This window comes from Amaranthus tricolor, chromosome 1 (genome assembly GCF_026212465.1).
Source record: "Amaranthus tricolor cultivar Red isolate AtriRed21 chromosome 1, ASM2621246v1, whole genome shotgun sequence".
Taxonomy (NCBI): domain Eukaryota; kingdom Viridiplantae; phylum Streptophyta; class Magnoliopsida; order Caryophyllales; family Amaranthaceae; genus Amaranthus; species Amaranthus tricolor.
Window position 1 is genome coordinate 398,039 of NC_080047.1, and position 70,119 is coordinate 468,157.

At 32.5% G+C, this 70,119-nt stretch overlaps 12 protein-coding genes and 1 pseudogene across 12 annotated transcripts in view; 8 read left to right on the forward strand and 5 right to left on the reverse strand.

Moving 5' to 3' along the window:
• Positions 1-1,731: 1,731 nt before the first annotated feature.
• On the forward strand, positions 1,732-2,232 carry LOC130813205 (pathogenesis-related protein 1C-like; annotated as a pseudogene).
• A 4,265-nt stretch (positions 2,233-6,497) lies between these two features.
• LOC130825671 (uncharacterized mitochondrial protein AtMg00810-like) lies at positions 6,498-8,226 on the forward strand. Its single transcript, XM_057691013.1, has 3 exons — positions 6,498-6,955; positions 7,947-8,013; positions 8,146-8,226. The coding sequence occupies exons 1-3, from the start codon at positions 6,498-6,500 to the stop codon at positions 8,224-8,226; spliced, it is 606 nt and encodes a 201-aa protein (XP_057546996.1).
• A 1,057-nt stretch (positions 8,227-9,283) lies between these two features.
• On the forward strand, positions 9,284-9,980 carry LOC130813212 (pathogenesis-related protein PR-1 type-like). Its single transcript, XM_057678991.1, has one exon. It carries the CDS (start codon positions 9,284-9,286, stop codon positions 9,779-9,781), a length of 498 nt encoding a protein of 165 aa, XP_057534974.1. The 3' UTR covers positions 9,782-9,980.
• A 355-nt stretch (positions 9,981-10,335) lies between these two features.
• On the forward strand, positions 10,336-14,085 carry LOC130813223 (pathogenesis-related protein 1A-like). Its single transcript, XM_057679004.1, has one exon. It carries the CDS (start codon positions 13,542-13,544, stop codon positions 14,037-14,039), a length of 498 nt encoding a protein of 165 aa, XP_057534987.1. The 5' UTR covers positions 10,336-13,541; the 3' UTR covers positions 14,040-14,085.
• Positions 14,086-15,931: 1,846 nt separating this feature from the next.
• On the reverse strand, positions 15,932-16,426 carry LOC130825679 (pathogenesis-related protein PR-1 type-like). Its single transcript, XM_057691025.1, has one exon. It carries the CDS (start codon positions 16,424-16,426, stop codon positions 15,932-15,934), a length of 495 nt encoding a protein of 164 aa, XP_057547008.1.
• A 2,712-nt stretch (positions 16,427-19,138) lies between these two features.
• LOC130822865 (pathogenesis-related protein 1-like) lies at positions 19,139-19,820 on the forward strand. The gene has a single exon (XM_057687690.1). The coding sequence runs from the start codon at positions 19,191-19,193 to the stop codon at positions 19,680-19,682; it is 492 nt and encodes a 163-aa protein (XP_057543673.1). The 5' UTR covers positions 19,139-19,190; the 3' UTR covers positions 19,683-19,820.
• Positions 19,821-21,882: 2,062 nt separating this feature from the next.
• Positions 21,883-23,378, reverse strand: LOC130825783 (uncharacterized). The gene is made up of 2 exons (XM_057691192.1): positions 22,824-23,378; positions 21,883-22,560 (listed from the first exon to the last, which is right to left on the reverse strand). Exons 1-2 carry the CDS (start codon positions 23,376-23,378, stop codon positions 21,883-21,885), a joined length of 1,233 nt encoding a protein of 410 aa, XP_057547175.1.
• A 1,943-nt stretch (positions 23,379-25,321) lies between these two features.
• Positions 25,322-28,357, reverse strand: LOC130825811 (RNA polymerase II C-terminal domain phosphatase-like 5). Its single transcript, XM_057691240.1, has 5 exons — positions 28,209-28,357; positions 27,642-27,739; positions 27,330-27,548; positions 26,016-26,260; positions 25,322-25,900 (listed from the first exon to the last, which is right to left on the reverse strand). The coding sequence occupies exons 1-5, from the start codon at positions 28,355-28,357 to the stop codon at positions 25,322-25,324; spliced, it is 1,290 nt and encodes a 429-aa protein (XP_057547223.1).
• Positions 28,358-40,661: 12,304 nt separating this feature from the next.
• Positions 40,662-44,045, reverse strand: LOC130825896 (RNA polymerase II C-terminal domain phosphatase-like 5). The gene is made up of 4 exons (XM_057691359.1): positions 43,974-44,045; positions 43,732-43,736; positions 43,382-43,520; positions 40,662-41,174 (listed from the first exon to the last, which is right to left on the reverse strand). Exons 1-4 carry the CDS (start codon positions 44,043-44,045, stop codon positions 40,662-40,664), a joined length of 729 nt encoding a protein of 242 aa, XP_057547342.1.
• A 2,462-nt stretch (positions 44,046-46,507) lies between these two features.
• LOC130819900 (cytochrome P450 76AD1-like) lies at positions 46,508-48,322 on the reverse strand. Its single transcript, XM_057685352.1, has 2 exons — positions 47,444-48,322; positions 46,508-47,122 (listed from the first exon to the last, which is right to left on the reverse strand). Exons 1-2 carry the CDS (start codon positions 48,320-48,322, stop codon positions 46,508-46,510), a joined length of 1,494 nt encoding a protein of 497 aa, XP_057541335.1.
• Positions 48,323-51,054: 2,732 nt separating this feature from the next.
• Positions 51,055-56,518, forward strand: LOC130815902 (cytochrome c). Its single transcript, XM_057682429.1, has 3 exons — positions 51,055-51,352; positions 55,316-55,449; positions 56,103-56,518. Exons 1-3 carry the CDS (start codon positions 51,241-51,243, stop codon positions 56,193-56,195), a joined length of 339 nt encoding a protein of 112 aa, XP_057538412.1. The 5' UTR covers positions 51,055-51,240; the 3' UTR covers positions 56,196-56,518.
• A 643-nt stretch (positions 56,519-57,161) lies between these two features.
• On the forward strand, positions 57,162-60,769 carry LOC130815896 (cytochrome c-like). Its single transcript, XM_057682418.1, has 3 exons — positions 57,162-57,470; positions 57,575-57,708; positions 57,798-60,769. The coding sequence occupies exons 1-3, from the start codon at positions 57,359-57,361 to the stop codon at positions 57,891-57,893; spliced, it is 342 nt and encodes a 113-aa protein (XP_057538401.1). The 5' UTR covers positions 57,162-57,358; the 3' UTR covers positions 57,894-60,769.
• A 3,145-nt stretch (positions 60,770-63,914) lies between these two features.
• Positions 63,915-70,119, forward strand: part of LOC130820733 (DUF21 domain-containing protein At2g14520-like) — an 8,763-nt gene continuing 2,558 nt past the window's right edge. Inside the window, exons 1-7 of the mRNA XM_057686232.1 lie at positions 63,915-64,379; positions 66,315-66,391; positions 66,458-66,541; positions 67,080-67,193; positions 67,306-67,392; positions 68,801-68,940; positions 69,040-69,127. Coding sequence (XP_057542215.1) covers positions 64,202-64,379; positions 66,315-66,391; positions 66,458-66,541; positions 67,080-67,193; positions 67,306-67,392; positions 68,801-68,940; positions 69,040-69,127 — 768 coding nt within the window. The 5' untranslated portion in view covers positions 63,915-64,201. The remainder of the gene's footprint in view (positions 64,380-66,314; positions 66,392-66,457; positions 66,542-67,079; positions 67,194-67,305; positions 67,393-68,800; positions 68,941-69,039; positions 69,128-70,119) is intronic.

Consider the following 70,119-nt stretch of genomic DNA (forward strand, 5'->3'; position numbering starts at 1 on the left):
TCCACAACATTGATATCTTCATTCCCTAGGGGTACCCCTTCTACATATAACTCTAAACAAGGAGTATGGGTAGACCTTGAATACTCCCACATTGCATCTATAGCCTCCTCATACTCAACCGGAAAAGCTAACAAGTCTCCACTCAGATTGTACTTAAAACTTAAATTAACAGTTTTTCTTGTAGTGTCAATGCCAATCTTAGAGCATATAAAATGTTTGAATTCATTCAAATCCATGTATGAATTGCATGCAAACAGTTTACGTCTACCCCCAACATACTTAACATTGTTACTAGTTGGTCGAATTGAACCATTCCAAAAGCATACAACAGTCATACGAAATGAATCCATTTCTACAACAATGCATACAAAATCAACATCACCATCAGGTTCATAAATATATGACCACTATAGAATTTAAATTCAACAACACATTTACGAACAAACAACCTCATTATGAAGATCAAGGTAAATAACAACTACATTCGACATATTCGTAGAGTTTAAGTGTAAACGACCACTATACATGACTTACATTTTAAAATCAACACCAAATAAAAAATATTATAATACAAACGTACCTCAATAAGCTGTAGATCAACAAGAATTAGTAAATTGCAAGTTTATGAACTTACATTAACGTGAAAGTTGATTAAAATTCAGTAAACCCTAATTTTTCGAAAATGGAAAAAAAACACAAAAAAAGTACCTTAGGTTGATGTAGGAAGATGACAGAACTAATTAGTGGTACAAACTTGGAATTTGATGAGTTTAGTTGAAGGATTGAATTTGATTTTAATGGTGGAAAGAAGAAGGAGATCTCGTGGGTTGATTGAGGAAAAGAAAAACGCGTGAACTGAAATGGGAGAAGGAAACTGGAAAATTGTAAAAGCCATTAGTCGCTGTTAGTAACAGCGACTTATGCTTTTTAATTTTTTTTTTTGTTCTTTCGCTGTTAGTAACATCGACTTAAACCGAGATTAGATTTGGATGTACAGACGCTTATTTTGGAAATTAAGTTTTCATGAAGCTTATTTTTGAATTTAAGTTGTTAAATAATTTTATTTTATTCAAATTTTCAAAATATACTTATCTTGACTAAATGGTTAATGGGGAGTGTCGGAAACGTTGGTGATAGTGGAGCATCGACAAGTTTTGTAAGTTGGCGTATTTTCATGATCAATTGTGGACCAGCACATATCACTGCTTTCCGCTTTATATTTCTATAATTAGTTAGGGCTTAATTTTTTTTTTACTTTTTTAATAATACTTTTAGACCTTTTCAAATATTTTTAAGGTGATGTCTATATTGAGAGTAAATATTTATAAATAAAGTTAAAATTAAATTAAGATAATAAGATTATTTTTCTTTGGAAATAAGAAAACAAGATTATTTGATTATAAAAGTAAGACAATAAAAGTTAAACTATTGAGTTGTAGTTTATTTTTGTTTGCATTAAAATATTATATTACTTAACATTACTTATTTTTACTAAATATAAAGTATTGGTTGATGCAAATACATTAGGCCTAAATCATTTATTGGACCGTTCATGATTACGTTGGAAAATTGGCCCATTTTCATGGAGCCTACCAAACTTCAACTCACAATATTCTTCTTGTTGCAAAGGAATTTCAAGACCCAAAACTAACCACTATAAAAACCCCTTACACCATGCAAATATAGAATCATCCCAAATCACAAAAAAATTTTTTTAAAAAAACAAAATCCATGAATTCCCGCAAAACCCTAGCAACGTTTTCATGCTTCATAGTCATAATAACAACTCTAGCCCTAACCACAATATGCCATGCACAAAATTGGGCACAAGACTATGTTGATGCCCATAATGCCGCTAGGGCAGAAGTGAACGTAGAAAACATACAATAGGAAGACCAAGTGGCCGCCTACGCCCAACAATACGCCGACCAACGAATCAAAAATTGTGCACTCCAACACTCTGGTGGTTCATACGGAGAGAATATCGCGGTTGGTGGGCGAGGTGATTTTAGTGGGACAGATGCAGTGCAATTATGGGTAAATGAAAAGGGTGATTATGACTATGATTCAAATAGTTGTGCAGGTGAACAATGTGGACATTATACTCAAGTTGTTTGGCATAACTGGATTCGTGTTGGATGTGCTAGTAGGGTTCAATGTAGTAGTGGTCAGTTTTTTGTGACTTGTAATTATGATCCTCCGGGCAATCATATCGGTGAGAGACCTTACTGATCGATGAGCACATGTTCAAAAATGAATGCAATGCCCTTTCTCTATTAAGCTAATTAATTACTACTACTTCGTTTCTTACTTTGTTGAAGGTATATATATCCCTAAAAATTATGTAATGTACGTCTTGTTGGCTGTTGCCAAACAAACAATTAAATAAAACAACGATCTATATATTTGCAACTATTAATGGTACAATCATAAGAGCACGCACTTATGAGTTATCAAACATGTAATTCTATGGTATGACGACTGAATTAGGGTATTTATATCGAAAGGGGATTATATCTCCTATAAGTGATTACTCCTCAATTCAATACCAGCAAAAAAATTAAAATTATAAATTATACGTATTTTGATGTTGTATACTTGTATATTGTATAGTCAACAATTTAATAAACTGATGACAAGAAAATCGATGTCAAAAACTAATATATGTACCAATGCAATATGGTGCTGAGAAAACGTTTTCAAGAGATATTATAATGTTGGCGTACAAGCGAAAAAAAGGCCTTTTCAAAGTTTGATAGCTTTTGCAACTTGAACAAGAACTGAGGTTTAATTGATTACGGAAGCTAATTAAGTCGTCGCTCCCATATTTAGAAGTAATATGTCATTTATAGCATCTTATGTTAATTATTTGTGCCTTCTATATTTTATGAAGATGAAGTTTAGGACAATATTATCAAAGCAGTCGAGAATTTCAGCTACTCAATTGATACCCATGATATTTGGTGACTTGTGATAAAATAATCTAGAAAAATATCGGATTTTAAAAATATTAAACATAAAAATATTTAAACTAAAAAATTAAAAAAATAAAAATATTTAAGGTATTATAATAGAAGTTTCTAGAAAAAGGTAATTAAAAAATAAAAATATCTAAGATATTATAATAGAATTTGTTAGAAAAAGTAAGACTTCATCACTATAAATACCGATTGATATAATCAATTTTTGGACAATGAAAAAGATAGTCATTTTACATATTTGCGCACCTTCCTCTCCAAATAAATCAATTCACTACTTTTCTATCTAAATTTTCCTACATTTGGTATCAGAGCGCAAATTAACCAAGACCTCCAAACACTCCAAAACACATTAACCAATTTTTTATACTCCACGATAAAATAAACCCCTAACTAAAAAAAAAAATAACCTCAACCATTAATTACCCCCAAGTTAATTGGGTTCCCACATTTAAGGGAGAAAAATATGAATAATGGGTCATGCAAATGAGGTTAATATTTATCTTCTAAGATTTATGGGAATTGGAATATTACAAGAAGTTTATGAAATAAAAATAAAACAAGATAAACAAAATAGGATAAGGGATAACTATGCTCTTTCCCTATTATATCGTAGAGTTGACGAGACAATACTTACAACGTTCATGCTTGCAAAACAGCTATGGAGGCTTGGAGGATCCTGGAGACAAAATACAGGGGCTCCGAAGAGGTAATTCTTTTTAAACTCCAATCTCTATGAAGAGAATTTGATAATTTACTAATGACAGAAAATAAAACAATACATTCATTCTTTGACCGAGTCACAAATATAGTTTATCAAATAAGATCAAATGGTGGTAAAATAGACGATTAAAATGTGATTCGAAAAATATTAAGGAGGATCTCACAAAAATATAACATTATTGCCACAACAATAGGAGAGATTAACAAAAAAAATTTATCTCAATTAATATCCCTGAACTAATGGGATCACTACTTGCACATGAAGATTAATTAAAAAGATTTAACAAAGAACTACTAGAACAAGCTTTTCAAGCTAAATTAAAATTTTATAATGGTGAAAATAAAAATGGTCATGGCAAAAATTATGAAAGAGGAGAAACATCATATAATCGTGGCAGGGGGAGAGGAAATTTGAAAAATCAAGGGAGTCGAGTAAAAAATCAAACTGCCCTCATTGTAAATTACGTAAGAAAACTAACCATAATACTAATGATTGCCGTTATAAATGTAAGAGGTGTAAAAAACACACTCACCTCGAAAAAGCTTGTTGGTCTCGAAAAAAGGAAAAAGAAAACTATTCCGAAAATAATAATCCGTAGAACACATATTTTACACTGGATTAAATGCACAAGAAAAAGTTTATGACATATGGTATATTGATAGTGGTTGTTTAAATCACATGACAATTGACGATAAAAATTATTTTGTCACTCTTGACGAAAATGTTAAAACACACATCACACTTGGCGACGGTAAAAAAGAAGATGTTGTCGGAAAAGGGTCATCATTAGTATAGGCCAAAATTAATTCATGAAGTTTTTTATGTTCCCGGACTTGCACAAAATCTATTAAGTATAGGCCAACTAATTAAAAAATGTGTTAAATTTGAGAACAACAAATGTCAAATTTATGATAAAAATAAGGGTCAGATAATAACAACTGTGCAAATGGTTCCCAACAAAATATTCCCATTAAAAATGCCATCATTAAAAATGCCATTTGAAGAAAAATTGACTTTAACCTCAATAAAATGATGAATCCATCTTATGACATTTAAGATTTGAGTATCTAAATTTTAATAATCTAAAACTATTAAAACAAAAAGAAATGGTAATTGGTCTACCATCAATACAAAATGAAAGAAAAATATGTGAGGGCTATATATATGGCAAGATGCATAGATTGTCATTTCCTACGGCATCTTAGAGGGCCAAGACTCCTCTAGAGCTTGTTCATGCAGATATTTGGGGTCCTACAAAAAATTCTTTTCTTAGCGGAAAAAGATATTTTTTGTTATTTGTAGATGACTACTCTCGCATGATTTAGGTATATTTCTTGGAGAAAAAATCATAAGTTTTTTCCCACTTCATGCAATTCAAAGCCCTCACAGAAAATCAAAGTGAGCATTCTCTTAAGATTCTTAGAACATATCGTGGTGGATAATTTACAAGCAACGAATTCAACAACTTTTGTAAGAAGCATGGAATTAAAAGAGAACTTACAGCAAGACACACACCTCAACAAAATGGTGTCATGGAAAGGAAAAACTGCACTATAGCAGAGATGGCACGTAGCATGATACAGGGTAAACATCTACCCAAAAGATACTGGGCCGAAACTATTCACACGATAGTATATATTCTCAACAGATCTCCCACAAAAGCAGTTAAGGATTTAACAGTATGCTTGGCACAAGAGAAAGCCAAGAGTAGAGTACCTCAAAGTGTTCAGGTGCGTAGCTTATGCCCATATCCCTAAGGAGAAACGGGAAAAGCTCGATAAGAAGGGAGAAAAATACACATTTATTGGATACAGTCAAGAAACAAAAGGATATTGCCTCTACAAGACCGAATCCAAAGAATTAATCATTTCAAGAGACGTAAATTTCGACGAAGCAGTTGAATGGATGTAGAAAGAAAAGAAATTGAAGCTCGTGAAGGAGATACTCTCCCAAGAGATCCAAGTGAAGAAGAAAGAGCATACCAAACAGCAAACCCATCATCTCCAAGTGCAAGCACACCTGAAAGTACAAGATTATTCCCAAGCTCAAAAAGCCAAACATCACGCTCAACTCCTCAACATCAAGAAGCCCGACAATCAACACGGGATCGGCAACCGCTATCATGGTTACAAGATTACCATTGTGACCAAGCAATGATGGCTGTCTTCTTTAGTGAGCCACAAACATATCAAGAAGCAGCACAAGAAGAAACATGGATTGAGGCAATGAACGAAAAAATTAAAATGATCAAGGCAGCACAAGACAAGGAAGTCATCGGACTCAAATAGGTCTACAAGGTGAAGCATAATGATGATGACTTCATCAACAAGTACAAAGCAAGGCTCGTTGCAAAAGGATATGCACAACAACCAGATATCGACTTCAACGAAACATATGCACCAGTTGTCCGCATGGAGACAATTAGAACAGTCCTAGCACTAGCAGCACAACATCAACTACCAGTCTTTCAGCTCGATGTTAAATCAGCATTTCTAAATGGAGAACTCGAAGAAGAAGTGTACGTCGAGCAACCGCAGGGATACGTCATGAAATGCCAAGAAGACAAAGTATACCGCCTTCGAAAAGCTCTCTATGGACTCAAATAAGCACCTTGAGCGTGGAACAACAATATCGATAATTATCTTCTCCAGCATGGTTTCATCAAGAGTCCGAGTGAACCTTCACTATACATCAAGACGCAAGGTAACAACTTTCTCATTTTATGCCTGTATGTGGATAATCTAATCTATACAGGCACACATCCAAAAATAATCAAAGAATTTAAAAAGGCTATGATGAAGGAGCACGAGATGATAGACCTTGGTACAATGAAATACTTTCTTGGCATACAAATCAAAGTATACAAATCACAAGAGAAGTATGCAGAAGACTTTCTTAAGAAATTCAACATGAGTAAGTGTAAACCGCTGGCTACACCAATGGCATTTAATGAGAATTTATCAAAGTACGATGGCAAAGCAAAAGTCGACGGAACAATGTATCCAAGCTTAGTCGGCTCTCTTATTTATCTCACACATACAAGACCAGATATAATCAACGTTGTCAGAATCGTATTCAGGTTCATGAGTGAACCGAGCAAGGATCATCTAACAGAAGAAAAGAGGATTTGTAGATACCTTAATGGAACGAAGAGCTATGGAATCATGTACAAGACTGAAAAAGATTTCAAGCTCACAGGATACACCGATAGCGACTGGGTTGGAAGCGAGGATGATAGAAAAAGCACAAGCGGGTACGTATTTCAGCTTGGAACTAAGGTGGTCTCATGGTCATCAAAAAAGCAAGCAACATTAGCTTTATCATCAGCAGAAGCAGAGTACATTGCAGCAACAAGTGCAGCATGTGAAGCAATCTGGCTCAGAAGGATATTGATCAATCTACAACATAAGCAAGAAACACCAACTACAATGTTCAGCGACAACATGTCAACAATACTACAATAGCAATGACGAAGAATCCAATGTTTCATAGCAGATCAAAACACATCGAGATACGACATCATTACATTCGTGAGTTGATAGACAAGAAAGAGATCGAACTACAATTCTGCAAGACGGGGGCGTAGCTCGCAGACATTTTCACAAAACTCATATCAACTAACAGATTTATCGAGTTCAGAAGACAAGTCAGGGTTCAAGATTTTTCAGACTAAGGGGAGTGTTAAAATATTCTAGAAAAATCTAGGATTTTAAAAATATTCAACATAAAAATATCTAAACTAAAAAATTTAAAAAAAATAAAAATATCTAAGATATTATAATAGAAGTTCCTAGAAAAAAGTAATTAAAAAAAAAAATCTAAGATATTATAATAGAATTTGCTAGAAAAAGTAAGACTGATTACTATAAATACTCATTGATGTAATCAATTTTTGGGCAATGAAAAAGATAGTCATTTTACATATTTGCTCACCTTCCTCTCCAAATAAATCAGTTCACTACTTTTCTATCTAAATTTTCCTACAACTTGAAGTAAGTCTGGAACATGAGAAGAAACAAGTGGAGTCATTAAAGAGTTATTGACAGCAACGGGCTTAGTCTTGATCGAGATTCTGTCATAGAACCAATTTAACCAAAAGCTTATGCTGATGGTTAAGATTGTAGGATATGTTATATTATTTACTCTAACACACCTTCTCGTACGAGAGCCCTTTGGGCTATAAGTGTAGATGCAACAAAGACCCTTCTTATACCTAGTGCGAAATATTCCACCTGAATTTCAAGGGTGGTCGAGATTCGAGCTAATGAAAACCCTTGTCTTGCAGGCTATGATAAGATTTTGGTTGAGTTGGTTCTTTGACAGACTAACATTAACCTCGGTTTAGCTTAGTATGCGGAAAAGTCAGAAATATTGGAGCTTGGAGTCTCGAGCAAGTTTGGTTGAGATTAAAGATTGTGGGACATATTGACTTTGGACATATAGATTGTTGAGTCTCGGGCGAGATTCAAAGAAGATTTGGTCGAGACTACCCTAGTCTCAGTCGAGATCTCTGGCGAGACTTAAAGAAAATTTAGTCAAGATCCTAGGTTTCTCGGTCGAGACTACCCTAATCTCAGTCGAGACTATGCACGACTACACGTATTCTGCTTAATCAATTAGCTAATGAATCTCTTTGTAATTGAAGATTAATATATAAATTCCCCATTTGATTAGGTTTAAGATAGAAGAAGAGGATTTCATCGAGAGCCATAAGATTTAGAGTTTGTGGTGAGAAGGGTAAAAAATTCCATGTATCATTTTTGTTTCTGATCTGTTTTACTTAGTGAAAAGTTTGTTCTCAGTGTTTTGTGGACGTAGCTATCTCATTGATAGTGAACTACGTCAATTAGTGTATTTTTTTATTGTTGTTGTTTGTTTTAATGTTTCTCGATTGTTTTTGGGCGAATGCTTCTACTGTTCGCACAACAAATACAATTTAAAGTTGAGACATCAACTTTTTGTTTCGAGTACATGATAGGCCGAGGAAAGAATGGAGTGCAATGAGAATTGAAATTAAAACTTAGATCCAAGAAGGTAGTGTTTATATGCTCCGGCTAAGGCAAAACTCAGTTCACCAAAGCTTGTACAACTCTTATTGTTCAAATATGAAGTCAAGTCATTTTAGGATGAAATTTTACAATTGCTCTATATATATGTGTTCTAGTAATAAAATAATTTTCCATTATAAAAAGTATTCTTTGGGTTAATGACACCAAAAAATTCAAGATATTTGTCTTAAACTCTGTAATTTTTCTTCCAAACCAAAAGTACTTATTATCTTGACTAAATGGCATAGAAAAAAATTCTAGGAATTTTATTGGATGTTTGGATATTTTAGCTAAAAATTCTAGGAATTTTATTGGATGTTTGGATATTTTAGCTAAAAATTCTAGGAATTTTATTGGATGTTTGGATATTTTCCAAATGCATGCCAAAACCTGTTTGAATTTTCTACCCCGAAATGATTTTCTTGCAAAGAATTTTCCAAGCATCCTTCCTATATAACACCTCTAATCTCATGCATATTTTCTTCACAAGTATTTCACAAACTTTCCATTATTTTATAAATAATCCAAAAAGAATGAGTTTTATACAAAAAAATATTGTATCATTTTCGTGTTTTATTTTTATAACCCTAGTTTTAGCGCAAATATGTTTTGCTCAAAATTCACCCCAAGACTATGTTAACGCCCATAATGCAGCAAGATCTGCGGTGGGCGTTGGAAACATACAATGGGATGAAGGAGTTGCGAACTATGCACGACAATACGCCAACCAAAGGATTGGTGATTGTGCCATGCGCCACTCCTCTGGGCCATACGGAGAGAACCTTGCTTCTGGCAGCGGTGCCTTTATGACAGGCACCGCTGCTGTGCAGATGTGGGTAAATGAGAAGGTCAATTATGACTACAATTCCAATACTTGTGCTCCTGGTAAGGTATGTGGGCATTATACTCAAGTGGTTTGGCGTGACTCTGTCCGTGTTGGATGTGCTAGGGTTCAATGTAACAATGGTTGGTATTTTGTTACTTGCAATTATGCACCACCGGGCAATGTTGTGGGACGGAGACCTTACTAAACTTCAAATAATGAATCTGCTATAATCTAAGAAAATTAGCTCATTAGAGCATATCAGATAACAGGATTAGTGAACTAATCTTGTATCCTTACTGTATTAAACATGCATGTAATTTAAACAAATGCTTTAAATAAAGTGTTTATCTACTCAATTAACATATTATATAAGATGAAGTGATCATCTATCTCTGTTCGTTAAAGTCATCCCGATTTATCATTTTTGGTCGCTTTATTTGTTGTTCTCCTAAAAAATCTTTTTATTTATATCACAACTTTTGGGCATAATTAATATTTTTTATTCTCATTTAAATATATTATTAATACTTATGGTCCCCACATATATTTCAGTGACTTTATTTTAATAGTTTTATATTGTTTATTGTTCTAACATATTTTCCACTAATTTTATTTCAATATTTTTTTTAATAATTATGATTCTCATATTATTTTCATTATTTTTTTTATATTTTTTGATGATTATGTTCCCACTTTTCTGTATTAAATTTATTCTTCAATAAAATAACATATTTCACGTTTAAATTTTTTTTTTGTGAATATTTCTTGTGGGAACAATTTTGAAGAATAAAAGGAGTATCTTTATTGTTTTTTTTTTCTTTTTATGTTGATGTTATTAGTTATTGATATGTATATCAAAAGTAAAACTTTAATGACCCGAACTCATAATTGTGTTTTTTGTCAAAAGTTTTATGGGTCTTCTCTATCATCATATCAACATATCGATTAATTTCTTTCAAAAAAAAAAAGAGATCGATTAATTACATATATTCATTAATTTATAATTGTTAAGACAAAAAAATCAAAAAAATTAGGTTAATAAAAGTATTTCTTCATTTGTAATTAATTGGTTATTGTTGGGATAGTTTATCCCACATCGACAAATTAAGATGGTGTACACATTTCATAGGCTATTGAGGACCTTCTTTCCATTGCCATATGGTTTCGGAATAGTATATATCTCTTTGGCTTATGAAGTGTGTGCACCTCGTATTCCTGTTATTGTGTTGACATTCACAATAAATCCAGATAGATCTAGAATAGTCATCAACTATCGTCAAAAAATAACGAGCTCCGCACGACAAAACATATCTATACGGGCCCCACAAATCACAATGTATGAATGTTGCTAAATATAATGATCACAATATTTTTAGCAAAATATTAAAAAAAAATCCATAATATAAGTAGTAGCCGAGTAACGATGATTCTAGCATGTTCTGTTAAGTAAAGTACAATTTTTTAAAAATAAAATTATAAATATAAGGTACTAAATTATATATACATCCCTAAAAGGTACAAAATAATTAAATAATTGATTTTAAGAAATTCAATTAATTAAACTTTTGCTTAATTCAATTACCACCATCATCTGACGACCGATCGACTGACTTCTTGCTCGTTGGATTACTTGTATACTTCTATAATCGAACTCGAATTAATTAAAACCAGTTGGTGTTGACATTTTTTCATTATTCTTTTCATTTGAGGGAGGAGGAGGTTAGTTACTTTAAACTAATCATATATACTTCTCAAATCGTATTCGATCTTAATTTGTGAAAATAATATAAAAGAAAAGTAATTATTAATAAAAATATTGTGAAAATAATATAAAAGAAAAGTAATTATTATAAAAATATGTCAATTTAATAAGATAGTATAGTATATTCAGATTACATGTATATTTTTATCTTTGATAATACGCTAGAAAATATCTCATATGTGATTCTACATTAAAAAATTCAAGAGGAATTGATTATTATATAAGGTTGGTGAACAACTGTTTTTATTATCAATTGGTACTAAAGCTTAAACTCTGTTTATGTGGGTTTTTTTAGTCATATTAATTGATCAAATAAGTTAAAAATATATCAACTATTAATTATTTGTCAAATACAATAACGCAGTTAATTGGATAAAGAATGTGATGACAAGTCATCTACATTCTACTGATCTTAACTATTGTTACAAATTTGGCTCCAAGAAGTGCTTATTATGGCTAAATTCAATGCAACAGATAACCAAGTTAGAATTCCAGAATTCTAATTGGAATATGGTGGCTGTTTTTTCCCTACAAATTAATGTTTCCTGCCTAACATTTACTATGAAATCTGAATTTTCTAAAAAATAATCCAATTAGCTTAGTAACTACTCAATTTTCTAAAAGTAATGGACAAATCATATCAGAACCCTTCTAAAGAGAATAAAGAAAAATGTGCTTATATTAAATCCCCAAATAAAGATATCAGACCCTTATAATACAAAAGGAGTAAAGAGTGATCGTACGAGAAAAATTACCTATTAAATTTTGATCCAATTCGATCGATTTGACCGTTTTTCTAAAATTGGGTGAATTTTTGAGTGTTACGTCAATGTAATTGAGTTGTCACTATTATTTTGTCAATTTTTATTATTGAGTACATTGATATTGCACAATCATGACTTGAAAAATTGTCTTTTATAATTTAAGGAAAAATTGACATGGTATATACTTTTAAGTATTTTATAGTGATTGAAGTAACATAATAATCCTCTATTCGGCACTAATGTTCCATTTGCTTTTTGAATATTATTCATCTCTTATTTTTAATTTATATTTTATTATTAATCTGTAAGTTAAAATATAGTCATGTGAGATTTGTCTTAATGCAAGGATTATTTATATCAATTTTCATAATTTTTAATAATGCACAATTAGAGATATTAAGGATTGAATAAGTGCATTAAATAGAGTGCATAAAGTAAATGAGACATTAATAGTGAATTGAAGGAAGTAATAAATCTATATCACTACAACAAAATTAACTTGTCGTGACATAAAATTTGGTGACATTGAAAAAAATGTTACTGATTTATATTTTTAGTGTAATAATTGTTGGTTTTTATTTTAAACTCTACTATAAACTGATTTAGTGACACTTTATTTGACCTTTAGTGACATATGTAATTATTACTACAGTCTATAGTGGCATATACTATGTCACGAAAAGCTTTAGTATAATTTTTTATTATAATGCTAAAGGCTCTAACAAATGTCCCTAAATTCATTATATATACCAATAAAAATTTAAGCATTGACATTTAAATTAAAATCACTAAATATATTGTACCATAAGTATCTTGTAGTGATAGCCCATTGGATCAAACCTGAGCCACCAACAATATTTGATAAGTATAAACTTCCATAAATTGGTAAAAATTTACAAATATTAAGAATCGAGGAAGTATACAATAAATTGCATTTTGGAAATGAAAAAAACATAAAAAAGCAAGTGGCTTACACTGAATAGAGTAGTCAATTGCTTGATATGTGGTTTGCAGTTTTTATCCTTTTCTATGCAAATTGGTTCATTGTTTCTTGTGCGCATCGGTTATTAACGGTTTTGATTCAACTGATCGTATAAAACTTAGAGCCAATTTTGAAAGAGTATAAAATAATTAAAGCGTTAATCAACATAACACTAATTATATTTACACTAATTTATTTAAGCAATTAGTTGAACGTACCATTTTATCATCTTTACGCCATTTCCCTTTTCACTCAAAGCCCATATAAACATTACTAATAATAGCAACGTACATTTCTAGGTTAACTCTAGATAATGTCAATTTAATTAATCATTATTTTACTCAATAATCCAACATTAATCGCAAAGTTTTCAACTATAAATACTTTATATAATCTCATGCATTCATAATTCATACCAAAAAGTAATTTCATTACCTATACACGATCAAATCAAAAAATGGATATGATGTTAAAAAACCTTGCAATATTTACATGCTTAATTGTCGTAACCCTAGCAATTTCCCAATTGTGCCATGCACAAAATTCGGCACAAGATTATGTTAACGCCCACAACACTGCTAGGAGTGCGGTGGGCGTTGGAAACATACAATGGAATGAGACGGTGGCGGCCTACGCCCTGCAATACGCCAATCAGAGAAAGGCCGATTGTGCGATGCAACATTCGAGTGGGCCTTACGGAGAAAATCTTGCGGCAGGTAGCGGCTCTTTCATGACGGGCACTTATGCAGTACAAATGTGGGTGAATGAGAAGGTGTATTATGATTATAATACTAATACTTGTGCTGCTAATAAGGTATGTGGGCATTATACACAGGTGGTTTGGCGTGACTCGGTTCGTGTTGGATGTGCTAGGGTTCAATGTAACAATGGTTGGTATTTTGTTACTTGCAATTATGATACGCCAGGTAATTATATCGGACAGAAACCGTACTAATTATCTGGGTAGGTTTCCAATTTCCAAAAAAATTTATTATATAAATCATGGGATGTATATATATATATATATATATATATATATATATATATATATATATATATATATATATATATATATATATATATATATATATATATATATATATATATATATATATATATATATATATATATATATATATATATATTTATATTATGGAATAAAATCTTGGTTACACAAGGCTTAGATCGAGTACTGACAAATAAATTAAGAATATAGTATAATTATTGTATTTTGCTTTCATTTATTTCAGGAAATTTGTAGGGCTATTATCTCCTTAATTAGGGACACAAAAACCCTACTATATATTATAATATATGTATGTTATCTCTTTTATCAGATACTCTATTTGTTTTCTTTTCAAATGTCTATTCATCATTCATTTTTAATTTGTTTTTTATTTTTAATTCACATTTAAAACATAGTTAAATGCGATTTTATTTAATTTGTCTCAATAAAATAATTTACGTTTATTATTTGATAATTTTTAGTTATATACAATTATTTTTTTTGGACAAACTAAAATTTTTATTCCAAAATGAAACAATTTACCAACACCAACAGGCAAAGCCTAAAAGACAAAGTAAAAAGAAATGCTCAAAAAGAAAGGCCAGCACCATTCAAAGTGTTGAGGATATAGGCTAGAAATCCTACACTTGACGTCGCTGTTCACAGATTTCATCAAAACACTTGGTAGAACCAACTGAAAATTCCAAACACAATCATTACGAGCTTTCCAAATTTGATAAATGAGACTGCATAAAGAAGTGGTAATCACCTTCTTTTCAAACTTGGACACTTTTCATTGTGTAGACACCATGAACCCAACTTACCCATAGAGATTCATGCAAACAACTGATGTGCCAGATAACTTTACCAACAACAGCCAAATTCCATAATTCAAGATTCTGAATACGAAGACCTCTGTCTTTTTTAGGCCTACATAAAGAATCCAAACTAACATTACCAGGCCTAGTATCTTGACTATCATAGTGCCTGAGAAAAGCCCTATAAATCATATTCACCGCTTTTATCACTTTTTTAGAAAGAATAAAGATCTGACACCAATACGAAGTAATATTCATGAGAACAGAATTAACTAGTTGCGAACTCAAAATTTTTGCAATGAAAGGTTTCAAAAGTAATTGTTAAATATCATTATTGCATAATCAAATAATAATAAGTATAACATCATTAATGTTAACATTTTTTTAAAGTTCAATTCATTTCATATCATATGAATTGGAATAATCACATATTTTCTCTGTTTTTTAGTTGCACCTGTGTTGACTTTGACACTATTCAATATTCATCAATAAAATGACTTGCTTATTTTGTTAATCAATAAGTTAAAACATAGTCATATAAGATCGTGTTTGAATCATCTCGATTTGATGTTTATTTATTTTTATTTTATTTTCCATATATAATATTTTAATTTACTTAATTAGAGATATTAAGAATTAGACGTGCATCGGGTATGTTGGGTGAATAATTAAATGGTGCAAGTAAAAAAAAAGCTCTCCGGGGTCTTTCATTGACACATTTTTTTAATATTCCTCGATCATAAGAATATAAGGTAGCCATGACAGCCTAATACATCGTCCGGTGCTACACCAACCAGGAGCAGATGCAGCTTTGTTTAATGTTGTCATAGCATTTAATAGTTATATATCTAAATATGTTAATAAATACTTATTAAATTGGTTAAAATATTAGTGTGTGACAATATTATACTAGCTAGCTAGGTTCAAACCTTATTATCAATATTATTTTTAAAAGAATATATAACACACTGACATTATTTGATTTTATATTGAATCCGCCTTGACATACACCAACTAATAGCACTAGTAAGGACGTTCTCCAATGTAATTACCAGGAGGATAATAGTTACAAGTAACAAAAGCTCCACCATTTTGACATAAAACTCTAGCACACCCTAAACGCTTTGAATCTCTCCATACTATTTGTGTGTAATGACCACATTGTTCCCCATTTGTGCATGAATTTGTACCATAATCATAGCTTAATTTTTCATTAATCCATAATTCCACCCCATCAACACCACTTAATGGCCCATAAGATGCATAACCTTCTGCCAGATTTTCACCATAGTTGTCTGCGTTTGAGTGCACCAATTTGCAGTCAGCCGCTCTTTCTTTGGCGTATTTCTGCGCATAAGCTGCGATTCTCTCATCCCATGTTAAGGGTGGCACACCGACTGCGGCTCGAGCTGCGTTGTGTGCGGCAAGGTAGTCCTTAGCGCTGTTTTGTGCGACGGATAATTGAACAAAAAATAGGGTTGTAGTTTGTAGTATTACTATGCTTAGTAAGGTTTTCATTGTGAGGAAATACTTTTTTTTGGCTTAGTGCTTTTAATAAGTGATTTTTGAGGTATGATTTTATGAATAAATGTTGGTTTGGTTTCATGCATTTATAGATAAAGAGATCAGAAAGGTATTGCTATTGATGCCTATTGGAGAAGCTATATAATTGTCGTCATGACATTGATCTCAATTAACTTTCTAATCACTCAATTTATATTATTAGATGTATGCACTAATTAAGAATGTTGACCTTAGACTGCATTGTGAGCGAGTTAATTGTGACAATCACAAAATCTATTATTCTAATGCTATTAAGTTGCATCTCCTTGAACAATTAGCTATGTAATATTACCCTCTAATAACAAAGAGTTTATTACCAATTATTGATCCTTGATTATCACTACAAATAAATAACAAAAACGCGACGATATTGCAAGCTTTGCCATTTAGTCGCAAAAATGGAAAAAAAGTAAGCCGGGAGACGGACCCACCGATTTGGGATCATTATATATAATTGATGATCATTATTAGTGGATCCTATAAAGAGGTTTGGGATGTCATAATTCTACTAACACAAAAAAAAAAATGAAATTTTTAAGGAAATGATCCTAAAAAGATTAAAAATAAAATGAGATATCCTGTCAAACAAATTAACAGTTGTACTAATAGTAATAGAATATAAAAGTCAAATATACTGATAATTAACATTTAAATGTAAAGTAGATATTTGGGCTCTTTTATATTTATAATTATAGATTTATTTATGATTATAATTAATAAACATCATAAACAACTTAAACTTAACATACAACTGATATAGTAAACTGTTTTATATACGAATAAACGATCGTTAATCAGACACGAAAAAGAATTATAAAAATTTGGGAGATGGACAAAATAGGAGAAATAGATGCATAAAATATAAAATATTGATTATATAAGAATGATATTGGATCTTATGAGAAGCAAGATTAAGTCAATGAAAACTCACATGCACAACAGGATTAGTGTTTTAACTTTCATTGAAAAATATCACTTTCTTGTTACTTAAACTAGCACGCCTTCTTGTTTGAGAAATTCATTTTATCTCGAGGCTATAATTTTATAGTGATAAAATATTTCTAAATACAATTAATTAAGCATATGAATACATAATAGCCTTTGATACAAAATATATGAGCAATTATATTATATGAGGCTGTCTCATAATAAGAAATGTTCAAAATAACTCTTTTAAACAATATAATTAAAGTGAATTCTTAATAAGTGTCAATTTAACTTCTAATTGACGTGTTAAATAATAAACAATTAAAACTCAATATTTTAAATACGAAAATAAATATTTTAATTAATTTGGTTGTGCTATTTGAATCAATTAAAGACAATATCACAATGAAACTATTTCAAATGAGAATTTGTGAAAATCTATAAACTCCAACAAAATTTATATTCTTAAAATTGTTATTTTTAATATTTTTTTGCCCATATGTGGGAACCTTGGTTTCATCAATCAGCTGGTCTTGGACGAGAGAGCCTCATAATGAGATCGTCGATTTGAGTCGGCCAAATTCACACGTGTAACAACTTGGGTATTTTTTTCATTTTTTTGGGGCAATTTTCAATTTTGATATTAAGGATATCAATTTTGACCTTAAAGGTACCAATTTTCAAAATTAAAACTTTTAAGGTTAAAATTGATAAATGCCCAGAAAGTTAAAATATTATTATACGCGCAAATTAGATCGGCCCAAATTGACAATCTCAGATCCTCTCGTCTAAATTTTTGTGTTCATCAATTGGTTGGGGCCGGGTTGCCTCTCAAATTTTCTTCAATTGATCAAAATTTGTGCGGCCCTCTTAAAATATGTTCCAATCACTTGATTTTACGTTAAATGGTGTCTCCGTAAAATTATTTAAGCCGAAAAGGACATTATATTAAAAATTAGATTAAAAATTAAAGGTCACAACTAGGGATTTAGAACATGCATATGATAGGCCAACAATTTAAGCAACGTAATTAGCAAAATAATTATCATCACTAATCATATTTCTTGCCCCCTCATATGTGGGTCACAAGCTAGAAGCAATTAGATAAGCCAACAAGCAAGCTAATGACTAAATGATGCTAAGTTGTACCGTTCATGTAATAATAATATTGCATACTTCATTTTTTTTTTTTTGTTCACTTTAAGTTTTTACAATTTAGAAAACAGAAATTTAAATTTGATTTTTAAAGTATATATTAAAGACAAAATATATTTATGTGAGAATTTGTTAGACTCATCTTGATGCAAAGAATTTTAAGGCATATATAATTTTTAGAATTTTTATAATGCGTACATAGATATCGAGGCTCAAAATTTGCTTTGAAATGCGTAAAAAAAAATAAAGTGGACAAACAAAAAGATACAGAGATAATATAATATTGGAGTGTAAAATTAAATGAATCAATATGAAATGTTAGTTTAACGCTCGTCTACATTAAAACTTCTTCACCATTCATTCTATATTTTACCTTCCTAAACCTAATTTTAGTAAATCTAGAAATTCACAAATCATCCAATCAAAATAACCACACCTTTTTCTACCTTACTCAACCTAATATTAGTTTACAATCAAATTTCACAACCAAAATCCTATATTCAATTCCCATCACCAATTTCACAAATTACACCTTCTATATATACTCCTAAACCCCATTCCTTTATTCCTCACCTTTGACCCTCGTTTCAATTTTCAGTAATTCTCAGCGTAAAAAAATAAATACAAACCTAAAACAATGGCTATCACCAAACTTTCCATAGCCATTGTTTTGGTAAGTGTTTTTACACTGACCCAAATTTGTAGGGCAAGAATCCAATCTGATTGGACACTTAAATACTTAACACCCCACAATATTGCCCGTGCCACCGTAAATCAGCCCCCATTGGTATGGAACAATACACTTGCAACTTTTGCAAGATCATATGCTAAGAAAAGGGCTGTTGATTGTAAATTGCAACATTCTATGAACCCGTTTTATGGTGAGAATATAGCAATGAGTCCAGGACTTTTAACTGTACCTCATGCAATTGAATTCTGGATTAGTGAAAAGGCTTTTTATGATTATGTATCTAATACTTGCAACGATATGTGTGGACATTATACACAAATTATTTGGCATAGTACCACAAGTATTGGGTGTGCAACAGAAAAATGTCTAAATGGGGGTACTTTTGTTACTTGTAATTACTATCCTCCTGGAAATGTTATTGGGGAAAAGCCTATTTGAATTTAGAATTTTTCAATTCATTATTTACAACTATATGTATTAATAAATAGAGGAAACGAGAAGTGTTTTGTTGTATAGTATTATTAACAACTATTAATCAAAATTTGAATTAAACTGTGAATTGATGAGTCATTTTTTTTTTTGAAAATAAAGCAACATATCATAAAAGTAGATAAAGACAGTTAAGGTACATCAAAGGAGAAACAAGAGGTTTCATTCTCCTTAAGCATAGGGAAGGAGGAGAGGCTACAGGAGCAAATAAGGAGTCAAAAGTTACATCATATCAAAAGACTAGGTGCCTAAAGTTAAAGATGATAACATCGTTAATACAAGACGGAGAGACTGGGAGTCTAAAGAGCCTAAACTTGTACGGGATTTCAGTTCGAGCTTGGTAGGAGAGACAGTCAGCGATGTGGACTTCCCGCCTTGGGACATGACGGACTTCCTTCTTCTAGTTCTAGCTTGGGAGATCCTTGCAAAAGGTACCAAGTGAAGAATATATGTCCTTGATTGGAACACAAACTGTTAAGCTTTCCACGGTTACTTTCGAATTCGAGGCAATAGTAAACTCAGTCCAAGAGAGGAGTTCTGCAACCATAAAGCCAGTAATAATAGCTAGAAGTTTAGCCATGTTAGCGTCAAGAGCACTAGCAAATAGGGCAAAAGAGGAATGCCAAGAATTTGGTTGGGGGAAACAGATAACACCGATGGTGCAAAGATAAGAGGAAGGTTGGAAGAAGCATCTACTAGGATAAGGTTATCTTGGGGGGAGCAGGGTAAAGGGAGATAGAGAGGTTTGAGGTAGGATGACCCAAACAAGGTTTAGAGAAAAAGAAGTTGAGAGCACTTGATTTTGTGAGGCTGAAGGAGAGGGAGGTTGAAGGGCTGGGTTTTGGAGAAAACTCGGTTATTTCGATTGGTCCATAGTGTCCAAAGAACAAAGCTAAACCAAGTTGGCCAAGGAATAGAGTTATAAGAGGAAAGAGAATTGAGGTTGACAGAAAGCCAGGATAGGAGGTCTAAGGTGAAGAAATTATTAGGTAAGACTGAGAAGCATAGGAGCCAGAATTCCTTTGCTACAAAGGGGTCTCTAAGGCAGCGGATAGCAGTTTCAGCAGGAGGACAGGAATGGCAGTTTGAATTGTGCAGAATGGAACGGTGGTAGAGGGTGCATCTTGTAGGAAGAGCATCCTATGCAAGTTGCCAAAGAAATATATATATTTTGGGTGGGCATTTGGTTTTCCATAAGAGGTTCCACGTGAAGATTGGAGGAGGGGGGTGATTGGATTGATGGAGAAAGGAGTAAAGCTCTCGGGAGTTAAAAAACTTCCCTTTAGAAAGGTTACAGACCATCAGGTCAGAGCCTGATTTGCTAATGAAAATAGCAGAGATATGATTAAGAAGCCAGTCTGGAAGGGAGTAGGACATACAAGCTTAGTTCCACTAGTTGTTTGATAAGAGGTCCTTAAGGGAGAGGTCGAGGTCGAGGTCTTGTGCACGAAGAGGACCAACAAGAATGGATCTTAGAGAGCCAATCTGAGTCTAATTATCAAACCACAGAGAGAGGTTAGAGGATGAGCTTATATTCCATGTAGCTATTTGTTCAAAGGGGCCCCAATTTTTCCTATATTTTGCCAGGTATGAGAGTCACGGTTAAAAGGGCGAAAAGAGGAATCTTTCCTTTGATATTTAGCTCGAAAGAAGGAGGAAGCAAGAGTACCCTCAAAATGGAGCTTCCAACAGAGTTTAAGTTATGCAATTTGATTGGCCAATTCATTTTGGCAAATACCCAGACCCCAAGGGCTTTAGGAGCTGTGATCTGCTTCCAAGCAATCAAATGGGCTTTTCTATGAGAAGAGTCATTGGATCCCCAGAAAAAGTTTTGGATGATTTGATTAATCTTAAGGCTCAGGGCTTTAGGGAGTCTATTACATGAGGAAGTGTATGTTGGGATGGAATTGACGATAAAGTTTATAAGAACTAGGCGCCGTTCTTTAAAAAGGAGTTTGGATTTCCAAGAGGCCAGTCTATTAGAAATTTTTCGGGTGATATCATGGAGAGTGGCTAGGGAAGGCCGCTTATCGAGGAGAGGGAATCCCATGTAAGAACCAAGACATACAGAGATTGGAATAGAGAGGAGATCGAAAATGGCTTGTTGGGTAGTACTAGGGGGATTTTTTAAGAAGCAGAGAGTGCATTTCTAAGGGTTAGCAGACAACCCTGACTCAGAACTAAATTCCTGGAAAACTTCTTTAACAAATAAGATTGTGTTAATGTCTGCTACTCCAAAGAGAAGAAGGTCGTCTGTGAACATGAGATGGGAAATAGAAGCTTTATTGCCTTTAAGGGAAAAGGGTTTCCACTGCCCCCATTCTACAACAAGCTCGATCTTCCTAGATAGAGCTTCCATGCAGAGGATGAACAAGTAGAGGGATATTAGGTCAGCTTGCCGGATCCCTCTTGAAGGGGAAAAAGGAGCAGTAGGAAACCCATTAATGAGAACAGAGATAGTAGAGGATGAAACACAACTCATAATAAGCTTACAAGATAACTCATCAAATCCATGGTGGAGGAGAGAGTCTCTAATAAAGCTCCATTCAATGCTATCATAGGCTTTTTTGAGGTCAATTTTCAAGGCAAGATAGTTGACATTAGTCCCCTTTCCAAGCAAGAAGCTATTTTGGAAGGGAGAGATAAGGGAATGAAGGGAAGGACGAATCCTTGCTACCAGGATCTTTGAGATGATCTTATAAACCGAGTTGCAGAGGCTGATAGGGCGGAATTGGTTTGGAGAGGAAGGAAGATTAGTTTTAGGGATAAGAGCCAGATATGTGTAGTTAATCTCCGGGTTGATTTCGTCCGGGTTGAGATGATCTTGCTACAAGGGATTGTTCGATGGTTGTCCAATGTTTGTGGTAAAACAGATAGTGATACCCATCAAGACTAGGGGATTTAAGAGCTGGAAGGGAAAAGGCTGCTTTTTTTTATTTCAGTCAAAGAGGGGATGGATGAAATAGAGATAACTAGGGAAAGGGAGGGAGAGTGGGAAGAGAGGGGGGCGGAGGTTTGTTGGGAAGTGAAGAGGGAACAAAAGAAGGATTGGAAGATGTTAGCTATTTGATTAGGATCAAAGGTGAGCACTCGTTGTGGGTCATGGATGGAGTCCATCCTATTCCTTTTTCTTCTAATAAGAACAGATTGGTGAAAGAAGGTGGTATTGTTGTCACCCCCTTGAAGCAAGGAATCCCTAGCTCTAGTTCTCCAGAACTCTTCCTCTTTGAGGAGGATAGAGTCCAGGTCAGAATGAATATATTTGAAATGGCTCCAGAGGTTACTAAAGTTTGGGTGGGATTCTACGGTCTTTTCAATGCCTGAAATTATTTTCGTAAGAAGGGATTTTTCCATAAAGATGTTACCAAAGGAAGATTCATCCCAGGAACCAATTTGTTGAGACAAACTTTTGAGGTTCACAAGAAAGGTATAAGAGTTAGAGGACCAAGCATTATTTACAAGAGACTTGAAGGATGATTTAAGGTACCACATAGGCTCAAGTTTAAAGGTCTTATTCGGGAGAAGAACCCAAGGAGGGTTAAGCTGGAGAGCAGTTCTCCTCATATTGGACCAAGTAAACCTAAGGCCATTACAACCCAAGTCCGAAAGATTACAGTCATCCCAAAAGTCTTTAAAAGCCTCCATTTTTCTAATAGAGTGTTGGTTCTCACCGAGTTTTTCAGAAGAACAAGCAATTTGGTTAAAATCTCCAAGCATATACTAAAAGCAATAGTCCTAAGCTCATGCCATTGTAAAGATTTCTCCTCAAAGCAAGTACTAGCATAGATGGAAAAAATATAAACACTAGTGTTGGAGGATAATATCTGAAGAATGCCATTAATAGCATGGAGATCCTTAGAGACAGGTGTGAATAAAACTCTTGAGCTATCTCAAATAAGCAGAATTCCACAAAGCATGAAGTTCCGCCAACACAAAATTTGAAAAGGGTAGGGCTTCCATAATTTTTTCAGTTTTAGTAGCAGAGCATCGGGTTTCGGAAAGGCAAATAACAACAGGGTTATGAGACGAGATCAGGTGAAGGATGTTTTCCCGGAAACTAGGACGCGCAATGCCTTTAGCATTCCACGCCAGAATAGAGATAGGGTTAGAGCTATTGGTGATCATGGTCCGCTCCCAAAGCACATGGGGAGGAACTCGGGCTGCTAAAGGCATCTCCTTGTTCAAAATGAGGCTGAAAAATGTGTCGGTTACCTGCTGAATCTTTAAAGAGCACACAGGTAGGCAATTTTTCTCGCAGGTTGAGACAACTGAGATGTGAAGCTGGTGTGATTCCTTGTCAGAGATCAGATGGAGGAGAGCATTTGAATGACCTACTATGTTCAAGGTTGTATATGGAGATGTCAACCTCAAGAGATCTCTGAATGAACTCAAAATCGAAGCTGGATCCACTAAGAATAAAAGGTCTTTTTGAACAATTTCTTTTTGATTTGAAGGCATATTTAGAAGCCATTTTGCCCACCCGTCCCCAAGAATGGATTGAAGCCGTGTAAATCATCTACATTGGGGAGATGAGCATCCTTTTTCTCGGTGTTCGGATGACTTCCTTCTAGAACATTTTAATATGGTCTATCATAAACGAAAACAAAGAATTACAAATCTTTGACCTTATCAAAAGCACAAATATAACTAAATTTAGATCATTACTAATTTAAAGCTTATCCTATCTAAATTCATCTTTTCAATTCAAAAAAAAAAATCTAAATTTATCTTTCACATTAAAAGTTGATTGAATGAGTATACCATATCTACAATTTTATCAATTTATTTAACCTTTTTTTTATTACATTGCAAACTAAGAAAAGAGAAGTAATAGGTGAGATTCATCTTAAAAACCCAATTCAAATTATTAAACTTTATTTTATGTGAAATATGTGAATAAATTGAGGATAATCAAGGTCACTAATCACCAAATTGTTACGTAACGACTAATGCGATATAAAAGGCGTATATATCTATTATGTTAGTTAATTTCAACCGAGCTGTCTTGAAAATTTTGGGTGCTCTGTTTAAAATTTTTATCATGCGCCTTATTTATAGTAAATATTTATTTTATTAATAAATTTAACATATTTCTTTTTTAACTAACTTTTTCTTACACGGAAGAAAGAGAGGCCCTATACAGTCGATCACATCGTACACCCTTAAAGGCGAATTCCAACATAGTTGTTAATCCTATTCCCTAGTAAATGGCGTGAATATATGTATCTATGTTGCTTTATACACAACTTTTTATACTTTTGTTTTTATTTGTTAGATTTAAATTCTTTTGCGGACTAAACTCAACCATAGAAATTTAGTATCTTAATCAAGCAGGGAACAAAAACACAATATATAAAGGCATCAAAGATTTATAAATTCCAGACAAAAATAAAAATTAAGAAAATGACTATGAGTAATTAAAAATATTATTACTTAAATGTAATCAAAAATCAAGAAGTTAATCAACAAATTAAAAATTACATCATTAATGTACTAATACCAAAATGAAAAATCGATCCAATTCCACTTATTAATAAAATTATATTATTTATTACTTTAATAAATCAATTGAGATATGTGATGATAAATTAGTTCCCCAACAATCTAAACTTTCTTTTTATCTCCTTAATTACAACTCTAACATCTCGATTTTCGAATTGATCTTGATTGTCCTCTTTAATATCATAAAATTCCTTATGAATCTTTCTCAACTCTCTCAAAACCCTTGTTAATTCACCATACTTAACACTCTCTTCACTTACAACCAATCGAACTCGTTCTCTATTCGAAGAGACAGATTGAGTTGTATTATCCTGAAAGTACTCATATGGACTTATATCAATCAAATTTTCAGCATTATTCTTCCATACTTTTTTGTCATCATCTACAATTAAAACAACCTTTTCATGTGACAATATAAAATTAAGGTCTTTTTGAAATGGAATTTTCTTAGATTGTGGCGTAACGAGATCTTCTCTTGTGATCACTTGTGAATGAGCAAAGTACAAACCATCAGGGTCAAGTAATTTCATCATTCGTCTTGCATAAGCACGTGTTCCAAGTGTAAAAACTGAGAAATCAAATAATTTGCTTGCTTCATTGAGGAAATTTTGCACATTTGGCCTTAATTTTGTCATGAATTTTTCACCTTGAGACTTCATACCAACCTTAAAAAAAAAAAAAAAAAAAAAAAAGCAAATTTTAAACGGTGTAGAAAATAAGTTAAAAAAGATAAATAGTACTATGATTTCTAATTATAGAAAAAAAGATTTACAGAATTACCTCGTACAAATCGCCATTCTTATTCATTTGACGGTAAACTTCTATTCGTAGTTTGTCGCGAGTGGTTAGGGTTTTGATTTGTTTTGAATGTAAAAGAGTTTTGTCCAAGTCTAGCACTAGGTGTAATTTCTTTTGCCCTAATAATTTCTTTAATTTTTGATCACGAACATCATTCATCAATTTTTCATCAAAATGATGACGGATTGAAGTTGCTTGATTCATAATGTAAATTATCTCGCTTTTTCCTGACTTTAGAAAATTCAGGTATATCACCGTTAAGCAAAAAATCAGGTTCTAGAAAAATTCTAAATCCTAACTTTTTGGAGTGAATTTTGATAATTTAACTGGCCTCCCTTTCGGGATATTTATAAAGAGTACAATAATTACCTGCTCCTTTATTTATGGCTATACTTATGTAATGTTTGTTATAGTTTAAATTGTTTTCAAAAGAAAAAAAATGATTTAATAATATTTCTAAAAGATTATCACTTTAAAAGGTCCTACAAGATTACATGTCGTTTATTTAACCATGAAAAAGAATCCAAAGAAATTTTAAATTATTAAGTTTCCGAATAGACGTATTTTCAATTTTAAAATAAAATTTCTTTTAATTGAAGCGGAGTGACACCATTTATATTGGGCTGATCTATATAGATTTTATTTATTAAGGTGATTACTTACAATTTGTTTTTGGTATATAGCCGTCTATAGCCCATGAGGGGATATTGACTTAAGACTCACCTATGTAGAAAACTGAATAAAATAATTTTATTTTATAAAAAAGAATTTTAAAAAAAGCTTCGTAAAATTTTAATTCTCAAAAAGGTCAAGACTAATTCACCGTTATTAACAGGCACATCAAACAAGAGAAAAAATTTGCTACGATTTTATTCACTAAGGGAGACAACAACATAATTTTTAAAAGGACAAAAAAATATACTAAGATTGTTCGCTGTTCATAACAACGAACCAATGTATATTTTGAAAATTAAATTTTCCAGAGCTTATTTTTAGTATTGTTTTGATAATAAACCTAGTTTTTTCAAATTTTCGTTTATGTATGATAGAGGGCTTTTTTTTAGTGTCGTTGCTAAAACCTCTAATCAAATAAAATTTATAAACACCCTTAATTAACACTACACAAGTGTAGTGGCAAGTAGGAGGTCGATCCACAAGGAGATAAGCTGCGAGACTTAGGGCCTCTTTAAGTATTAGGGGATCATGTAATGGAAGATTGGTGATGAGCTAGACTACAACTACAACTACAACTATGTAAATAACAAACAAAGAAGCAATGGGATGGTGTTAACTCACTTGTGACGGCTATTTTATGGCAGAGGTTTTGATTTCCTTTGGTTTGATTGAAGAGAAGTGGAACAAAATACAAAGAGTGTTCCGATCTTGGATCGGGCTTGGGATCACCTCCAAGAATCTCATCCTCCTCACTCTCATTAGTAAAGACAAGAGAATCGGGCAACAAAAGTCTATTATCCGTCAATCCTCCCCTACTCTCGTAGGCGGAGGGAGAGACTCCTAGTTAAAGGGACAATTGGATTCAACTCTCGTTGATCCCTTGCACCCGACTCCATTCATTGCGAAAAGGTTTAGGTTACTCCGGGATCCAACTCTCGTTGGCCTCCCAAAAGCAATCATGGCAACCCTCAAGCAATGGATGGAGCAACCCTTCTACTAAGTCTCCATTCAGACCAATGTCAACCAATATTCTGCTATTATCAAGCCATCAACAAGGGTTGAGTTAACTCCAAACCCTAACTAACTACTCACTAATAAACATCACAACTAACAAAATTATCAACAACAAATAAAACCATTCTAGCACCAATAATTTAAAAATGAACATGACAAGAAATAATCAAGAAAAATAGAGAAATATTATAAACCAACTCAAATCAAGAAATAAATAATAAAATACTAAAATAATGAAGGATTAGAAGTTACCACAAAACATGAACATAATTAGAGAAGTGAGAAAAAACCCATAAATTTTTATATCTGTTAATGATATAAGATATACCCCTACTAGCTCCAATAAAAGGATGATATAAATAGATGTTTTAGTCTTTGTACATTTTTTTAAGTCTTCTTTTTTAAGTCTCTCTTTGATATATATATATATATACATTATATATATCACTTCCTGTTTTGTAATTTTGGTTTTTACTGTTTTTTAACTTTTCTTCTTCATCTTTCCTTTTCAATAACAATGGCATCCTTCTTCTCTTTTCTTTCTGTTGCTTGATCTTTCTGCAAATGGATGAATGCTCCATCTTCAACATGGTATCAGACGCCTTCAAGTTAACATCTATCCCGTTGGTAACCATTATTTCCTGATTTCCCTTTTTTTTTTTTTTCTTTCTTTTCTCTCCTTTCTTCGTCTTCTCTGGTTCTTTGTCCCCTTTCTCTGCCGATTCACTCTTGCTGCTCTTTTTCTTTCTTTCTTTCTAATGGCCGCCATCACAAACAACTCCGGCACCAAAAACCTCGACCCTATTCAAGATCCGGCTTCACCCTATTATCTTCATCCAAGTGATTCTCAACTTTTATTGGTTCCGATACCCTTTAATGGCACTGGATTCAACGATTGGAAGAGATCTGTTACAATCACTCTTTCATCCAAGAATAAACTCGCATTCATTAATGGTCAAATCCCACAACCTAATCCTACTGATCCTAATTTCAAATCTTGGAAAAGAATCAATAGTACCATAATTTCTTGGTTAATGAAAGTGTTAGATCCTCAGATTGCTAGAAGCGTTTTATATTTTCCAACCGCACAAGAAATTTGGCAAAATCTTGAAGAAAGATTTGGAATTACTTCTGGAACACAGATATACTCTATCACTCAACAAATCTTTGATATTAACCAAGGTTCTGATTGCATCTCCACTTATTTCACCAAGATCAAGATGTTATGGGATGAATTCGACGCTTCAAATCCTCTACCCACCTGTACTTGTACCAATTGTACTTGTGAAATCAACAGCAAACTTCTGCAAATGAGGGAAGAACAACGGTTAATCCTATTCCTTATGAAACTTAATCCTGCTTATAAAACTATCCGAGGTAATATACTCATGCAACAACCCCTACCTAGCATATCTTATGCTTATAGATTAATCATGCAAGAAGAGAAACATTCCAATTTAGTCTCTCATCTTACTCCTACCACTGATGATGTTATTGGTCTTGCTGCTGTTAATAAACCGAAGTTCTATAATACTAATACTCATCTACTTCTCCATCTCACAATAACACCTATAAACCTCCTCATTATGTCACTAATAACATCAACCCAAGGAAACCCAACCTATTCTGCAATTACTGCAAGAAGCAGGGGCATACAAAAGACAATTGCTACAAATTGCATGGCTTCCCAAATAATTCTACAAGAGATAATTGGAACAATAAGAAGATTGCTGCCATGGTCCAAGCTGACAATGCTCACAACAATAGCACTACATCTCCAACCCTTACAGTTGATCAATACAACCAACTTCTTTCTCTTCTTGCTCAACATAACATTCAAAGTAATTCAACACCTGAGGCTAATACTGATGACAACAACTGCCTTTTAGCTGGTAAATCTTGTTTTCTTTCTATGACCAAATCTACCTGGATAATTGATAGTGGTGCTATAAACCACATGTGTTGTGATCTTTCTTTGTTTAAATCTTACATCACTATTCCTAATAACACTGATCATACCATCACCATCCCAAATGGCAATCTTATAAAAATAGCTCACAAAGGAACTGTTGTTTTAGGACCTGACCTCACCCTTAATGATGTTCTTCATGTTCCCGATTTTCATTTCAATCTTATTTCTATTACCAAACTTTGTAGTGATATGCATTGCTCCCTCATTTTTTCCACCAATTGTTGTTCTATTCAGGGCCCTTCTCTGAAAAGGCCAATCTTGCTTGGTAAACTTGTTCAAGGCCTCTACCATCTTGTTGACATTTTTCCTGAATCCAATCAACAGCATCTTAAAGACTCCTCTACTTCCATATGTTGTGCTGCTTCAGATATTGAACAAACAAAGCTATGGCATCTTAGACTTGGTCATGCCCGTTTCCCTGTTATCAAACATATTTTTCCTTCTCTAAATGTTTCTGGTTGTATAAATACTTGTCTATGTAAAATTTGTCCTTCAGCAAGACAAAGTAGATTCCCTTTTTCCACTAGTTCTATTAAAACACATCAAGCTTTTCAATTACTACACATGGATGTATGGGGACCTTATAAACACTCCACATACAACAAAAGTAATTCATTTCTCACTATTGTTGATGACTTTACCAGGACTACCTGGATTTTTCTATTGAAAAACAGATCTCAAGTTCCATTTATCTTTAAGTATTTTTATTCATATGTTTTTAATCAATTTCACAGTAATATTCAAAGTGTAAGGACTGACAATGCTCCTAAGCTATGTGCAGGTACTCTACAAGAATTTTATCAAATTAAAGGTATAATTAATTATAAGTCTTGCCCTAATACTCCACAACAAAATGGTGTTGTGGAAAGAAAACACAAACACTTATTAGAAACTGCAAGAGCTCTATATTTTCAATCCAACATTCCCATCAAATTTTGGGGAGAATGTGTTCTTACTGCTGCATACCTCATTAACAGGATGCCTTTACAAAGCTTAGGTAACATTTCTCCCTACCAAAAGCTGCTTAATATTCCTCCTAATATGGATCACTTGAAATGTTTTGGTTGTCTTTGCTATGCTTCTAATACTTCTCCAAATAAAACTAAATTTGATACAAGGGCAACTCCTTGTATATTTCTTGGTTATCCTAATAATCAGAAAGCATACAAATTATATGACCTCACTAGACACACTATAATTATATCCAGAGATGTCTATTTCTATGAAAAACATTACCCTTTTCACCAACAATCAGCCCACACACATAATAAACAACATTACCCCTTTTTCCTACCCGTTTCCACATCTCCTGAATCATTTATGGATGATCCCTTTCAAACACCAATTTTTCTAGACAATACTATAGCAACTAAGAACACTACTCCTCAGACTTATCATGATACATCACCATCCCACACACTAGATCTTTCAAGAAGCATTATACAACATGATCACATCACACCTCCTCTACCTATCAGACATTCTCAAAGACAGACTAAACCCCCCAATTATCTCTCAGATTATATTTGTAATAATGTTTCATGTGCTACTAACAAATGGTGCTCTATGATGTCTTGTAATGCTCTCACAAATTCACAGCAATGTCTTATGGCTCATTTCACATCTTTTACTGAACCAACTTCATACAAGGTGGCTTCCCAGGATCCTAAATGGGTTCATGCTATGCAAAAAGAATTACAAGCCTTGTCTAAAAATAATACTTGGACTCTTGTTGATCTACCTAAAGATAAGAAACCAATTGGAAGTAAATGGGTTTACAAAATAAAGCTTCATGCTGATGGCTCAATTGAAAGATATAAAGCCAGGTTAGTAGCCAAAGGATATAATCAAAAGCATGGTATTGATTATGATGAAACCTTCTCCCCTGTTATAAAAATGGCCACAGTAAGGAGTCTTCTTGCCCTTGCTGTGCACCATAACTGGCACATATTCCAACTTGATGTCAACAATGCTTTCTTTCATGGTGATCTAAATGAGGAAATATATATGAAGACTCCAGATGGCTTTCCAAATCCACAAAATCAGGTTTGTTTACTTAAAAAGTCTTTGTATGGCCTCAAACAAGCATCAAGGCAATGGTTTCAAAAATTAATGATCTCTTTACAAACTCAAGGCTTTGTTCAATCCAAAAATGATTATAGCCTCTTCATAAAGAAGGATGACCATAACATTACAATTGTTGCTGTGTATGTTGATGATATTATATTAACTGGAAATGATATTGACTGTATTTCTCAACTCAAGCACTACCTCAATAATACTTTTAGTATTAAAGACTTGGGGATTCTGCATTATTTTCTTGGCTTGGAAATTAATTACATTGATGCAGGCATTTTTCTTTCTCAAGCAAAGTTTACCAAAGATCTGCTCAAAGAATCAAAACACCAAAATTTCAAATCTGTTGTTACCCCTCTCCCACAAAATCTGAAATTATCAACTGATCAGGGCCACTTATATGATGATCCCAGTTACTATAGAACCATGGTTGGTAAGCTAAATTTTTTAACAAACACCAGACCAGATCTTGCTTTAACAGTTCAATACCTTAGTCAGTTCATGCAGAATCCTCGCATCCCACATGCTTCAGCTCTTCAACATACATTGAATTATGTCCATCACTACAAGAAAACTTGTTTTTAAAAGTCGTTGCTAAAAACCTGATTTCGTTGCTAAAAATGTTTTTTGCAACGAATTCCATTGTTGCGGGTACAGCCGTAGCTAAAAGTTTTAGCAACGACAATGGTGGTTGCAAAAGGTATCTGTTTTTTGCAACGAAATCTATTGTTGCAAAAAAAAATGTCGGTGCAATTCCTTCAAATGTTTTTAGCAACAAAAAAGCTCATTGCCAAATTTCCTGCATTTTTAGCTACAACTATTTTCGTTGTTAAATTTCTATTTTTCACAACAACTTAAGTTGTTGCAATACATGATAGTCAATCTTTTGCAACGACTTTACTATAGGGAAAACAATGAAGTAAAATTTGTTATTAATGTTTTTAGCAACAACTATTACCGTTGCAAAAAACATATACATTTTTCGCAACAACTATTACCGTTGCAAAAAATCAGACACATTTTTCGCAACAACTATTACCGTTGCAAAAAACGTACACATTTTTCGCAACAACTTTTACCGTTGCAAAAAAGATACACATTTTTCGCAACAACTATTTATCTTTTGAAACAACCTACAATAAACTAGACAATTAAAATAATAAATAATTTAAAACCAACTAAACTAATATCACCGATTATCATTATATATTAATTCGTATCCTAAAATATCGCACGTCCCAAATATTATCGTGTGTCAAAAATATACATAATTTATATACATATAACGGATAACCAATTTTCAGCATACTTCATCTTCTTATCGTCCCATTTGTTCGACCTTGCCTCCATTCCACCAGTTGTGCCTCCAGTCATAGTACCAGCTTCGGTAAGGAGAATTCCATCCGTAGTTACAACTAAGAAAGTACGAAGGATTAAAACCAACGGAGGTCCAACATATCACATATAGGAATAATAGCAAAACATAGGAAAGTATACCTTTACACCTTTCCCCAGTCCAGCTCAGACGCTTGGCTTCGTCAAGATTGTCACAAACTAATGTATTCCCTACAGAAATGTAGTGATTATATGAGCCCTTTCTCAAGGTGAGACGGTCTCATACAAGACAAACTGTAAAAAATTTACGTTAATGGCGAATCAAATAAATTCCTAATTAACTATATTTTAAGTTATAGAACAACGAATTGAGGGTGATTGATATATAAGTGGGAGTATTGTATTTGATTGAATTATTTACATTGATTTGCCTTCATATAACTAGTATTAATCATACACCTAATCAATGTAACATAGCCACACTACTAACTTGGCAATAATAGAATATAAAAACAATATGAACAAGCTAGAAAAAGGATAGACTTAGCTTAGATCGAAGACTCATTTTCAGTACACAAACAGCTAGCAGACAGAAAATGGAATCACATGGCATGGGAACATGCCAAATTTTAAGCTATACTAAAATTACAAGCAAAATAAATATAAGAAATTAGCAAGGGATCTTATCAATGAACCATCTAAAAACATCAATAGGAAGCTTTATAATATCCATGGCTTTATTTGTTAGATCTGCACAGCAGCTTAAACATGGGCACACATAACTTAATAATGAGCTGTTCAAACAACCAAAAACATTATTCATAAGTGTGAATTTCTTGTAATCAAAACACTTTTTCGCTAAAGTGTCGAGTGTCGAGGATCCAACACAATTTTTGAAAACAAAGAGCTCGGGGCCCGAGCAACATTAGACATAGCTAAAGTTCTAAAAGAATATACAAAAATATACCTTTGATAGCGTCAACAAGCTTGTTCTAATATGAAACTCAGGTGCAGTCTACAATGCCAAAGCCTAGATTCCAAAGATGGGGTCGGCTTCATGAATCACGTTCCAGTGATCTTCCACGTGAATATTCCAATTATCCAAATAATCAAAAAATTTAAATATTCTAAATCATCATCAAAAGGCCTTCCCTCAAATTCGTGCAAGGCTCAGAGCTAAGAAGCTGCTTATCATGTGATAATGAATTGACAGGCATTACATGTCTAATTTCCTTGCCTTTTAAAAATTTAAATAGACATCCCTAAAACATCATCAAAAGGCCTTCCCTCAAACGAATGATGAAAACCAGCATTCAAAACCAACATTCATCTTCACCATTTGATTCAGAACATCAAGATCAAGAGAAATAGAGAATCAATATCAATTATCAAAACCAACATCAAAACGAGTAAACGACAGTCGACAAAACCAACATTCAAGCATCAAAACCAGCATCAAAACCAGGCCAGCATTCATATTTTGATTCATCTTCACCATAAAATCAAAAAGAAAACGAATGATGAAAACCAGCATTCAAAACCAACATTCACCTTCACCATTTGATTCAGAACATCAAGATCAAGAGAAATAGAGAATCAATATCAATTATCAAAACCAGCATCAAAACGAGTAAATGACAGTCGACAAAACCAACATTCAAAAATCAAAACCAACATCAAAACCGTAAGCATCAAAACCAGCATTCATATTTTGATTCATCTTCACCATAAAATCAAAAAAAAACGAATGATGAAAACCAACATTCAAAACCAACATTCATCTTCAATCAAAACTGTATGTGGTTCTTTTAAGAGAGAAATATACACTAGAAACAATCATCTACAATAATCATACAGATCCAATGAATCACAGTCATCCCAAATTCCCAATTCCCAAACAATCATTCAAAAAAAAAAAGAACTACAGAATACTGACTATGAAATTGGAAATGTTGTGTTCATCAGCTGAAATTCATCTATATTCCAAAACAAGGAAAAAACTACAGGATTCACCTTTTGAAATTCGAAAACAAGGAAAAAAACTACAAGATTCATCACTTGAAATTCGAAATATCAAGAACAACACTACAAAATCCATCTATTGAAGTTCAAAAACAAGAAAAATCCAAACGAAAGTATGAAACAAATCAAACAGAAGGCTTGAAAAAACCCTAAAAAATCAAAAAATCAACCAATATACTTACATTACGAGATTCTACACTTGATTCTGTGGTGAATGCTGAGATTGGAGTTTGAAGATTGGAGGAGGAGCGTCGAAGCCTCGAAGAAGCACAGAAGCACTGTCGATACTTGATTGTCGATGGGTTGAAGGCGAGGAGGCGATTATCAGAGAAGCACAGGAGCACAGAAGCACAGAAGGAATGAGAGAGGAGGCGTCAGGCGAGGAAGCACAGATGGAGATTGGAGGCAGCCAGGAGAATGCGTGTGAAATGAAATTAGGTTTAGTGTGTTTTCAACAAGAAATTCAAAGAACAAGCCATAAATTGAAATCAACAAGAAATAAGAACAACCAATTTTACAGAAAACGAACGCCAAAATAAAATTAAAACTACCTGTTGTCATGGGTTCAAAGGCGGCTGAAGGGTAGCTTGGCGGCAGCACCGGCTGAAAAGCAGCAGTTCCTCCGATGTGCAGGCGGCGGCAGTGGCTTACCTCCGGTGTGCGGCGGTGTGCGGGATTAGGGCTTGTCAGGAATCGGGTTTGTGAGGGAGGGAATGGGCGCTGGATAATCGAACTGGTCTGGCAGCACCGGCTGAAAAGCAGCAGTTCCTCCGATGTGCAGGCGGCGGCAATGGCTTACCTCCGGTGTGCGGCGGTGTGCGGGATTAGGGCTTGTGAGGAATCGGGTTTGTGAGGGAGGGAATGGGCGCTGGATAATGTGGAAGGGAAATTAAAATTTCGAAGGAGGAAGGGTAATTTGTGAGGGATTGGGTCAGTTTTGAGAGGGAAAATAAAAAAAAATTATTAGTATATGGTCTTTTGCAACGACTTTATTGTATCCGTATTTTTAAATATTTTTCGCAACAACATATACTGTTACGAATTATTTATTTAATTTTAACAACAACAATGTTTGTTGCAAAAAATTGGGTTACATGGGGAAACTATAAAAAAGGGTGGGAAAATTTATTTTTTTTTTGGCAACGACTATTTAGCAACAACAATGGATTTTGCAACAACTTATATTTTTCGCAACGAAAAAAATTTAGTCGTTGCTAAAACTTGTTGCTAAAAACAAGTTTTCTTGTAGTGCATACTACATCTAGCCAAGGCATCATCATCAAAGGTTCTGACCAACTACAACTGCAAGCATATTCTGATTCAGACTGGGCTTCATGTCCAAACAGCAGAAGATCTATCACAGGGTACATATTGTTATTAGGTTCCTCCCCAATAAGCTGGAAATCCAAGAAGCAAGAGACAGTCTCAAGGTCATCAAGTGAAGCAGAATACAGAGCAATGGCATCTGCAGCAAGTGAAGTTACCTGGCTAGTTAGACTGTTAGAAGAACTACAACTGACTTCTTTAAAGCCTGTTCTTCTACATTGTGACAATATCAGTGCAATACACATTGCCAAGAACCCAGTATTCCATGAAAGAACGAAGCACATTGACATAGATTGTCACTTTACAAGAGACAAGGTTCTAGAGGGACTTCTTCAGCTCACATATCTTCCAACAAAGAATCAATTGGCTGATGTTTTGACTAAAATTTTGCCATCACACCAACATTATCAGTTGTTGAGCAAACTAGGTATGTCATCCATCCCTAGTTTGAGGGGGGTGTTAATGATATAAGATATACCCCTACTAGCTCCAATAAAAGGATGATATAAATAGATGTTTTAGTCTTTGTACATTTTTTTAAGTCTTCTTTTTTAAGTCTCTCTTTGATATATATATATATACATTATATATATCACTTCCTGTTTTGTAATTTTGATTTTTAATGTTTTTTAACTTTTCTTCTTCATCTTTCCTTTTCAATAACAATGGCATCCTTCTTCTCTTTTCTTTCTGTTGCTTGATCTTTCTGCAAATGGATGAATGCTCCATCTTCAACAATATCATCAACCACCATGAAAATAGCTTTAAGCTTCAAATAAATATCATCAATGAATATAATTATATAAATAAGAAAATCTAACCAAAATAAACTAAAAAAATAAACACATGAAAAATTAAGAAAAGAAAATTAGGGTTTAAAGAAATAAAAAAACAGGGAGAAGAGGAAGTGAAGGCTCAAAAACGCTGCTGCCGTTCGCCTCTTCTGTTTTCTGCCAAATTGATATAATTGGTCTTAAAAGTATAAGTTATAATCCATGCGTAGATGCATCTTCAATTGGAAGCAGCCCAGTTGGTTAGTGCTGTTGCTGGCGTCCTGCAGTTCCCGTGTTCGTAGCCCTTCGAAAGCACTATTCTCTATTTTTTTGTGCTGCTGACCTTTAGCTGCTGTGGAACGTGTGGTCGCTCCATGTGAGCACGGTCGATCTGAATCTCATGTTGATCGATCATTGCATTTCGGAAATATTATAATTTTTTCGTTACAACTCCGAATTCGACGTTTAACCAGTCGATTCGAAGCTAATGAACCCAATTTTAATATTCCATTTTAAGATCTACCATATTGTGGATGTGTTGATCTCCATGAGCATTCAAGTGAGCCCTTCCATGTTCGATGCTTCTTGCTTTACTCCTCGGGTTGGATTTCTTTTTCACCTCTTGCCCTCATTTCTTCCTCGACTTTAATCCATTCTTCCTCAAAACCTCCGGGGATTAGAGGGTCATCGTCCCTAACACTCCTTTGCTCGGAAAAGGTGGAAAACCTACAAAAATACGAACAAACGAATGCTTCCCTCGAAAGGGGTGTAAACCCAAGAAAAAGGAATGAAATGTAACAAAAATCGCATAGAAATATGACAAACATCACGCATAAAAGGAACCAAAATGGATTTTATCAATGTACATCCAAACTGGACGCGCGCGCGCACACACATATTATAGGTTGTGTTTTCTTATTTAAATAAAACTTTTAATAAAAGCACATGATAATTACACGTGAATTGATGATCATTTTAACATAGTCTATCATAATACAAAACAAAGAATTATAAATCTTTGACCTCATCAAGAGTATAAATATAACTAACTAGTATAAAAACTAGTACAATGTACAAATTTTTAAATATATTAATATTTTAATGAAATTTTAGACTAATACAAATATTAAATGAAGGTGGGTAATAAAGTATTTACATATGTATATTGTAATTGAAAAAGAATTAAAATATAAAAAAACCCAAAATAAGTTGTTAATTATGAGTTTATAGGTTTTGAAACCTCTCTCTCTCTCTCTCTCTCTCTCTCTCTCTCTCTCTCTCTCTCTCTCTCTCTCTCTCTCTCTCTCTCTCTCTCTATATATATATATATATATATATATATATATATATATATATATATATATATATATATATATATATATATACACACTACATTCTCAGTACGATGACATATCTAACCATCATTGTCATATATGAGAATTCTTAGTCCTTTTCTGCTAATCACTCTAGAAATGGCAACGTAAAAGTGTCTATGACCAAAAACAGGTAGAAACAGACCAACATGAGATATTGATTGTCCTTGACTTTTGATTAACAATCATTAATATTCCATGTTCCTCTGTGACTATGAATTTGTTGAATGTAATTTAAAACTCATGGTTATTCTATAAAATATTATTATACAACACTAAAGGTTCAGATTAGAGAAATAGTATGAGCAAACAATTGAAATGGCCACATAGTTTATAATGTAATTTCTTCCATGAAATGTTAAATTACAAAAAATCAGACTATATTTATAGTTGATTGATTTTTATTGCACTATATTTGATAGCTAAGATAGTCTGATTGCCTACACACTGATTGAAGTTGGTTGATTGTTTTGCATTAATTTATTTGTTTCCATAATTATCATCTAGTTTATATATTTTTGACATTTTTCCTAAAATTCAAAATTGTAATTATGGTGGTCTAACATTGTAAATGACTGAATTTACTGATCAATTAAATGAATTTGTGTCATTTAAGTTTTTAACAACTAATGCTGAAAAAAAGGACAATTATGTACTTTTAGTAAATTAAAAAATTGCAGTATAATTGGAATAAATGTAATTTATTTTGTAGTATAATTTTCTACCAGTGTATTTTCATTATTTTATAAATTTTTCAGTATAATTTTCTAAATTGTACATTTGTATATAACAGTGTAATTGAAATAATTATGATTTATTACATCCATTAATGTATAAATTTGTCCAAAAATACAAATGTGAAAATATGGTAAGTCAAAAAAATGCAAATAAGTCAAATTTCATCAATACTATCCAATGGAAAAAAAAACCAAATGGCATGCTCATAATCAAATTGTCCTTTGCTAAAATACAATAAAATTAATAGAATGTATGATTTTATATGATCGTTAATTTAAAACTTACTCCCTCTATTCTTTTTTTATGTTTTCATTTGAAATATGGGAAGAAATCAAGATAAGCACAATAATTACACAATAGATATTATGAGTGTTGAGTAAAGTAATATAAAAAATAGAGATTATATTGATTAATGTGTAAGTATAATAATGTCATTAAATTTTACTCCATTAGGTGTATATAAAGTAAATACATTGTGAATTAGAATGTAAATTAATTTCTATAGATTAGATTAGAGTGTAAGTGTAATAATTTTCTTGAATTCTCTTGGTTACTAAAATAAAATGATTCTAAATTAGAAAAACATTTTAAAATTTTCAAATGAGAAATGTGAGAAGAATAAAAGAGAACGGAAGGAGTATCTTATCTAATTTTTTCTTTCATATAAGGTTTATTAAATGAGTATACCTTACGTACATTTTTTTCAATTTATTTAACTTTTTTGTATTAATGGCAGAAAAGGAAAGTGATATGTGAGATTCGATTCAGAGACCCGATTCAAATTATTGAACTTTATTTTTTGTGAAATATGTGAAATTAAGTTGAGGATAATCAAGGTCACTAATCACCAAATTGTTAGGTAACGACTAATGAGATATAAAAGGCATATATCCATTTCCAACATACAACATAGTTGTTAATCCTATTCCGTAGGATATGGCGTTAATATACAATTTTTTTTTAAATTCTTTGCGGACTAAACTCTACTATAGAAATTTAGTATCTTAATCATGCAGTGAACAAAAAACACAATATATAAAGCCATTAAAGATTTATAAATTCCAGACAAAAAAAAAATTAAAAAAATGACTACGAGTAATTTAAAATATTATTACTTAAATGTAATCAAAAATCAAAACGTTAATTAACAAGTAGAACTAATCCTCTAAAACAAATTAAAAACTATATCATTAATGTACTATTAATACGAAAATGATCTAATTCTACTTGTTAGTAAAATTATATTATTTATTACTTTAATAAACCGATTGAGATGTGTGATGATAAATTAGTTCCTTACAACGTGAACTTTCTTTTTATCTCCTTAATTACAACCCTCACATCTTGATTGTCCTCTTTGATATCGTAAAATTTCTGATGAATCTTTTTCAACTCTTGTTAATTCACCATACATATCACTCTCTCCACTTACTACCAATCGAACTCGTTCTCTACTAGAAGAGACGGCTTGACTTATATTACCCTCAAAGTACTCATATGGACTTATATCAATCAAATTTTCAGTATTATTCTTCCATACTTTTTTATCATCATCCACAATTAAAACAACCTTTTCATGTGACAACACAAAATTGAGATCTTTTTTAAGTGGAATTTTCTTTGATTGCGGCGTAACGAGATCTTCTCTTGTGATCACTTGTGAATGAGCAAAGTACAATCCATCAGGATCGAGTAACTTTATTATTCGTCTTGTATAACCGCGTGTTCCAAATGTAAAAATTGAGAAATCAAACAATTTGCCTGCTTCTTTGAGGAAATTTCGCACATTTGGCCTTAATTTTGTCATGAATTTTATACCCTGAGACTGCATATCAACCTAAAAAAGCAAATTATAAGTGATATAAAAAATAAGTTTAAATGATAAATAATACTATAATTTCTAATTTAAACAAGTATTATAGAAAAACAGAAGTATAAAATTACCTCGTACAAATCCCCTTCCTTGTACATTTGACGGTGATGTTCGATTGGTAGTTTGTTACGAGTGGTTAGGGTTTTAAACCCTTTTGAATGTAATAGAGTATGGTCTAAGTCTAGCACTAGGTGTATAAGTTGTTTAATTTTTGATCGAGAACGTCATTCATCAATTTTTCATCAAAGTGATGATGGATTGAAGTTGCTAATGGATTCATAATACAAATCAGGTTTATATATAGCAGTTAAGATGAATCAAATTTTAGAAAAGTTCTACTCCAATCCTGGCTTTTCCGAGTAAATTTTGATAACTTTTTTTAAGAGAGTATTTTGATAACTTAATTAAGGGGTATTTATAGAAGTACAAATTACAAGCTCCTTTATTTACGGAATTAATATAGGATTATTAAAATACTTGTGTAATGTTTGATTTAAGCTATTTCCGGGAAAATATGTCGTTTATTTTATCCACAAAACAAGGAAACCAAATAAATTTTAAAATTTTAAGTTTCCATAAATTACAATATATGTAATTTTCAAAATATAAATTTTGTTAAATGAGACGGTTTGCTGTAAGACTATTTGTATTGGGTTGACCCATATAGATTTTATTTAACCGTCTATAGTCCATAAGGTGATAGACTTAAGACTCCTTTATGTAGAAAATTTTAATTTCTAAAATAAGTGTTTTTGTATTGTTCGTTATTAATAACAGGTACATCAATTAAGAGATTAAAATCATTATCACTTTGTTCGCTAAGGAAAATAATATCTTAACCCAAGTATGGGGCACGTTTCATGGTGAGATCATCTCATATAAAAATTTGTTTTTTTTTTTTTGCAGTTTTTTTAAAATTAATATTGAGTCAACCCATATTAAGATGTCTCACAATGAGATGGTCTTAATAAAGAACAGGTTCTCTCTTGAGAGACCGTCTTTTGTAAAGACACCTCTCAAGAGCCCAGCCCACCTCTCTCTTAATGTTAATTCCTTTTTTTAAAAAAAAATTGCTGCTTCTCCATAACACGCGTGTGTATTTTTTTTTTGAATATGTAGAGTCTAATCATTAACTGCTTCTTCCCTAAGCAATAAACAACCTCGATTATGAAGATATCAGTTTTTCATCTCCTTTCTACAACCTCAAGACTGTCTAACAATGGAAGAATTGATGCTTGAATTCAATTGTGGTTCTTTTTTTTTTTTTTTAAATTAAGCTTCAACATTGGTGGAAAAACAATGATGTTGAAGAAGGCAACAATGTCTACTATTTGGGAAAGTAATAAAAACAATTGTGGTGCTTATTTTTTAAAAAAAAATAATTAAACTTCATTAGTGGTGAAAAAATAGTGATATTGAAGAAGACAACAATGACTTATTTTTGGAGAATGGTAATAAATGCAATTGTGGTTATAAATCGTTTATTTGGGGATATAATCACATATTAATGGTATTATAATTGTGAATATTTGACATAAGTTGATGTACTTGGGAGTATAACATTGTGTAAAAAATGATATATTTGGGATTATAACATAATATATTTGGAGTTATAACATAACATATTTATGGTTATAACATAATATAGGTTATAACAATATATTTGGGGGTATACCATAATATATTTGGGGTTATTATAACATAATATATTTCAGATTATAATATAATATATTTGGGGTTATTCCATAATATATTTTGTGTTATAACAACATATATTTGGGGTTATACCATATTATATTTGGGTGTTAAAACAACATACATTTGGGGTTATAACATAATACTGATATTTTTTATAACATTTGGAATTATATATAATTGATAATATATGTATAGGCAAACAAAATGAAAAAACTGGAAAGTATTTATTCCAACTATTGTAATTTGACAATAATATCAAAGAAAAATGTAAATCATTATAATCCCAATTGTATACTATTATAGTATCGATTACGTGGTATTATAATATCACTTTGTCCTATTTCAATAACAATAGTCAAATATATCAACTTAATAATTTAATATTTAAGAAGAATTGAACTACAAACAGTAAATGGTGTTAAAATATAAACTAAAACTTGTGTGTATGTTCTTATCAAAAACTACAATATAACCAAAGGCTTCATCTTGAGCAATCCTTCAAATCCAATATCCCTAACATCCTCGATTTGTTTAGAAGTTAGCTTCACGACCTCTTTTCCATTGGTGAGAAATAAATGAGGTTTGCGGTTTATGTATATGTTCTTGTCAACACTACAATAAACAAATTGCAAATTTGTTAGTTAATCATATGTATAAAAAATGTGTTAAGATCCCGACTTGAACATATAACCCCAACTAAACTATGTTATGAACCCAACTAAACAATGTTATAACCCTAACTAAACTATGTTATGAACCCAACTAAACAATGTTATAACCCCAACTAAACTATGTTATACTCCCAACTAAATTATGTTATAACCTTGCCTAAAAATGATATAACCTATACTACATAATGTTATACTCCCAACTACATCAACTTATATCAAATGTTCACAGTAAATACCAATTATATTTGTTTATATACTTATATCCCCAAATATATAAATTTATAACCACAATTGCTTTTATTACCCTTCTCTTTAAAATGTAGCCATTGTTTTATTTTTCAACATTATTGTTTTCCACTATTAATAAATTTTAATTAAAAAAAAGAAGAAGAACCACCATTGCTTTTATTATCTTCTTCCAAACAGTAGACATTGTTGTCTCCTTCAACATCACTGTTTCCACCATTGATGAACCTTATTTTAAAAAAAATCAGAAGATTGTAATTCCAACTAATATATAATATAATTAACCCCAAAAAGTGAAAAGAAAAATATGAACACATATCTATGATGGAAACCCAAAATGTTGAAGACTACAACCAAGAAAATTCAAAAATCAAACAATTTTAAACCAAAAAAAAAAATCGAAACTTTTAAAAATGAAAATGGTGAACCTTTAATAGAAGCATGAACATGTACCTTTAAAAACCCAAACGTTGAATACTACAACAAGAGAATCAAAGGAACATAAATATTGATAGAAACACAAATATTGGAATTTTGGATAGTTTTAGTGGTTTTGTCGGAAAAAAAATAAAAGTTGAAAATTTTATGATGGATTGTGATTTAAATTACGCGTTTCAATTTATTTTTGTTTTAATTTTCATTTTTTTAAATAAATATTTAAAAATTAAGCCGATTCATATTATAAGGTCTCCGGAAAAAACACTCTTTTCTAAGAATGTGTGAATAAAGAATTTGTCATTTTCGTTTATGTACATCCAAATTGGGCGTAGGCCCATATATTTTGATGTCTTGTAAATTGTAATCTTAATCGACAACAACTACGACTGTTGGCGGTGGATTTGTGATCAAACTCGGAGGCGGCAAGGTCACAACTCAGTAAACCATGGCGAATCTGCGATCCAACTCGGTGGCGGCGTCGAAACTCAGTAAACCACGGCAAATATTTGATCGAACATGGAGAATGCGAAGTCGACTTTCAGTAAACCACGGTGAATATGTAATCGAATTTGGAGGCTGCGAAGTCGAAACTCGGTAAGCCACGCCGAATATGAGATCGAATACGGAGGCTGCAAGGTCGAAACTCAGTAAACCACGGTGAATATTCGACCAAACACCGACGCGGCAATATCGAAACTCGGTAATAGACGTCGTTGTCGCCGCTCGATCATTCACATTTCCGTTATTTATAAACCACACCTAAACCCTAAGAATTATTCTTGTTATTGTGATTTCGATTTATCATTGTATTCAAAAATCAAATTCTTAAATTCTCAATCTCTCCAGAGATACCAAACTCCAAAGGATCTAAAGAAGAATACATTCCAAAAATTCTGGATTCTGAAACAATCCAGCGGCACCAACAGCCGTGTTGGTGGTGAAAATTCAACTACCGGAATTTCAGTAGAAGATGATGATTGGATGTAGTTGTAGAAGACGAGCGTTTAGAATTACGACTACCACTACCAACAGGAACAATAGTGCGGTGAAAAAAATACAAAATGGATATCAATTTGAGCACAAAGCAACGGAGATTATTTTCAGGTAATTTTCTTTTTTGAAATTTATATTTGAGAAACTTAAGATCTTCTAATAATGTTCAAAGGCCAAGAATTCATAAAAAAAAATGTTATTGTTGCAAGTTTGACGTGCCTGAAATTGTGAAATATTTTGATGCTGAAACTTATTAAACCTTGGTGTAATTTGCATCTATCATTTTCATTGCATTTTTCATCTTATAACTTGCATAGTTGCATATATTTGTTTCTAGTTCATTGTTACACCTACAAATCTACAATATTCAACACAATTTTGTTTGTCTCATCACTCCCACTGCTAACTTTTCACAATTTCAGTTTTTTATAATTTGCTCCCGCTTATTTTGATCCTCTTCTTTTTTGAAAATGGTTTATTTTTAATCTCATATATAAATTTATCTTCTTTCTTCATTTTAATTACTTGATTCTATTATTAACTTGTTTTTTAATCTTATTTCATATCTAAATTTTCCTTTCACTAATTTTCGTACAAAAAATCAAAGATGCTGATTGAGAGGAACAAGTAGAGTATTTATTAGTTTATTTCTAATTTTGTTTCTATTTTTAATATTTATTTAAAAAAGAACAGACCCTTAAGCTCTTGTACGTGTAACTTAGATTCTTAGTAAAGTACTTCATTCTCCAAATAATTTTCAATTGATCCTCATGTAAGCGAATTTTGAAGTCACTGATAATATTAATAAATTAATAGGTATATAAAAGTATAAAATTTTGTCAACTTATCATGTATGTTTAAACTTTAATACTCAACTTATTATTTGTCCCATTTGATTTTTCAACATTAATTATCAATCACTCTTATTATGTAATTTGCTTTTAATCTATAAGTTACAACATAGTTACGTGGGATCTTGTTTGATTTGTCTGATTGTAAATTTTATTAATATCAACTTTTTATAATTTTTACTCAAACACAATTAGAGATATTTAAAATTGATAACGTGCATTGACATATGTCCCAAAATCAAATGGGACAAATAAAGAGAATAGGAGGAAGTACTTCAAAGGTATATTTAATTATTTATTGAAATGAAATAAAAAAGGTGTATGTCTATAACCAAAATGAAATATTAACACTTTTCCATTCTAACGTTGAAAGTATTCATCCCAAAGTGGTGCAGGAATCTCACTTTGCAACAGGAACAAGTTGGAGAGGCTTAACCTTCTGTAGTGTGATCCCAAATTTTTCATTCATGTCCAAATCTTTTGGGATCATACCATCTTCAAGCTTCCAATTGTAGGATTGAAGAAGTGTAGCCAACATTAAGTTCAACATTCTATAAGCCAAGCTCAATCCGGGGCATATTCTTCTCCCTGCGCCGAAAGGTAAGAGCTCAAAATCTCGACCTTTTATATCAATGTCACATGTCATTGTCAAAAACCTTTCAGGTAAAAATACATCCGGGTTTTGCCATACTTTTGGATCTCTTCCAATTGCCCATAAATTCACTAGTATTTGTGCATATTTGGGCACAATATAACCATAAAGTGTTACTTCCTCCTCGGCCTTTCTAGGCAATAGAAATACGGTTGGTGGGTGCAAGCGTAATGTTTCCTTAACGATCGCTTGCAAGTATGGTAGTTCTAAGATATCCGATTCTTCTATGATTGAACCACCTTTTCCGAGGACTTGTTCGATTTCTGCTTGAGCTTTCTCGATTTTTTCAGGATTTTTTATCAACTCAGCCATTGCCCACTCTAATGTACTAGCAGTAGTGTCAGTCCCAGCATTAAAGACATCCTATAAAAAATCATCATGTAAAATTTAGGTTATAATATACTCAATCCATCAAATGATCAACAAGAAGTTTAAGCTTATTGTTGAAAACTCATGATATAGTATTTATTATTATATTATATTATGTTTTTTCACACAAGAGTTATTTGGACTAGAAGTGTAACATATATTCCTCATCACTAACGATTGAAGCTAAATATGCCACTTGAAAAAATTTATATGAGATTCCAATTCGTGACTTCCGTCACTTTGGCTCTGAGCCCACTCTTGGTATCTTAACACAATCAAGAACAAATAAACTAGCTATGAGAATAGAAGACTAACCAAAAGAAGATGGTTAATTTCGTCCATGCTCAACTCTTTTTGTTTGAAAAGGTCAAGAAGAGCATCTAGCACATCACCATTATTAGAAGCTTTACAAGCCTCCATGGATAATCTTTCAAGGATTATATTCTGGAAAACTTGGATCAATCTGTCAAAATAAGACGTCAAACGACGTCGAACACCAAAGGGATCAATGTATCCAAGTATAGGAAAGTAATCAGCGTAATTAGGACGTCCAATCTCTTCCATAATACACCACATTAGCTTCTTAAACTCTCGGGATAAATTAGAATTATGATTAGCTAATTCTTTCGAGAAGAAAGTGTTGGATAGTAAACTAAGTGAAGTTGTAAAAGCAGCTCTACCAATATCAACAGGTTGTCCTTTATTACAACATTCTCGTACATGTTCAAGTAACTGTTGCACCTTGGCTTGCCTAAGGGTTTGGCTAGCATCGAGGCGTTGAGTGGAAAGCAATTGGACGGCTAAGATTTTTCGAAAGTTTCGCCATTTTGTGGATACCGGTAGCCATGACATGGAGAATTTATCGTGGTTTGATGCTTTTACAGAATTCAGAATAGTTCGATTACAAAGATTTTGGTCGTTTTTAAGGAACATTTCTTTAGCAACTTCTGAAGATGAGACTATTATGGTGGTAATGTTACCCAACTTTAAAGTCATTATTGGGCCATATATTTTAGAGAGATTAGTGAATGAGCGGTGGGGTTTCTCCCCTAGCTCAAAGATGTTACCAAATATTGGCATTGGTTTTGGCCCGGGAGGATGTTTGGTATTGGATTGATAGAAAAAGATTTTGTAAATGTAAAAGAAACTAAACAACATAGGTAATATTGTGGCTAATGTGCAATTGTGATCCATATTATATAGAGAAAAGTTACAAACAAGTCACAAGAATTAACAAAATGTAGGCAAATCTTAAATTTTTTGTAATTAAAAATAAATCTTCAACTATTAAAGTAGATAGATTATAGTCAGTTTTAAATATTGATCAATTCTTATTTTGAAATAGAAACGGACTTGACATAAAGGTATATCGAACAAAGAAATATGAGGATAGATTTGAGAATGAAATTGTATGTGAATATATGTGTAAAGAAGTTTGATTTTTTAGATGTTCAACAAGTACAAGTGTTTTGTACATATATATATACTCCACAATTGGAATTTGGAGATAAATATTACCTTAATTTACCACCAAGTTGCAACGTGGGAATGCGATGGTAAGACAGATTCATGCGCATAAACCGGATTTCATGACTAATAATCAATAAAAACTCTGTTACATTATTTATAACTTAGGAGATAATGACATATAAAGACCGAATACTCCATCATCTTACTCATAAAAAAGCTCTAACATTAGGTGATATGATGTAGCAAAATAAATAAGATAAGCAATACATCTATAAATGTGTGTTAGGAGAAAGGTTTTGATAGTGACCGGTGATTTTAATTTATATTAATCTTAATAATACATGTTGTAATTATGTTTATTTTTTCCGCTAAAGATTTTCAGTGTTAAAAGTCAAATGTTTAAAATATATGCTTCCATCAAGTAACATATTTATTATCATATATATGAAATTATTATCCATCATAGATATATATATATATTTGTTTATAAATATTATTTAATTCATTTATAAGAAATTAATAATAATAATAATAATAATAATAATAATAATAATAATAATAGAATTAAGATATTTCGTGTATTTATACGAGGAGTTAACCTGGTTACTTAATAAAGATGGCTTTTTAATCTAAGTTTTTTAAGTGAAAAAGGCAGCTTTCATTTATGAAAAGTATAGAACTATAGGACATCGGCTAATTTGTGTTTGGAAAATTGCTTCTTAATCTATACCTTTTGGTTGACTTTAGACGGTGAAATAATTTTTTTTACATGACTTTCAAATCAATTGAAAATTTAACTTTTTAAAGTCAAAATTAACAAGATTTTATGATTAGCTTTTTTACTAGCTAATTAGTTTATTAAAATTATTTTCTCTAATTAGATAATTATGTATAATTAATTTTTATCAAATATGTTCATATTATCAAACTTAAGACATGTGACTTAATAGGTTTTAAATTAAACAATACATTTAGTGGGTCAAATCAACAATAGTTCAACGTCAATAGTCATTTGCTAAATAAACCATAAACCCTCTAGTATAATGAATATGAGATCTACTAAAAACTCTAAATTAAAAATTAAATTTGTTAAGATTCGAGAGATTTCAAATTAACACTCCATAAATTTATTTCTTTTACGAAGACGAGGATTTGTGATATCATCATCTTATCCCAAAAATTTCCTTAAAATTTTTATTGAAATTGACTTTTTTATTTCTTTAAAATGTTTTTAACAAACTCCTAAGAATAGAGGGAATATATATATTTATGATCATGTTAAATTTCGGATTCTCAATCTTCTCACAATATTAAACTTGTAAAACATAAACACAAAGATATAAAACTGTAAATGGAACTAATAATAATAATAAGATCAGATTTGAATTTAAAGTCTTAACCGATGCACTAAACACGATGATCCTTATGTCACGTAATATAATTTGGCTTGTTTTGATCATTAAACATGCTTACATCCAACGGAGGTTTCTAGTTGAGATAACAATGTGCATTTTAAGAATCCTTTTGCATTAGATAAGTTGGATGCCGTTGAAACCAGCTTTACTCCAAACACCCAATGTTTTATAGTAGGAGATAGTCAAATTATTAGTAAAGGATATTAGGTATCCCTAAATAATACTCCATCCATCCCATCTCATTTGCACATCTTTTCAAGTGGTGTAAATATTAGTTTGCAATTGGTATATCAAGTGGGATTAATAAATAAATGGACGAGATTAAAACAGTGAACATATTTATGAATAAGATTAAAAGAAAGTTTTAGTGATCATTACCAAATAAGAAAAAGGTGCAAGGTAAGCTAACAATCCAAAATTAAAATTAGGTTCAAATTAAATGTAATATGGGGAACCAACCTCATTTCTCACTTATGGTTTAAGTGTTACTCATGGAAATATTTGGTAAATGGTTAATAATTGATTGAAGCGACTAATTTGACTGGTTGATTTTATTTGCTTATTTGACCCAATATGTTGCTTTGTGCAACTTATTCAAAATGGCTAATTTTTTCCTAATAAATTCTACGAATTAGCTATCAAACACTATTTTTAACATATTTGTTCATATGAAACAACTAATACCCCAATCTAGATGAAAAATCTCAATAAACTAAACTTTATCTCTTCTCTAAATTAAGTTAGTACTTAAGTACGATGAAAAGTTATCCTATAATAAGAGGCAATTTTGAACTTTCTATTTGTAAAAAAAAATTAACAAATAAATTTGGGGTAAAAATAATTTTGAATAAACTTTTTGTAATGTTGCTATTTTTAAAGGCGCGGTTTTTAGGCTCACAAGGTCAATTACTTTAACTTCATTAAAGTCATTGCCCCTTTGGTCAACAAACGTTGATTTTGACCAACATTAAACTTTAACCACAATTTTAAGACATAAGTGTTTATTAAATCAGTTAATAAACATGGTCTACCACATTATTTGAGAAACGTAGAAAGGGCGGCCGAGATCGGGTGTGCCGACTTTTAAACCCCAAAACTTTCTTCCCTTTTTAAGGTCTTTCTTCAAGGTTTTCTCATGCTCTAAAATTTGTCATTTCCTTTTCATTCCCACTTCTTTCATAATCCAAACCAGTTCTTAAAAACTAGAGAGAAAGAACGACAAAAACAATGGCAACGTTCAGCGAAGCGCCACCAGGTAACAAAGATGCAGGAGCTAAGATCTTCAAGACTAAGTGTGCTCAATGTCACACTGTTGAACAAGGCGCTGGTCACAAACAAGGTCCTCTCTTTTTCTTCTTTTTATTTTTTAGATTTTATTTTCTTCAGATCTGATGTTTTTTAATTGAGATCTGTTTTGGATTGGGTTTTAATTTGTGATTTTTCTGTATCTTCCGATTTTTTCTCCGAATCTTATGATTAATATGTGAATGTTTGATTTTATTATATTTCGTTAAAGTTTTATGCTTCTTTAATTTGTTAGCAGTTAATTGGGAGTATTTGCATAACGCGTTTTACATTGATTCAGAATTAGGGTTTTAGGAGTTCTGATTTTTGGTACCCTAGTTTATTTAGAGAAGTTGGAACAGTTTGAGGCAATCTATTTGGGAAGCTTGAGTTCAGCAGGGCCATTTTAGACAATTTTAGGATCTGAACGATAATTGAAACATAGGCGCCCGACCAAATAACCGTTTGTTTTGTAATTTTAAAGTGACGACAGAAGAACTACTATTTTCTTAATAAGACAAACTCTAATTTGATTAATTAAACCAACCAACCCAGCAAAATGTAACAAAATTAATAATTAATAAACAAGAGGCTATTGATTGTTCAAATATTAGCAAGAAGCAAAGAAATGCTCGATATGTTGTATCAAGCAATACAAAGCATCAATAATAAATCTATTGTTATATTTACAAGCAAAAAAAGATAGACTCCAAAAACCAGGGCCTTGAGCCAATAATGGAGCTCATTGTGCCGAGCTGGGCTGGTGATTCAGGTTGTTGAAGGAATTAATTTTCTTTGGTGGTCATATTTTTATAAGCATGGACTTGTAATTGGACAATAAAATGGATTTGGCAACCATATAAGTTGTAGGCTTGTAGATTTAGGTGCAATCCATTGGACTGTATGCTTTGGTTTTGGCTTGAAAGTTTCCCTTTTTATGATTTGAGGTGTTAGAGGGATTTAGTTCTTTTGACTGCTTAAATTTAATGGGTTTTGGGAGTAATAACGTGAACCGTCCGATGCAGTGTGAATTTTTTTAAAAAAGTCACATAGGGGAGTTTTGACTTTTGAACTTATAATTGTATTTTTGTTTTTGATAGGTCGTTTTACTACAAAAAATAATTCCTAATTCACCTAACTAGTATAGTTGGGAAAGTAGGGTCGAACCACTGAGGAAGGACAAATAAAGTCACAATTTGAACCAAGTTCACTATTGCTAACAATCAAATGTTGGATTTTTGTTTATCTAAGTAGAACGCAAAAACAAGAGACGAATAAAATTCAATAATTAAAAACCTAGGGTTAAAAGGATTCACTATGCATCGATCATAATTCACGAACAACAATTGGGATAGGAATGAAAATAGGCGAAGGAAGATGTTGCTCTCGCAAACAAATTCGACAATCAAACAATAAAACAAGCTATCGCGATTAAGGCTTAATTGTTCAAAGAAGGAAATCGTTCACTCAAATTCGCAACTCTCGCTTATAGAGTTGAGCGAATAAAACTTGCAAATTGGCCAAACATGCAATCAATCTAAAACCCATCAATTGAATCGCCTAGACAAACCAAATTTAAATCCTAAAATCGAACAAGAATCATGACCTTTTGCATAGTTTCATCAAACCCTAGAAATAAAACTACTCACTAAGCATATTAAAACTAACTAGAGATTCAACAATTAAATTCATGGAGGAAATCAAATTCAAATTTAATGGAGAAGCAAACCTTCAAAAATAATAATGATAAACAAGAACAAGAGATTGGAATTGAAACTAATACCTTCAATATAATGAGAATTACAATGTTCAAGTGTTGATTAACAATCCCCCATGACAAGTAATATGAGAAACCCTCTACACCAAACCCTCAAAAATAGAGAAAAAAAAACTCTCCAGGAAATTCCCCTCAAAAGCTATTTATATCCTCTTCCAAAGAGATCGGAGGATACGGGAAGTTACTAAAAAAATAACTGCTTGACCCGGCTGGGTATGTGGAAACCCGGGCGGGTGCGAGGCATAACTAAATCTCAAAGATCAAAAAGTTTCTAAGTTCAAGAGTAAACCCGGCCGGGTATGTGGAAACCCGCCCGGGTACGCAGCATAGCATTGTAATCTTCAATGGAAGCCTGGCCGGGTGTCTAGAAACCCACCCGGGTATGAGAGGCTCACCCGGCCGGGTATGTAGAAACCCGGCCAGGTATGGGAGGCTCACCCGGCCGGGTATGTGGAAACCCACCCAGGTGCGTGTGGCAACTTTTTCTTCCAAATAGCGTCTTCAAATTCTTCTAAGTATCAAGTGCAAACTTGGTCGGGTATGTGGAAATCCACTCGGGTATGAGAGGTTCACCCGGCCGGGTATGGGGAAACCCACCCGGGTATGAGACCTGGTCAGCACAAAAATGACCTTTGAGTAGCTTATAACCTTCCAACTTGCAAATCTCGCTCCAAGAGTCGATTCCTAACATAATTAGAGCTTTGTACCTACAAAATAGATAAGAAACAAACACTCCAACCAAGCATAAAAACCAATAGAAAATTGAGCAAAATACGCGAGAAATGCTATGAAAATACAATGGGGGCATGGTAGAAAATAATATATAAAATACACACATCATTGTTGAACTTCTATTATTATGCAATAATATGTTCATAGCTATTATAATTGCCTTATATTTTATGCGATACTTTTAGTGGATCATTAATCAACTATTATTTAATTATTTTTTAACTTAATATTATGAGTAATTATTTTTTAGGGATCTTAGTAATTTAAAGTTAATGGGTATTAATGAAATTTTAACAGGTTGAAAAATAACGTTGACGGTGTAACAAATAGGCATCTTATGTTACGTAGCGTTGATCGTGAAAATTCATGCACCGTGGGGTATAATATCGCGGCAAATCTCAAATAGGTTACATAACGGGCTTTACGTAACGTAATAGAGGGGTTTTTATTCCATGCTTGTTAGGTGTAGCTTGATACTATAAAGATAAACACATTGTGCTCTTTTGTTATGTGCAGAAGGATACATAATCAGTAACTCTTGCTTTGCTGTCTTGGGTTTCCTTAGCCTTTTGTTATGTTTAGGTTCTTTTATGTTATTGATATTAGATTGGTGCATTATTCATGTTAATGTAATTTATCACTTTGACGCTTCATTATAAATGGTTAAAATTTAATGGAGATAGGTGTTGTGCTCTATGATGTTATTTATACTTGTTCCGAAACAAATGAGCTAGGTTGATGCCTTGTACTCGTGATACGCTTTATTTTTTTTGCTTTGATGCTTCTCATTGAAGTTGGAAAAAATTTACCTTGTTCTTTCATATTTTAATTTTGACTCCATACTCCGTCTCAACTCACATGAGAGGAGTGGTATTTTGATCATTAGAAGTTGATATTTTCTTGTTTCCCTTCTGGTGGTCAAGGTAAACTTTGTGTGCTGTGGATCTTACCTGTAGGCTCGTACATATAAATAACTTTCTTTGTTGTGGATCTTGTTGAAGCTGGATGGTGATTTGTGATGTGAGCTATTAAGCCTATCTTCCAAAGTTAATTGCAATTGTTATAGAGCTGTCGATTGTTTTTGGGGGGGGGTTGCAGGGATCATGACATATGTCGATGGACTACTGATCTTCAGATTGAGCTAACGTAACTTTGCCCCAAGAATGTTCAGATTGATCTGTTATATGGTTACCAACTTACCACTCTGTCTTGCTTGTACCTATTTTGTTCTTCGTCTGTTGCAATTATTAGGCGAAGGGGGGGGGGGGGTTGCAGGGATCATGACATATGTCGATGGACTACTGATCTTCGGATTGAGCTAACGTAACTTTGCCCCAAGAATGTTCAGATTGATCTGTTATATGGTTACCAACTTACCACTCTGTCTTGCTTGTACCTATTTTGTTCTTCGTCTGTTGCAATTATTAGGCGAAGCATGGGAGTGAATTGCTGTTGTGGAGGCTTCGTCATTCACTTAAGTCTTTTTTTTTTTTCTTTTTATTGTATTAGGTCCCAATTTAAATGGCCTTTTTGGAAGGCAATCTGGGACAACTGGTGGGTACTCTTACTCTGCTGGGAACAAAAACAAGGCTGTTGTCTGGGGAGAAGATACTCTCTACGAATACTTGCTGAACCCCAAGAAGGTATATACTGTTTTCTTTGTTTAGCATTAAAATTTGTATGTTGGCTTGGATTGTCTGTTTCTTTATTCTTCTTTGTTTCTATTTGAAATATAACCATATGGAGAAAGAGCTGAAATTCTTGTGTTGTTTATGATTCACTGTTATCTGTCTAATTACTGTCTAGTATACTCTGCTCAGCGAAGCAGAGTCTGCTGTTCCCCAGCCGAGCTCTTTGCAGTTTCCTTTTTTTTTTTTTTGTCATTTGAATAAATGAGTAGATGAACCAGGAATTTTCTGCTGTACTATCTGCCAAGTGAATTTATTAGCTTTTTGCTGATTTATTATTGTGTGATTATAACTTGGTTGGGGTCCTTCTTGGTAACCTTTGCCTTTTTCTGTTTAATTAAAACTTCAAGTTTTGCGTGCTATATTGGAAATTTCACCCTTTACCTGATCCATGGAAGCCTGTAAACTTCCCTTTAGACCCCTGTGTGGAATTAAGTACTCCCTGCTAGATTGACGCCATAATACAATTATTTGCTATGTCGGTACTTCTATCGGGTGATTCAAGAAAGAACTTATGTATTGTTGATGTTTTGTTTAGAACAAAACCCATTTGAAAACAAATTGCCATATTGGATATACGTTTATTGACGTTAATTTGGTTCGTGCAGTATATCCCTGGTACTAAGATGGTGTTCCCTGGTTTGAAGAAGCCACAAGATCGTGCAGACCTTATTGCTTATTTGAAGGAAGCTACTCAGTAATTTCAGAACACACTTCCTGCTTTTGATTGGAAAATGAGAATTTTGTTACCTTAGCTGAAACCAACTTAGAATTCAATTTTGTCTAATAAGTTCTCATCTTGGTGGGGAAATTTGCCCTCGATTTTTCTATATTATGCTGCTACAACTTTGTCTATTAGCAATTATTTACATACGTTTTGTTCCCGTAAAGGGAAAGGAATTATTTTTTTTGTAATAGTTTTGCTGGTTCATGAGCAAGGAAGATTCAAATTGTGAGCTCATGAGTTTGTGAACTTTGAAGGTGTTTTCATGGGTAATATGAATGTTTTCTTATTTTTCGTTCATATCCTTTTGAAATGGTATACTGTAGTTCCTTGGTGTAGGTGAAATCATTGTTTATTGAACTAAGCTTTGTAATCGTATGAATATGATATATCTTTTAAACAAGACTAATATATAATTTTCTTTATTATGTAACAAAATTAACGATGGTTTTCGTTTTTAACTTTAATTTATGTGACAATTTTTAATCTTATTTCCTCCAATCTTAATTCTTGCGTTATTGTATCTGGGTTCAATTAAATAAAAAAGAAATATATAATATTATAACAACTCGTTTGTTAGGTAGTAATAAACGGTGGTAATAGAAATGATAAACAAGTGTAATTTTGGTTGAAAAATCTCTTGGTTATGCTTGTCTAACTTCAATCATCTCATTTTCTTCATAAAATTCATTTCAATGGATTACCATTAGGAGAGGTAGTATTAGGTGGTAATGAAAATTTGTAAACAAAAAAACTTTTTTGTGATCATAGTTTCGAATAATATGAAACTTTTGATGAAATTTTAGACTATAAATCATTCTCATTACCACTATTTAATACCACTAACTAAGTCCTAATGGGATAGAGACGTGGCTCCACTATGTTCGCTAACAAATCCATGGCAGTCACAATAACCACTTTTCCCTCTCTTTTCCAGAACTTTCTTTGTTGTTCCTGTCAAACCTAATTTTCATTTCCCCTGTTTCTTCCACCGAATTCTCGGACCGAAGACTAGTCAATCTTTAAATCAAACACAACTTCTCTTTTTATTTCTTGAATTTTGTTCTCATTTCAAAGTCTCATCATATCATACATAAAAAAAATAATAATAAAAAAAAAACAGAGCATAGAATAATAAAAATGGCAAGTTTCAGTGAAGCACCAGCAGGAAACAAAGATGCAGGAGCTAAGATCTTCAAAACTAAATGTGCTCAATGTCACACTCTGGAAAAAGGGGCTGCTCACAAGCAAGGTTCTTTTTTTTCATTTTTCTTTTTTTATTTTCACTTATGGTGATGATGAGTAAAATCTGGCATGAAAGTATTCTAATGTAGTTAGGGTTGTAATAACATGAAGGTCCGAATCTAAATGGGTTATTTGGAAGACAGTCAGGCACAGTTCCAGGCTATTCTTACTCTGCTGCTAACAAGAATAAGGCTGTTACTTGGGATGAACATACTTTATACGAATACCTGCTCAACCCAAAGAAGGTGCTTTACTCTATTCATTAATTCCTCTATGATCTTCTTATAGATAAACTGAATTTTACTGAAATATATATATGGCTTATGTGGTGCAGTACATTCCTGGAACAAAGATGGTATTCCCTGGTCTAAAGAAGCCACAGGATCGAGCAGACCTTATCGCGTATCTGAAAGAAGCCACTTCTGAATAAAACTCAAAACAGTTTGCTCTTTCTTGTATACTTTGTCGAATAAAGTTGTCCATAAACACTCATACAAATTCTTTAGCTATACTTTTCAATTCTTGTTTATGACATTAATTCCTGTCATTTCAGGTAGTCAGACATAGACTACTCTTTGATATGTAGTATACAAGGCCATTTATATGGTATGGATTCCTAGCTAGTGTGTAATATCACTGATCTCGATATTATTTGTAAGATGAACTTTGCAAGGGAGAGTACGCTTACGTTTTCATTTGTAAAGTGTCTTGCATGCTGAAAGCATAAATATTCACTGTTTTGCCAAGGGAATTTAGGCTGGACTTTCTTAGACTATGACTCGTCTATTAATTTCAAATTTTACATTTCATATAAATTAATAATAATGCATTTGCTACAATCAGCATATCATTTAATATAAATTAATAATAACCGAGTTGGTTCAGCATTGTGAACAGTTAACATATCGGTGGTGTTAAATTTGATTGTGCTTGTAATCGGTGCAAATAGAGATGAGGTGATGAGGCTCAAGAATTTGAGTTTTAAAGACAGCAATAATTGCCTCCAAACAGTTTCATGACTTATCAATAACAACTATGTCAAGCTCATAGTTAAGCTGATTTTACTTGTAATCTTTATGATGATGAGTTAACAAGCGATACTATGAACAAGAGGGCAACGAAGAGCCCCTTATACTATCAGATAAGAAAGGAAAGAAAGGGGAAGAAAAGAAAAGGAAAGAAAGGCGGAGAGTAAGGAAGAAGAGTACATCTTGTTTGTTTAGAAGGCAAAGGAAGTAAAAAGTAAGGAAAAAGTTTGTTTTCTCTTAATTTTTTTATTTTATCAGAGGTTGTTTTCTTAACAAAATATGTCTATGTTTTTCTTCTAAACTCTTCCCCTTCAAATTCTCCCTTTTTTTTATCCAAACAAGGAATCTTCTATCCTTCTAAATCTTTCTCCTTTTTTCCCTTTTATTTCTCTCTATCCTAACATAATGATAATAAAGTGTACGTAAACACAACACTGATATTCCTCAAATATCAGGAGTAATAATCCACTTAAAAAGAGGGTTAAATGAGATTCCAACACATGACTTGGGGCATTTGTTACCATGTTTAAACAATAGATTAGTATTGACTTAGGGCATTTGTTACCATGTTTAAACAATAGATTAGTATTGACTTAAGGCATTTGTTACCATGTTTAAACAATAGATTAGTATTGACTTAAGGCATTTGTTACCATGTTTAAACAATAGATTAGTATGGGTCATTATATTGAAAAGAGGGTTTCATTCTTGAAGCTATTAAAGCTAAAAATACTTTTGCTTCAAAAGTCAAAAAAATTGTGTCATTATTTTGAAAATGCTGTTAAGTTTAAGATGGTATTATGCGTAAGTGTTACTCTTCATAATGACTAAAAATAGAGCTGAGAGCACCGTAAGGTAAAGGCGCTATATTGACTTATCGTTGAAATTGTTTTAAACATCTCTCGATTATTGTTATACACTAGACCGAGTATTATTCAGCACTACATGTAATTTTTAATTTTATAGTTAATACACTAATTTTCAATATTTGGACTATTTTAGTATTTGGGCTATTTAGTATTTGGGCTAGTTGAATTTTGATTGCTTAATTATTTTTTAGTCATACGCATATGTTTGCCAATTATGTGAGTATATTGATTAATTGATTGTGCTTGATAACATTCCAGCTTGTAATGCCAAAGAAAACAAAGAGGCACACCTCATCATCCAGGAAAATGAGGGAAAATAGTCAAAAATCATATCATAACCGACATATACATGTGTCATGTGTAAAAGTACATACGAGGATCTTCTCTGCTTAATTAAAAATAATTAGTGTCACACATAATAATTTGATTATCGTAAAATTACTCAGCTTATGCTGATTGCCACCACATTTTATACGCTTAGTATTATATTGCATCCTAAAAAAGACATAATTGGCAAGAGTGAAAAAAATATAAAGGATTTAATTCTATAAATTGAGATTGTAGAATATCCAGATGAATGAAGAAGAGGAATTCATATAGACAAATATTAGAATCGATAAATTATTTCATTTTGCCGACTCCAATATTATGATCTGCTTTGTATTAATCTGATCTTATCTTATCTTTTTTGATATGATTTGATTCCAATAAAAAATAAATAATAAATTCAAAAAATAAGTTGAAGAGAAAAGAGCCCTAAACCTCTATCACGATTATTGAATTTGAACTACCCCACTCTTACTTGGGTTACTTCTATGTGCAAGACAAAAGTTCCCCCCGAACCATGTTCGTACCCCTCAGAACATGGTCCAAGCCCAGAGGAACTGCAAGTTGTTCCTACTGTTCCTGTTCAAAAGCATATTACTAAGCACCCAAGTCTTGAGCATGATAAGAACAATAAGACACGCCATGATCAAGATGCCCAAGCCCAAGAAATACACGAGAAGCCCAGAGATCACAAAACATACTCAAGCAGCCAAAGTACTGACCAGCAGCCTGTTTGCGACAAGGCCACCTTGCACCTGTGCCTGAGACCTGAATACACGTGCCCTGAGACAAGTCAACCTGGAATTGGCATCTTTGCACCTGGGCCTAGCCATCATGGACCTAGGACCCTCCTAGTGAGCATCACAGAACTCTAAAAGTGTTGTCCAAGGTGCCCCTGTCAGAAGAACAACTCGAACAAGCCTTCCAGTACTTAGCCTAGTTTTTGTTTTCTGTTTTTAATAAAGCTTGTGCTAGTCACGTGTGTAAACTAGTCGTTAGTTCTTAGAAAGCTATATATAGGTGCATAGGCCTCGTGTAATAAACAACATATAACTCATTAGTGATTAATCAGATTTCAATTCATTTCATTCAATTTCAAAGTGTATAGCTGATATTCTCTCTTCTTTTCATCCTTGTGTGTTTGTGTGTTCATCATTCAATCAACCGGAACAAAGAGAGCGTGGAACATTCCTGAGCAATAGATTGTGGAACAACTATTGTATAACCTTCAATCTTAGGGAGTGAAACTCCAAGGTGAGGGCGTGGGAACATCCTAAAGGTGAGTGAAGCCGGATAAAGGGGACCCACAGGTTGGCCTGAGAATCAAGAATTGGTTTCTTGGGTGGGTTTTGGTGATCGTGAGTGTTAGGAAGAGTCGACCAATCTGTCTCCGAGTGAAGGGGCTGATTGCATGCAAGTTTGTGAATCCGGAGGACACAAACATGGTGCACCACCCCCCCCCCCCCCCCTCTGTTTTTTAGCTCAAAATTCTATATCAATAAAGTTTGATAAAATACCGATAGTTAATAGCTAATTGCTAATTAAAGTGATAAATTTAACTGGTTAATTTATAATTATATTTGACCAGTTAATTATAAATACACCAGTGAAAATAGAAAAATGTATATTTTTATTTATAAACACATATTCAATGCATATTTTTAACTACATAAACATAAACTATACATAGAGACAATCAATAATAAGATCTCATAAGATGATTATACATTTTATTAAATTTATATTAAAAAAAAAAAGATCAAAGCAAAATGATGAATAAAGTAAATACTCCCTCCAATTCAGCACTAACGTCTCATTTGCTTTTTGGATACTATTCATTTCTTACTCTTAATTTGTATTTTATTATTAATCTACAAGTTAAAATATAGTCATGTGGGATCTTGTTTGATTCATCTCAATGCAAGGATTATTTATATCAACTTCCTATAATTTTTAATAATGCACAATTAGAGATATTAAAGATTAAATAAGTGTATTGGATAGAGTGCATAAGGTAAATAGGACGTTATTGCTGAATTGGAGGGAGTATCGCTAAGTTATAATATGTTTATACTTCCATTTTTTTTGTGATTTATTTTGGGATTTTCTGAAGTTATTATATATGGTTAAGCTTATATATGTTTATCTTCATTAATAATTGTGAAAGTAGAAAAATGTGTGTTTTTATTTATTTTTATTAAGAAATACAATAGTTATTATGGTGTTAGGCTCAAATCTTTATTATTGTTATTTTGATATACCAACCAAGTTGCCAAGGCCACAATCCCACAGTTGGGGTTAGGGGGTACGTCTTCACGTATCACTTTTTCCGTTTTGAAACGATTAGGCAGTGACCAAATGTACATGCATACTTTATCTCAATAAATATATACTTTTATTATAATGATAAGAAACAACAGAACAAAAGTGGGTCAATGAATATATTCAGGTGAAAGGAAATGGAAATGAAATTAAACCACAAATACATATTGTTTCTTAATTTTTGTGAAAGTATGAAAATGACATCATCAAAATTTTTAGGTTTTGGTTGTTTGGCTATTCCGTGTTTGATGAGTCAGTTTTTATATGTATGAAATTAAATAGTGAATTTAAAAATTTTTATTACATAAATTAATACATTTTAGAGTTAAAAATTTATATTTATCTCAATTTTTTAGTTTGAACGATAAAATTATTGTGTGGTTAGTTAACCTGAAATATTTTATTATTTTTGCCGATACGAGTTTAGATGTTTTAAAGAGATAATTAAAAAGTATTTATAAATAGCAGATACTAGAAAATACTTAAAGCAACATAATCTTGCCTTCTAAGTTGAAAATTTTGCTCATTCACTCATGAGTCATGATCGCTTACAATTGAATATAAATGATCTACTTGCTAGAATAAGAATATTTTGATATTTTGTAAATTATCATATTTTTAGTAATTATATTAGCTATTATTATGTAAATATTTAGTTTTCTAAAAACTCTTTCATGTAATGAAATGAGCAATCAAATTTATTACTACTAATGTAGTGTACAACATGTCAATACATTGAATATTCCATACACCAAAAGATCGACAACAATGACTGTATATCCTTTGATGAGTAAATTAAAGAATATTTTACAATAAAATAGTAATTAATTAACTTTGTAAATATAATTTTGATGTCAAAGTAGTGCTTAGGGTGGTGATGGTGTTTAAGAAGGTTAAAACAACAACAAACTTATTTTTAGGCTAAAATCAAAAAACTACTTTGAATAGTGAATAGTTTTATAATTGATTTTTGACTTTTAAAATTATTTTATATAATAACTAAACAACATTAAACAACTAATTTTACCAAATATACCTTTTAGTAGATAACTGATATACCCATCTTAACAATTAATATAAAAAAAATAGCACAACTAATCAAACATATCAACCAAATTAATCAGAAGCCACTAACCAACAACCTATAGCCATCAACTAAGAGTCAATCGGCAAATACCCTAACAAATCATTTGATTGTTGGTAATAAATGATAGAGATTGATAATAAAAGGTTAATGTAATTTTGGTAGGAATTAAGATATCTTGTCAAGTTTAATAATCATACTGGTTCCATTTCAATCATCTCAAGTTCCTCATAAAATTCATTATCATTCGAATATGGACTATTAGATGGTAGTGAAACAATGCGAACATTTTTTGTGATCAAAATTTCATCACTGTGAAAATGACAATTATCCCCATTAACCACCATCAGTCTACCACCCAAACGAACCGTAATAGCAAATTAAGGGGTTATTTAGTGCGAATTGACCTTTTAGTTGACTTTTTAATTTTAACTTTTTTTGTTGGTAAAAAACAAAATAAGTGTGTGATGACCGATCTTATAAAAATATAGCTTTATTAGCTTTTTCATTCAATGACATGATTTGTTAGTCTACTGTTTCTCTAATAAATAACTAGCCGACATTTAATATCTATTTTACTAAATATCACCGTAAATAAATAGGTGACTTATCTAGTTGAAAGCCAACAAAAATAATCAATACTCAAATATTCTTTGAACTCTTCTTATATAAGGCAGTTTCACTATGAGACGAAACTTATATAATTAACTTATAATTGTTCATTTAAAAATTATAAATAATCACTTTAATAAAGTACAATGTATGTAGATTAGTTAAATGGTGTTAACTATAAGAGGATTTCATTTAAGAATGGGTTTTTCTTTATCAAATCATAAGAAAATCAGATAAAATTGAGGGAAACAAAAAGAAAAACGCATCCAGTTCCTACTTTCCTAGATGCTTTATTAAACGAACACCTTTTTCATTGTCTCATCCATTCCTCTACTTCACACGTCAATTCTCCCACTCCAAATCTCTCCCGTAAAATCCAGTATCCACTACTACTACCAAACACCTAGGGTTTCTTCAAATTTCGCAACTATGGAGGCTTTTGATTCTCTTTGAAATTGTAACCGTTGCGGTAGAGTGTGAAACGTAGTTGTCAACAATGGCGGTGGAATACAGTTGTTGCGAACCGCATTTCTTCATCAACATTGGAGTGATTGTTTTTCTTGTACTTTTTGCTGGATTGATGTCTGGACTTACTTTAGGTCTTATGTCCATGAGTCTTGTTGATCTCGAAGTTCTTGCTAAGTCTGGTACTCCCAGTGATCGTAAACATGCTGGTAATTTCTACTTCCTCTGCTTTTTCCCGCGATTTCTGGTCTTTCTAATTGGAGAGAATTACTCAAGTTAACGATAATGTTTCTATTTTTGTTGATGAACTAGTGGAAACTTAAAACTGTCAATTCTTTTGAGTATATCGTTGTTTATTATTATTTTTACTATTTTATTTTTTTTTTGTTATCGTTAGAATTTTGAGTAAATTCTTGGTAAATTTGATGAGAATAATTGAAGGTAATTGATTTACTTGGATATTTTTAAAAGCATATATCATGAACCGGTAATTTTGATGTACGATCATTCTTTATGAAGTACAACTCTATAAAGCACTACAGAAATGGTCATTAGTGGATTTTTAGATAGAAATATAAAAAAGAAAATTATCAATGCACTTTATCCGTGGTATTCATAAGTTTTTTCAATTAGTAATGGTATTTTGTCTTACAATCGTAACTTTTTCTAATTTTTCCGTACAAAACCATCAAAGCAGTAAGTTTAGAAAACAAGGGTACCATTTTCAAAAGTTAGAGGCATCATTAATAAAGTGTAAAACTTTAGAGGTACCATTAATAAAGTGCAAAAACTCAAGGGTACCATTGATAATCTCAAGTTTGTGAAGTCATATTTCAAAGTGTTATATAGAGGCGCTACATATTTGTCTCTGATCAAGTTTTAGAGATGAAATTGGCGCCTTCGGAAATGATCCCTAAATATTGATAATTTTTAATAGATGATTTTATTTTTGTATTTGTTGATTATGTCAGTTGGGTAAAGGTGAGAACTTTTTTGGCAGTTTTAAATAATTTTGAGGTTGCTGATATAATTATCCATGTACACTAGGAGCTTTGCTTGTAATTCAGTGATACTGCAATCATTACTTAAAGAATGTAGCATAGATGATTATGGCTTTTGTGCTTAACCATAGATTCATCAGCCGAACTTTCAGCTTGATTGAGCACATTTTGCACATAGTTGTAGGCTCAATAATTGGTTGTATCCATTTAAGAATTTGAGGATAGAGCGGATATTTGAAGATTAAGGATAGCAAGTGGCCCTGGAATCAGCGATTTCTTTTAAAGAGAAGTGTTTTTTATAATGTAAAGGAGATTATAGAGACTCAATAAAGAGGTCTTAGTTTACTGTAGTATTAGTAAACTTCTGATGTCATGGTGTTATTCATTCAAGCTCTTGGATTAAGAATAAAAGGGTAATCAAGTGCTGTAGGTACCCTTTTGTGACAGAAATAGAGATTGCTTGTCATGAAAAATTTCTTGTTTCTGTAGATTTCCTCATTAGGAAGTGCAGGAACTCATCTCCATATTACATATTTTTGCTTCCCTGGTCAACTTGATAAATGACACCAGTTGTTGAAAAGATACGCTGCAAATACTAAGCCCCCGTGTCTTTCTTGGATTCAGAATGAGCATTGGGTTTAGTTTTGCTGCAGATTAATAGAAGTTGATGTCTCTTCTAATTCTCTTCCTGTTGTTTATTATTGTGATGGAATGATTTGCTTGGCTTTGTTAAGACACTTCTGGCAGGGAACTTCAGTTTCAGTGTCAGGGGAATTTTCTGACTGACATCGAGCGATGAAAGAGTTATCAATGCTATAAATTTTATGTGGTTTCAATATATTGTATTCTTTTCATCCGAAAGTGTTCTTCTCCTTTGAAAGTCTGTTGCTTACAACTTTTTCAGTTATGTAATCGAAAGGAATCCACCCTTCTGAAAGAGTGGGCAAGTAATTGATCTGTACAAGTTATAGAGAATAGTTTTGCTAAACTCATAGTTGACATTGGAGTGTATATTGTATAGTGGTGAATACTTAGTTTAGAACATGTGAATTTGTGCTTTACTGCTTTCATTGTGTATCCTTGTTTTCTATTTCTAACTGTTTATGCATTGCTCCCTGCTGACAACTTCCCTTTTCTCGACAGAGAAGATATTGCCTGTTGTTCGGAATCAGCATTTACTACTTTGTACACTGCTTATCTGCAATGCAGCTGCTATGGAGGTATTTTTTTTGGTTATAATTTGACTGGGAATATACGATATATAAATTTGACACTAATTTTTGCAGGCACTTCCAATTTTTCTTGATAGTTTGATTACAGCTTGGGGTGCCATCCTCATTTCAGTGACGTTGATACTTCTGTTTGGTGAGGTTAGTTGCCTGAGAATTTTTTTAGTATTCGTTTGTGCAATTTTCATACATTAAGAATTTTGTTGTACTTCTATGAAGGTAATTATGCATTGGAAATTTAGAATGGCAGTAACTATAAGATTGATATAATAATCTGGCCCATAAAGTTATTAAGAGTATAAAGTGACTTAATGTTTGGCTGTAGAATGACTTGTATTTTAAATTAAAGAAACTCAATAAAACACCACTTGATGGATTGAAGAGACATTAGAAGAAATCTTTTGACTGTTATTGGAGTAGCAAGCTTCATAGTCATTCTGATTTGAATTTAGTATTCCCTTACCTCTGGCTTGAGGTAATAGTGGACTGTTTCTACCACCAGATCTGATGCGAAATTGTTCCCAGGTCACAGACTGAGGTATATTACTTTTGAGTAAATGGTGCTGTATAATTGATGGTTTTATGAATATTGATGACAGATACTGTTTCTGTCTCATGTTGGCCTTTTTCTTAATTCTTTATTTTATCTTAATTATTGACATTTCTACTGCTACTGCAGATTATACCACAATCGGTTTGTTCTCGCTATGGTTTAGCAATTGGTGCAACAGTTGCTCCATTTGTTCGTGTTCTTGTTTGGATCTGCTTTCCTGTTGCTTATCCCATAAGCAAGGTTTTAATTTCCTCTTTAAGTGTTGCTTTTCAACTTGCTTAATATGTATTGACACTGCAATTTATTGTGATCAATACTTCATTTTTTAACTGTGCATCTTCTCATTTGCTAGCTACTAGACTTACTTCTAGGACATGGACATGTGGCTCTTTTCCGAAGGGCTGAATTGAAGACACTTGTCAATTTACATGGAAATGAGGTAAGCGTATATTTCTTTCTCATATTAATAATGTAAAAGCTTTAATCTCAACAACATGGGGTCTTATACATGAGAACCAAAACTAATTGATGTGAGAGATTCACTGACAAAGATTATACTTTAGGTTCTATCTTTTATACTAATCTTTAACCAAAAATAGTCAATTCCGATGATTATCTACATCACTACGTATTTTCTCCTTCACTCATTCTTATTGAATCTCATATTCTCCTTCACATATATACACTTAATTCTTTGCAAGGAAAAAAATCAAGTGTAAACTGCCATGTTTTATTTTTACATGCCTATTCCCACCAAGAATCATGACAAATCATATAGTGACAAAGCACTAATGGAAGTCTCTTATATATGGGAAAGCTATGCAGTCATGTCCCCATATAAATAATCTTGTTGATAGTATCAAAAATGGATTTATAATTTTTATGAAGTGTGCCTCTTGTTGAAAGAATCAAAAATGGATTTATAATTTTTACGATGAAGTGTGCCTGATAGTTCGAGTTATCTTTTAAGTTTGATGTTTTTTCTGTCCGTTGTGTATGCTTCATCAATTTGTAAAAACAAATCAACTTCACTCTTGAATATCCATTTTTTTTTCCAGATTGTTGCAATCTTCATTTATGTAACATTTTTCTAAACTTCAAAGATGGAATTTTGTGTCGGATAGAGGAGCTCATAGAGACAAAACCCGGTTTACACACATTCTTCATCATGTTAGACGAGTCAACAACTACTAGAGTGATTGACAAGTCTTCACTCTAATGCACCTCTTTGAGAGGTTGTCTTCTTTCATTAAGCATCCCTGTTCCTCTTGATGAACCCAATAAGTCTGACCAGGGTTGAGTTATGTGGGAAAATTGAGTATCCATCATGCATTGAGCCTTGTTAATCATAAATAGCTAATCCAACATTGTATATCGAGATATTGATTTGTTATCAATTGTGTCTATTTGCCTCAGTGATATTAAGGTTTAGGAGTCTGGATCTGTTTCGTTGGCACACTGAATTTGAGCATTAACAAAATTTCTAATGTTGAGAATTGAGAATCTTTGCTTTCATGTGGATGAAACAGATATATTATAAGTTGGTTAAATCGTGCCACAATAAAGATGCATTGAATCATAGAACTCATTTTACAATTTTTTCTGAGGTTCCTTGCTGACGTAAGACAAGAAATTTTCTGAGGTAGAAAATATACAGTATTCTTCCAATAGGAGGCCTCTTAGGGTATCAATATTCTGTAATGTAAAATGTATTTTAGTGGTACATGTGAATAACCTCAAAAGAGTTACTGTACAGGTGTAGCTGGTGAAAATTTTTTAACTTGATGAGGATACTGTTATAAAGTAAGAGGCATCTTAATACCTGCTTATTTATGTGGTTGTATTAGGCTGGAAAAGGTGGTGAATTAACACATGATGAAACCACTATTATTGCTGGAGCATTGGAGCTAACAGAGAAAACAGCTGGTGATGCGATGACTCCTATAGCTGATACTTTTGCAATTGACATCAATGCAACGTTGGATAGGTCAAGCACTATTACATGGGAATTCATATATATGTTTTAGCTTCATTCTCCCGTCTCCCATTAAAAATTGTAAGAGGTGCTAACTTCTGTGTTGTACAGAGTCACAATGAACTCAATTTTGGATAATGGCCACAGTCGTGTTCCAGTTTATTATGAGGAGCAAACTAACATCATTGGAGTCATTTTAGTAAGTTCAATGTTTCTTTCTCATTAGACTTTGCTGCTTCATTACATTTAGTGATTTAGACCTCAATTAATTTATTGAACAGTGTTTATACTTCACCATCTTTCATTCCATTTGTTCTGTGTATTTTGAGATGTATTTTATTACGTCCTTTTTATTTCTAAATAAGATAAGATAAAAAAGACAAGTTTGTACAGAGCATGAAAATGTATGAAAAATAAATCTATGATGTAGAAGAGTAGGAATTATGTAAAAAATTGTTAAAGCAGAGGACAAGATTGTAATATGAAATAATACCAAACAAGGACGAGGCATAAAAAAATTAAGTTGAAGCAAAGAGACAAAAATAAAATACAGCCTGTGAGAGACGACAACATGAGTAAACATGCAATTGAAAATAAGTATGTTATTTTTTTCATCCTTAATGCATGTTTACTTGTGCTATCGTCTCTTATAGGCTGTATTCGATTTTTGTTTCCTTGCTTCATCTTAGTTTTTATTGCGCCTCGTCCTTGTTTGGATGTAGTATTTATTGGAACTGATGCTTAGCTAACCTTTTTCTAGTATTCAAGATTAGATATTTATAATGTTTCTTAGCCAGTCTCCCAGTGTTAGGTGTGTTGTGGTCATTGTTAATTGAAGAAACAAATCATCCATGGATGATTTAGTATTTGAGTGCTTGGTGGGGATTGGGAAAAGCTATGGCTTGCATTGATGAAGGCATTGATAGGGAAGCAAGGAATTTCATATGCTAATATATTGAAGCAAGAAAAGAGGAAAAATGTGCTGAATTGAGGCTTGCTTGGTTGAGCTATTCACGCAGCTTCAGGCAGTAGGTAGTCTGATGGTCCACTCAATCGAGCAGGTGAGTTGCTCGGTTGAGTGCTGCTGTCGGAACTTTGGGTTTTGTGTTTTCATGTGTGAGTTCGTTTGAGGATTTTTAGGTTGAACTTCTTAACCTCTTCGACTTATTAAAGGGGGCTTACGGGTCAGAA

What these genes read in the sequence shown, in the direction of transcription:
- LOC130825679 (XM_057691025.1), bottom strand. Translation starts at nt 16,426, where the DNA reads ATGAAAACCTTACTAAGCATAGTAATACTACAAACTACAACCCTATTT.
- LOC130813223 (XM_057679004.1), top strand. Translation starts at nt 13,542, where the DNA reads ATGGATATGATGTTAAAAAACCTTGCAATATTTACATGCTTAATTGTC.
- LOC130822865 (XM_057687690.1), top strand. Translation starts at nt 19,191, where the DNA reads ATGGCTATCACCAAACTTTCCATAGCCATTGTTTTGGTAAGTGTTTTT.
- LOC130825896 (XM_057691359.1), bottom strand. Translation starts at nt 44,045, where the DNA reads ATGGTGGAAACAGTGATGTTGAAGGAGACAACAATGTCTACTGTTTGG. An exon ending in TGCTCAAGATGAAGCCTTTG is followed by an intron (nt 41,175 to 43,381) that starts GTTATATTGTAG and finishes TTGCTTTTTTAG; the next exon opens with GTTGATATGCAGTCTCAGGG.
- LOC130825783 (XM_057691192.1), bottom strand. Translation starts at nt 23,378, where the DNA reads ATGGAGGCTTTTAAAGACTTTTGGGATGACTGTAATCTTTCGGACTTG. An exon ending in CCATCCATGACCCACAACGA is followed by an intron (nt 22,561 to 22,823) that starts GTGCTCACCTTT and finishes AATCCCTTGTAG; the next exon opens with CAAGATCATCTCAACCCGGA.
- LOC130815896 (XM_057682418.1), top strand. Translation starts at nt 57,359, where the DNA reads ATGGCAAGTTTCAGTGAAGCACCAGCAGGAAACAAAGATGCAGGAGCT. An exon ending in AGGGGCTGCTCACAAGCAAG is followed by an intron (nt 57,471 to 57,574) that starts GTTCTTTTTTTT and finishes AATAACATGAAG; the next exon opens with GTCCGAATCTAAATGGGTTA. An exon ending in ACCTGCTCAACCCAAAGAAG is followed by an intron (nt 57,709 to 57,797) that starts GTGCTTTACTCT and finishes TATGTGGTGCAG; the next exon opens with TACATTCCTGGAACAAAGAT.
- LOC130813212 (XM_057678991.1), top strand. Translation starts at nt 9,284, where the DNA reads ATGAGTTTTATACAAAAAAATATTGTATCATTTTCGTGTTTTATTTTT.
- LOC130819900 (XM_057685352.1), bottom strand. Translation starts at nt 48,322, where the DNA reads ATGGATCACAATTGCACATTAGCCACAATATTACCTATGTTGTTTAGT. An exon ending in AAATTAACCATCTTCTTTTG is followed by an intron (nt 47,123 to 47,443) that starts GTTAGTCTTCTA and finishes GATTTTTTATAG; the next exon opens with GATGTCTTTAATGCTGGGAC.
- LOC130825671 (XM_057691013.1), top strand. Translation starts at nt 6,498, where the DNA reads ATGAAGGAGCACGAGATGATAGACCTTGGTACAATGAAATACTTTCTT. An exon ending in GATAGAAAAAGCACAAGCGG is followed by an intron (nt 6,956 to 7,946) that starts GTACGTATTTCA and finishes CTGAATTTCAAG; the next exon opens with GGTGGTCGAGATTCGAGCTA. An exon ending in ATAAGATTTTGGTTGAGTTG is followed by an intron (nt 8,014 to 8,145) that starts GTTCTTTGACAG and finishes TTGGACATATAG; the next exon opens with ATTGTTGAGTCTCGGGCGAG.
- LOC130825811 (XM_057691240.1), bottom strand. Translation starts at nt 28,357, where the DNA reads ATGGTTACCAACGGGATAGATGTTAACTTGAAGGCGTCTGATACCATG. An exon ending in AGGAAAGATGAAGAAGAAAA is followed by an intron (nt 27,740 to 28,208) that starts GTTAAAAAACAG and finishes TGATAATAGCAG; the next exon opens with AATATTGGTTGACATTGGTC. An exon ending in AGAATGGCGATTTGTACGAG is followed by an intron (nt 25,901 to 26,015) that starts GTAATTCTGTAA and finishes TTTTTTTTTAAG; the next exon opens with GTTGGTATGAAGTCTCAAGG.
- LOC130815902 (XM_057682429.1), top strand. Translation starts at nt 51,241, where the DNA reads ATGGCAACGTTCAGCGAAGCGCCACCAGGTAACAAAGATGCAGGAGCT. An exon ending in AGGCGCTGGTCACAAACAAG is followed by an intron (nt 51,353 to 55,315) that starts GTCCTCTCTTTT and finishes TTATTGTATTAG; the next exon opens with GTCCCAATTTAAATGGCCTT. An exon ending in ACTTGCTGAACCCCAAGAAG is followed by an intron (nt 55,450 to 56,102) that starts GTATATACTGTT and finishes TGGTTCGTGCAG; the next exon opens with TATATCCCTGGTACTAAGAT.